Source organism: Bufo gargarizans, chromosome 8 (genome assembly GCF_014858855.1).
Source record: "Bufo gargarizans isolate SCDJY-AF-19 chromosome 8, ASM1485885v1, whole genome shotgun sequence".
NCBI lineage: Eukaryota > Metazoa > Chordata > Amphibia > Anura > Bufonidae > Bufo > Bufo gargarizans.
The window spans coordinates 24711912-24784000 of NC_058087.1; the positions used below are offsets into that span (position 1 = coordinate 24711912).

General features: G+C 44.9%; 1 protein-coding gene across 1 annotated transcript; it reads right to left on the reverse strand.

Moving 5' to 3' along the window:
* Window positions 1-7510: 7510 nt before the first annotated feature.
* On the reverse strand, window positions 7511-47651 carry LOC122944677 (histamine N-methyltransferase A-like). The gene is made up of 6 exons (XM_044303213.1): window positions 47609-47651; window positions 46455-46577; window positions 45574-45681; window positions 39354-39484; window positions 8256-8349; window positions 7511-7893 (listed from the first exon to the last, which is right to left on the reverse strand). Exons 1-6 carry the CDS (start codon window positions 47649-47651, stop codon window positions 7649-7651), a joined length of 744 nt encoding a protein of 247 aa, XP_044159148.1. The 3' UTR covers window positions 7511-7648.
* Between the last annotated feature and the right edge of the window lie 24438 nt (window positions 47652-72089).

A 72089-nucleotide genomic window follows, 5' to 3' on the forward strand; every position in this document is an offset into this window, starting at 1 on the left:
CCAGATTGTCTGTTACGGGACCTCTCTCCTCTGCCTGGGTGCTGGGCCTAAATTTATGAAAATGGACTCTTACAGTGGTGGGTGACGTGAAGCCTGATTCTCTGCTATGATATGCAGACTGATTCTCTGCTGACATGAAGACAGATTCTCTGTTACGGGACCTCTCTCCTCTGCCTGGGTGCTGGGCCTAAATTTATGACAATGGACTGTTGCAGTGGTGGCTGACGTGAAGCCTGATTCTCTGCTATGACATGCAGACTGATTCTCTGCTGACATGAAGCCAGATTCTCTGTTACGGGACCTCTCTCCTCTGCCTGGGTGCTGGGCCTAAATTTATGACAATGGACTGTTGCAGTGGTGGCTGACGTGAAGCCTGATTCTCTGCTATGACATGCAGACTGATTCTCTGCTGACAAGAAGACAGATTCTCTGTTACGGGACCTCTCTCCTCTGCCTGGGTGCTGGGCCTAAATTTATGACAATGGACTGTTGCAGTGGTGGCTGACGTGAAGCCTGATTCTCTGCTATGACATGCAGACTGATTCTCTGCTGACAAGAAGACAGATTCTCTGTTACGGGACCTCTCTCCTCTGCCTGGGTGCCGGGGCCTAAATATCTGAGAATGGACTGTTCCAGTGGTGGGTGACGTGAAGCCAGATTCTCTGCTATGGGACCTCTGTCCAATTGATTTTGGTTAATTTTTATTTATTTAATTTTTATTTTAATTAATTTCCCTATCCAAATTTGTTTGCAGGAGATTTACCTACATGTTGCTGCCTTTTGCAGCCCTCTAGCCCTTTCCTGGGCTGTTTTACAGCCTTTTTAGTGCCGAAAAGTTCGGGTCCCCATTGACTTCAATGGGGTTCGGGTTCGGGACGAAGTTCGGATCGGGTTCGGATCCCGAACCCGAACATTTTCGGGAAGTTCGGCCGAACTTCTCGAACCCGAACATCCAGGTGTTCGCTCAACTCTAGTGACTAGTGAAGTGTGCAAGTGTCTCGAAAAAAACAATAGTGTCCTCCCACCACCCCAAAAATAAATTTGCAAAAGTTGGTGCACACGGTGTCCCCATAGCGGTACCTTTCATCTGCTGGTAAAAGGTACCGTTACACAGGAAGTAGTTGTGGGTAAGTATAAATCTCAATAAGCTTATGACAAAATTATTGTGTTCATGGAAGCACATGCTCTTAGTGTCCAGAAAGTATTTGACAGCTTTGATCCCTAATTCATGCTCGATATTGCTATATAGCGCTTCCACGTCCAGGCTAGCTAAGAATGCGGATGCCGATAGTGAGATGCTACTGATTCGGGTCTGCACATCAGTGGTGTCCTTTATGTATGAAGGCAATGATGTAACAAACGGTCTCAGTATAATGACAATTTTAAAAAGACATTGGAAAATACTCACCAGCGATGGAGAATTGAATACGGTATTATCACCATACCCCAGTGTCACATATAGAAGGGGACAGAACGTCAGGGACAAACTTGTCCATAGTTTTTTACCTACAAGAGAAATAAAAAGTGGAAACTGGTTAAAATCCAGCACTGTGGGCTCCTTCCCATGTGGCAATTGCACATTTTGTAAGTATATTCCGAGAATAAAGAAATTCAAGAACCCAGTTGATGGACGTGAATACACAATCAGAGATTTCTTCAATTGCCGCAGCAGTGGTATTATTTATGTGGCGTCGTGTACCTGCCCCAAATTATATGTAGAGAAAACTATACAGGAACTCAGACGGAGAATATCAGGGCATATCAGTGCCATCAACACAGAAAAGGACACCTCACTGTATAGACACATTACATATACCCACAGTGGTAACTTAGAAGTCCTAAAATTTGGGGGACTGGCTAAAATTAAATTGGGACCAAGAAGTGGCAATTTGGACCAGAAACTTCTATAGGAAGAAGCAAAATGGATCCACAGATTACAGACCCTTAGTCCAAAAGGCCTGAACGAGGGCTTTTCGTATACGGCCTTCATCTAACATGCCAACATTGCACTATTAAGAAAGTAACATAAACATATGATTGCATAAAAATTTACAATAAGGGATCATCATGGACCATTGCATATTTGTAAAAATTCACACCCACCAATTAAATCTACTGTTTCTATCAATCCCACTACTAGAGCAAAATCAGCCATATTTTCTCAGGGCAAGACGTATTCACTGGACAATTGCAATAAGTAATGTATACAAAAATTACTACACCAGAAAGAGACTTGGCCACCTAGGAAGTGTTAAAAAACTGAGGCGGTGCTTCAGAAAAGATCTGGACAGTATCAGACACTGCCAGGACCAAATCATTTGCATTTCTTCCCTCCCAAAATTCCAGAGAAGCATGTATGGCCTATAAGTCTCCTCACACTGATTAAGGTGCTCTCTCCCTAAGGAGAGTTAGTTCCCCCCTTGCTAGGATAAGTAATGTAATTCATGTACACAATGACTCCACCAGCAGAATAGTGAGTGCAGCTCTGGAGTATAATACAGGATGTAACTCAAGATCAGTACAGGATAAGTAATGTAATGTATGTACACAGTGACTGCACCAGCAGAGTAGTGAGTGCAGCTCTGGAGTATAATACAAGATGTGATTTTCCGGCAGGGCGGACTGGGAACTTAAAGTGGCCCCATGTTGGAGGTTGGTCCAAACTGACAGAAGATGGGACAACAGAAGTAGGCAGGGCTAGCAATACCATAGTGCTAAACAAAATACTGCCCCAGCAGTACCAGATACCACAGTACAGCACAACATACTGCCGCCCATGCTACAGTATGAAATCGTATCATCGTCCTGAGAAAGGCAATACAGTTGAATACAGGAGGGCACCTGCGGAACATAAATACCTGATGCTTCTACATTAATCAATGCTGAGAACATCAGATCTTTATATACCCGGCTGGCGGTCAATAGGAGTGCTTGGGTGGGTCGCTGTACATCGCCCACTGGGAAATTTCCCTGTAGGCTCTATGGTCAGTCCCATGTTCTAAGACTAACGAAAGAGTAAAGCTTCTAGAGTTTCTAACTAAGCATTGCAAAAAGCATATTTTAGTGTGACAATAGCAGTGTTCTGTATATTTTTCCAAATTACGCCATTTTTTCTCCAAAAACCTGTCGCAATTTTTCTACTGTTTATAATGAAAAAAAAGAGACATCAGAGGAGACATCAGATAGTCATACTCAATTTTTCAGAATGATTGAAGCACTGGCAATGTCCATCTATTCAAGTTTCATCCAATGTCAAAAGCAGGAGGGACAGCTGGAAGCTTTTAAAAAAGTTCAAACTTTACAAAAAGTTTTAAAAAGTAAAAAAAAAGAGTATAGAGCCAAGTTTATTGTTCTACTTAGTCACATTTATTATACATTATAGATTAATCAAAGCAGAATCGCAAACCTAAAATAAAAAGCCCTTACAAGAATTAACAAGACGAGTGGCGAGGAGCGAGGCACCATCCTTTGCAGGAGCACTTGACATGGCGGCGTGACCCAGGGACTGCTATCGCTGTTTATTCCTTTTAGCTTGTTAGCACAACCGGCCCATAATAACCGAGTGACTAATTGAGAAGATGGTGCAATATTTAAAATTAAGAACTATGGAAAACAGGACAGCCTTACCAGAGCTCATATTATTAGCATTGTGATTCTTAAGGTCAGCAGCACCTGGGTCTCAGGTCTCAAGGGGCTGGTTGTATTGTCTTCGTCTTAGGTAAGGTTGGTTCCTTAACTTGTACAAGACATTCACTAGGAATGTTGTTTTTCTTAGACTACTTTCACAATAGCGTTTTTACTGATCAGGCAGGGTTCAGCAAAAACGCTTCCGTTACTGATAATACAACCATCTGCATCTGTTATGAACTGATCCGGTTGTATTATGTTTAACATACCCAAGACGGATCCGTCACAAACTAAATTGAATTGCCATGACTCCCCATTGACTTGCCATGGGGGTCATGCCGGATCCGTCTTCCTCCGCATCCCACGACGGAAAGCAAACTACATGTATTTCTAGAGTGTAATAATATTACAGGATATAGCTACTAGAGAGGGATCGTTGATCCAGGGAATTATTCTGATTGCCTGATTGGAGTCGGGAAGGAATTTTTTATTCACCTAAAGTGAGGAAAATTGGCTTCTACCTCACAGTTTTCTTTTGCCTTCCTCTGGATCAACTTACAGGATGACAGGCCGAACTGGATGGACAAATGTCTTTTTTCGGCCTTATGTACTATGTTACTATGTTACATTTTGCGGTTTGCTCTCCTGTCTGGGAACGCAACTAAATGGAACGGAATGCATTTTGGAGTATTCTGTTCTGTTCAGTTCAGTTTTGTCCCCATTGACAATGAATGGGGACAAAACTGAAGCCCTATGACGGATCTCAATACCGGAAAACTAAAACGGTAGTGTGAAAGTAGCCTTAAAGGGGTTGTCCGGCCAAAACATGTGGCATGGAAAGGCGCTGCTGCATGGCAGACGGGGCAGCTGCCGATCTGACATCGAGAATGTAGAGGCGAGCATGCGTAGAGATGAGCAAATTGATTCTACAATAATGAAATTAATTTTGAATTTCCTAAAAACTTTGGTTGCAAGCAAATGTAAAACAATCCAATATGAACAGCTCAAAATGTTGCCTGCTATTTTACAGATCAGAAGGCTCTTCACTTCCTGGTCCCGAATCGACTTATCCGATCACTTGTGGTGGACCACCTTAGCCTGTGATTGACTTTTCCAGGTTTTGTGGTGCATTAAACTGGGACCAGGAATTGAAGAGCAGAAGGGACTGGAGCTTGGTGAGATCAATATGGCCTTTATTTTTAAGCCAGTGGGAACAAAAAACTAAAAATTAATACAACAAACAATCCTTTAGTAGGACACATGCACAAAACTAGGTGTTGGACCCATCTTTGTGACTCTTGCCTATTGAAAAGAGTCCTGTTGCCGATTGTGTGTGTCTAGTGCCCCATATATTTAAACAGAGGGCTGGTTATGCTTGTATATGGCGCTCTGCATTGGATGTGTATGAGACATACGGAAGGGGCATTGAGTAAATTATGGAGGGAGAGATTGTAGGTTTTGCCCTTGACCCCCCAAAAATATGAGGAAAAAGCATAGACTATGGAGAGGTGTAGAGAACCCCCAAGCCTTCCCACCATGATCTTGAATTCCACTACATTAACAGTCCCCATAATAGCAAAAAGGATGACCCCCAATCTTTTTAAACATTGCATTTAAAAACAGTAAAAAGGAGTCAAGATTTAGAGAATTTTTGCAATCACTGAGACCAGTTGCATGGACGCGAAACCAACCTCGCCACTGTGTTTTGGAGGGGGCTGTTTGCCAGCCTCCTGCCCTGGGATTATGGTCCCTTAAGTTATTGGGTCTTAAGGCACTTGGGACTGAGCCCTCTGTCCCTGGATTGTATCCTTTGCCTTACTTGCTTGGATTTTACTATTCCCATGGTGAGAACAATGGATGAAGCACATGGTGAGAACAATAGATAGCGGCCATTTTAACTCACAGACCACTGCTTGACCCTCAACACGGAGCCTTGTCCCGTTATTGGGGGGATTCCCTGTACGCTGTTAGAGACTGATTGCCAGGAGTGTAAGCTGATTGTATACTTTTCCTGTTCGTCTGCTAGCAGCTATTCGCAAGGTTCCAGTTTGGAGTGCTATTTTGTATCCAGTTCGGGAGTTTGGTGTTCTGCAGTAGCTGTGCCTGTCTCTCAGAAAGGGGCATATTGCCTAAACGGATTTTAACCCCTTGTCTGCTGAAACGATCCATTACAATTGGTGGCAAGCAGCGGGATCGTTCCTACAGCCAGAAGGACAGCTACAGGAGACACCATTTATTTTGATTTTACAACTTAAGGGCAACGCATGTCTCAGTACAGTGACCCTAAAAGCACCAGGATGGAACCAGCAGTGGAGTACAGATACTCTGTTGAGGAATTTGACCATATGATGTGGTTGCGGCTGAACCTCTTCGGACCCAATCCAGCTGAGAAATCCGTGAAGTTCGTGAGGAGTCTAGTGTTCAAGACCCTACTATACCGGGCAGAAGGTGACGGTCAGCTGCCACGTTGGGTGGACCTCCATCGGAAGTTACAGTTGCGAGACAGAGGGAGCCCAGTCTCCATTCCCCAGCGGCAGTGTGAAGTGCAGGGAGAGGAGAGCAGCGTCCTCCCTCCCCAGCGGCAGGCTGAGTTACAGGGGGCAGAGGTAGTTGTTCCTGCCCCTCAGCAGCAGAGTGATATGCCGGGAAGGCAGTGTGAAATGCAGGGAGAGGAGAGCAACGTCCTCCCTCCCCAGCGGCAGGCTGAGTTACAGGGGGCAGAGGTAGTTGTTCCTGCCCCCCCAGCAGCAGCATGATTTTTTGGGAATTGGGAGCCCAGTCTCCATTCCCCAGCGGCCGTGTGATGTACAGGGAATTGGGAGCCCAGTCTCCATTCCCCAGCGGCAGGCGGAGTTACAGGGGGCAGAGACAGTCGGTCCTGTCCCCCAGCGGCAGAGTGTCCTACAGGGAATAGAGAGCCCAGTCTCCTTTCCCCAGCAGCAGGACACTGTATTGGGAGCGGAGTTGGTCGGTCGCCCTCCCCAGCGGCTGGAAGTATATATGGGAGAGGAGCTCGTTACCTCCTCTCCCCAGCGGCAGCTTAACACACCAGGGGGAGACAGTAAGCCCCACAACAGTGCAGATGGGACCATGGTCTCTGCACTTACAGCACAGGGGGTAGGGACAGTCGGTCCTGTCCCCCAGCAACAGGGCTGTTTAGCCAAAGGGGAGACGGTCGGTTTCCCCCTCCAACAACCAAACTCCAACCAAGCTTCTTCCATGGTAGCGCTGGTACCAGGGCAGAGTACCACTGATCCCTGCCCACAAAGCAACCTTCACTCCAAGCCAGGGAGCAACTCAGAGACCGGGAGTACCAGCTACCAATATAACCTTGGGGGATTCACTGGACAAAGACAGGCTACTAAATTCAACAGGTCCAGTATTTGGTTGTGGGTGGCCTGCCAGACTAACTTAGGTACCGACCGGCGTGAGGTCAGGTATCTGGTTAGTCTTCCCTGGGGGGGGGGAGATGTGTGGCAAAACCAACCTTGCCACGGTGTTTTGGAGGGGGCTGTTTGCCAGCCTCCTGCCCTGGGATTATGGTCCCTTAAGTTATTGGGTCTTAAGGCACTTGGGACTGAGCCCTCTGTCCCTGGATTGCATCCTTTTCCTTACTTGCTTGGATTTTACTATTCCCATGGTGAGAACAATGGATGAAGCACATGGTGAGAACAATAGATAGCGGCCATTTTAACTCACAGACCACTGCTTGACCCTCAACACGGAGCCTTGTCTCGTTATTGGGGGGATTCCCTGTATGCTGTTAGAGACTGATTGCCAGGAGTGTAAGCTGATTGTATGCTTTTCCTGTTCATCTGCTAGCAGCTATTCGCGAGGTTTCAGTTTGGAGTGCTATTTTGTATCCAGTTCGGGAGTTTGGTGTTCTGCAGTAGCTGTGCCTGTCTCTCAGAAAGGGGCATATCGCCTAAACGGATTTTAACCCCTTGTCTGCTGAAACGGTCCGTTTACAGCGCCCATTGTTCCTCATATCTATCCACTCCCCACCACTATAGCACTAAGATTACCATTTAAAATGATCTTTCCATTTTTTGTTAAAATCACACGTCAACGTGAGAAAATCCAACATGAAGTCCCCGTTCCTGTTCCCATTGATAAAGCATTCTGTGATGTTAATATAAGATGGCAGCTCATAACTCTGATACTTTGTGCCCTCTGATCTCAGCACGTCTGCAATGTCGTCCGCTGAGATGCACTGGTCCTTTTCTGGTCCGTACTTCTTCCATATAATAGAAGATCCGCTATTTCCTGATGGGAAGAAAGAAAAGTTGGATGGAACTTGAGGAAGGGATATAACTTGACAATGACGTGATATAAAACCAGGCCCGATCAGTAGGATCTGCTTAAATAGAAACTCTAAGTGGCCATCACTTGACAGTCCCTCCTTCAGATCTTTAGAAATGAATCGGCTGTCACATGGCAGTCACTCCTTTCTGTACTGATATCTGTGGATCATCCTCCTGTTTTGAACTAGCTATCTCAATTCTGGCTGTCCAGTAATGAAGCCTGGGAGTCGTGCCCAAATGATCCATCTTCAATATGGCCAGATCATATGGGACCTTATACTGAGACAAGACCTAGATAATCTGCTAATAGGCTCTTTACATTACCGGATACAAGTATTATAAGGAGTTTTCCAATCAATGTCAATAGGCTCCTGAAGAAGGTCAGTGTTGCTGGCACATCTTCTACGAAGTACAGCATCTGGAAGCATAAAGAACAATAGACATCTATGCCGAGGACATATTTCCACTTGTATACTCTTCATGTAGATGCCGTTATCTTCTTTTGTGTATTATATTTTGCTACTGTTGTGTATTTATGGACCTGTTGAAATAAATGCACCTCAAGTATGTAGGTGGGCATGAGGTTTCAAAACAGCTGTCACTTCTCCTGACATTTCTGTTTTTAGTAACTACTTGCATTTCCCTTGCACTAACAATTCTGGAGCATCTATTCTTATGACTCTGTGGTGTGCCATTCCTTTATTATCCCTGCTAGAAGTTATGAATTGCTAGCAGTTTGCAATGTAGGTCCAGCTGGGTGTTACCAGTTGGGGGTGTGGGTGTCCCTGCACAGTCGGACACTGGCATAACTAATTGGATAGTTTCAGACTGTACTGGGACACCCCCCCAACTGGTAACACCCATCTGGACCATCATTGCAAACTGATAGCAATTCATAACTTCTTGCAGGAATAATAAAGGAATCGCACAACATAGAGTCATAAGAATAGATGCTCCAGAATTGTCATTGCATGGGAAATGTGAGTAGTTACTAAAACTGACATGTCAAGAGAAAAATAAATAAAAACTTTCATGTGTAGTACCACAGATTGGGCACTACCATACCTACACCGTGCTACTGTCCCGAATGGCTAACCAATAATGTCATCTGTGTATTTATTCCAGGTCTTCCTATATTGTACTTTAATAATATTGCTATGTAACGTATGTATTTGTATTACATCTAATCATGTAATGTGCCTGTCTCACCAGCAGGTGGCAGTGTATCTGGCAAAGAGATCTTTAAATAGAATGGAACTTACTATTCCATTCTCCCTACATCCCCCTTCCCCCATGTTGGGCAGAAGTGGGCTAGTCCTGCTTCCAAGGGAGTGGTTGCAGAAAGGTACAGTTAGTTGAGTCAAGAGTTGGAACCAGGCGAGTCAAGTCATGGAACAGTGAGGGAAATGCCCCCCCCCCCCCCCCTGCATCAGGGGTCTCCCAAGGGAAACAGCTCATAGAGCACCCTGACTCCTTACAGATACAGAGCATTACGAGGGGGTCAATAGCCAAAGGTATCCCCCTCAAAAGATACCAGAACTGTCATAGAGTCCAGCTACCAGAACGAAGCCAGTCTAGCACAGCAAAGAAAGAGAAAGTAAGGTATCTAAGTTTGACTGCCATTTTACCCCAAAACCTGTTGGAGCCAAGAGAGAAACCAAATTGTCTGTATGCAAGTTTATTCAAGTGAAGTTGTTGAACTTTTACAAAGTTTGGACTCTTACTCCACCAACTATCATTACATAGTACATAACATAAGGCCGAAAAAAGACATTTGTCCATCCAGTTCGGCCTGTCATCCTGCAAGTTGATCCAGAGGAAGGCAAAAAAACCCTGTGAGGTAGAAGCCAATTTTCCTCACTTTAGGGGAATAATAATTCCTTCCCGACTCCAATCAGGAATCAGAATAAATCCCTGGATTAACAATCTTTCTCTAGTAGCTATAGCCTGTAATATTATTACACTCCAGAAATACGTCCAGGCCCCTCTTGAATTCCTTTATTGTACTCACCATCACCACCTCCTCAGGCAGAGAGTTCCATAGTCTCACTGCGATTACCGTAAATAATCTTCTTCTATGTTTGTGTACAAACCTTCTTTCCTCCATACGCAGAGGATGTCCCCTCGTCACAGTCACCTGTCCTGGGGATAAATAGATGATGGGAGAGATCTCTGTACTGACCCCTGATATATTTATACATATTAATTAGATCTCCTCTCAGTCATCTTTTTTCTAAAGTGAATAACCCTAATTTTGATAATCTTTCAGGGTACTGTAGTTGCCCCATTCCAGTTATTACTTTAGTTGCCCTCCTCTGGACCCTCTCCAGCTCTGCTATGTCTGCTTTGTTCACAGGAGCCCAGAACTGTACACAGTACTCCATGTGTGGTCCGACTAGCGATTTGTAAAGTGGTAGGACTATGTTCTCATCACGGGCATCTATGGCCCTTCTGATGCAACCCATTATCTTATTGGACTTGGCAGCAGCTGCCTGACACTGGTTTTTGCAGCTTAGTTTGCTGTTTATTAAAATTCCTAGATCTTTTTCCATGTCAGTGTTACCGAGTGTTTTACCATTTAATAAGTACGGGTGACTTGCATTATTCCTTCCCATGTGCATAACTTTACATTTGTCAGTGTTAAACCTCATCTGCCACTTATCTGCCCAAGCCTCCAATCTATCCAGATCCCTCTGTAGTAGTATACTGTCCTCATCAGTGTAAATTACTTTACACAGTTTAGTGTCATCTGAGAAAATTGATATTTTACTGTGCAAGCCTTCTACAAGATCATTAATAAATATATTGAAGAGAATAGGGCCCAATACTGACCCCTGAGGTACCCCACTAGTGACAGTGACCCCTCCAGTACTGACCCCTGAGGTACTCCGCTAGTGACAGTGACCCAATCTGAGTGTGTACCGTTAATAACCACCCTCTGTTTTCTTTCACTGAGCCAGTTACTTACCCACATACAGACGTTTTCTCCCAGTCCGAGCATTCTCATTTTATATACTAACCTTTTATGTGGTGCAGTGTCAAATGCTTTGGAGAAGTCCAGATACACGACATCCATTGATTCAACGCTGTCAAGTCTAGAACTTACCTCCTCATAGAAACTGATTAAATTTGTTTGACATGACCGATCCCTCACGAAGCCATGCTGATATGGCGTTATTTGCTTATTTCTGTTAAGATGCTCTAACATAGCATTTCTCAGAAAACCTTCAAACAGTTTATCCACAACAGATGTTAAACTTACCGGCCTATAGTTTCCAGGCTCTGGTTTTGGACCCTTTTTGAATATTGGCACCACATTTGCCATGCGCCAATCGTGTGGGACATTCCCTGTCAGTATAGAGTCTGCAAATATCAGAAATAAGGGTCTGGTTATGACATTACTTAATTCCCTTAGGATACGGGAGTGTATGCCATCCGGTCCTGGCGATTTGTCTATTTTAATCTTTTTAAGTCGCTGTTGCACTTCTTCCTGGGTCAGACAGGACAATAGACATTACTGCATGTCATCTGACAGTTTATTTTCCTCAGTGAATACATTGGAGAAAAAAATATTTAACAGCTTTGCTTTCTCCTCGTCGCTCTCTGCGACTCCCCCCTCATTACTCTTTATCGGGCCAACACCTTCAGATTTATACTTTTTAACATTTATATAATTGAAGAACATTTTAGGGTTAGTTTTACTCTCTTTGGCAATTAATCTCTCGGTCTCTAGTTTGGCCGCTTTTATTTGTTTTTTACATGTTCTATTTTTTTCCTTATAGTTTTTCAGGGCTTCCGTGCCTCCCTCCTGTTTTAGTGTTTTATATGCTTTCTTTTTGTCATTTATTGCTTTCTTTACAGCTCTGTTTATCCACATTGGTTTCTTTTTGTTCCTTAACTTTTTATTCCCATACGGTATGTACCTCTCACAATGAGATTTTAGGATGCTTTTAAAGATATCCCAGTTTGTGGCTGTATTTTTATTTGTGAGGACTTTATCCCATTTAGGGCACTTAAAACTTGTGGGTATCCAGTTTGGGCCTTTGTCAAAACAGAAGGAAGGAGAAGAAAGACCACCAAGACTACCAGTAAGGGCGAGAAGCATGACAGACGCAAGAATATGGCTATCCCATATATAGCTGGGGTGTTTGAGAAACTCAAAATGATTTTTAATAAACATCACATTCCTGTTTGCTTTAAACCCAGCAACACACTGAGGCAACAACTGGTTCACCCCAAAGACCCAACGCCTAAACACAAGATGGACAACATTGTGTACACAGTCCAGTGCAATGAGGAATGCTCAGAACTGTATATTGGCGAAACAAAACAACAACTACATAAGCGTATGGCCCAGCATAGAAGAGCCAAAACCTCTGGTCAAGATTCAGCCGTGTACTTACATCTAAAAGGAACAGGTCACACCTTTGAAGACAGTCAAGTACTTGTTTTGGATAAGGAGGCCGATTGGTACAAACGAGGTGTGAAGGAGGCAATCTACGTAAAAATGGAGAAGCCAAGCTTGAATAGAGGTGGGGGGGGGGGGGGTTAGACATCTATTGTCTGCCACGTATAATGCTGTCTTGACACCTTTTTATGGGAAGTCTTTATCACCTACTGACTCCAATTAGGATAATGGAATCAACACCTTTGACCCAATGCTGGGTCTAATTACCAGATGTGGATTCAGTTACATATTTATTCCCAGAATTTTTTTGTACAGTCACTCAGAATTGAGAAAGCTCGTTGGAAGAACGAGTGAAACGTTTTCAAGAAATCTACAGTACGTCCAGTTGCCTTGATTTATTCTTTACAGATATTTATCCCATTTAGTTAGGCCTATAGCCTCTCTTAGTTGGATAAATTTAGCTTTTTTGAAGTTTGGTATTTTTGTTCCTCCCTGTAGAAACGCTCTTTTGAATGATAATTGGAAGGTTATTACTTTGTGGTCACTATTTCCCAGGTGTCCCCCGACCTGCACGTCTGTTGTTCTGTCAGGCCTATTGGTTAATACTAAGTGCAGTATGGCCGTCCCTCTAGTCGGGTCCTGAACCAGTTGGGAGAGGTAATTGTCTTTGTTTATTGCCAAGAACCTGTTTCCTTTATGAAATATACAAGTTTCAGTTTCCCAGTCTATATCTGGGTAGTTGAAGTCCCCCATAATAACCACCTCATTATGATTTGCCACCTCGTCTATCTTGTTTAGTAGTAGATTTTCTGTGGACTCTGGTATATTAGGTGGTTTATAGTAAACTCCTATTAGTAATTTATTATTGTTTTTAGCGCCATGTATCTCTACCCACAGTGACTCCACATGTTCATGTCCCTCACTTATATCTTCACGGAATGTGGGCTTTAGACAAGAGTTTACATAAAGGCAGACCCCTCCCTCTCTCCGGTTTTGACAATCCTTTCTAAACAGACTGTAACCTTGTACATTAACCTCCCAGTCATAGCTATCATCCAGCCGTGTCTCAGTTATTCCCACTATGTCATAGTCCTCCTCACACATCACTAATTCCAGTTCACCAGTTTTATTAGTCAGGCTTCTGGCATTAGTATACATACTTTCTCCCCTTTATTGCTATGGATCCTAATTATGGGGGGCAACAGTATCCAGGTAGGAGCACAGTTACACACACACAACTAATAAGGCCACATCACCACTCAGCATTTCTAAAAACCTGGGACATGATCGACACCAACCTCCAATAACCTGAGTAAATGATGAGGGAGGTACTAGAAGCCCAAATAAAATAACCAAAACAAACTGGCAACTCCATCTTGCCCCCAGCCGATGAACGCCAGCTCAGAGTCACCAACTGATGGGTGCCTAATGCTTCGATTTCTGTTCACCGATGAGAGTCCAGCCCCACCCGTGGGGGCCCTCCCATTCTCAACGACCACCATATCCACCAACTTCTAGGACCTCCCACCTTCAACGACGCGCAACTTTACCCACTTAAACTTGCTCGTTCCTCCATATTCTCAGGGCTATCTCAATACCACCCTGAATTCCCAAAGCCTATAAATCAATACCAACCGCGTTGAAGTGCACCCCATCAGCCCTCCAAAATTTGCCCACTCCTCCTTCCAGCACTGCATGCCGAACGGCAACCGCTCCGTTCCTAGATACAAATCTGCCGACCACCCTATTGACCTTAATGCGGGTCTTATTCAGCCTGTCCACTGACCTTGCACCCCTCCAAGTCTGCCTTGGCACAATGTCCAACCACACCGTAACCATGTTCGGAAACAAAGCCCATAACCTCAAGAGATCAAATTTGATGTCTCTAATTAACTCCCTGAACGGCCGAGCCCCAAGTTCATTCCCCCAACGTGTAACACCAAAACGTCTGTGGGGCGATCTAAACGCACAAACCTATGTACCTCCTGTAACACCCCGCCTCAAAGCATACCTCTCATCCCGATCCACTGCAAAAGTGGATCGGGGGGGCGAAACCCAATTGCCGCCCGTCTGGTCTGACTTTTGCTCTTATTGCCCCCAAAAACACGAACGAGTGTCCCATTATCCACACCAAGGCCGCCTGCGAACCTGCAAATAAACAAAACAATAGCAATATTACCCAAAAACCCTTCAGAACCAACTCACAATCTACCCAACCTCACATAAAAGCAGAATCTAATAGATTCCCAACACCCTATTTTCTTTATCACCTCCTTGCTCAACCCCAAACGCGCCGCTTCCATCTCCGCCCGCAATACTAAAAGAATGCCCTGTATATCCCTCAGAATCAACCCCCAATACTGCCAAGCATCTTTTGAAAATAGCTATGAATTGAAACCGAGACAGGAATGATCCATCCTCGTGCCGCAAGAAGGGCCCAGTCCCGGTACCACTCTCTCCTCCATAATCCCGCAAGCACCTAATCGGACAAAGAATACATCCCAGAACCTCAAACAAAGTCACCTGCCTTCCTCTGCTCTCACAGTCCGTTTTAGATTTGCGAATGCATATCTCCACTCTATCCTCATATAAATCCACCTCCTCCGTCCGCAAACCCCCTGCCCTAGTGACACTGCTACTTACCAACTCCCCCAACCGAAAAGCTCACAAAAACGCTAACAAAAATGCGGCTTTAAATAATCTAACCTCTATTGCAACCTACAAACTGACCCCAATTTAGCACCAATATCTATTAACAACTTAAACGACACCGGCCTTCTAACATCTTCAGCCTGTTTATCTCTTCTCCACCCCCTTAACACTTGCTGAACCAGAAACGTTTTTGTAACATCCATAATACCCCATAAACGAAAACCAAACGCTAAGCCCGCCACGCACCTATTTAACTGTGCCACTGACCATCCTGCTTCCCTGATGTGACCGAAAAATGACAACGCCATTTCCTTGTCCATCTCCTGTTTCCCTAATAGAGATGTCGCAAACATAAAATTTTCCGTTTGCGAATGGCGAGCGCAAATTTTTGCAAATGTTCGCAAACGGTCGAACCGCCATTGACTTTAATAGGCAGGCGAATTTTTAAACCCACAGGGACTCTTTCTGGCCACAGTAGTGATGGAAAAGTTGTTTCAAGGGGACTAACACCTGGACTGTGGCATGCCGGAGGGGGATCCATTGCAAAACTCCCATAGAAAACTACATAGTTGACGCAGAGTTGGGTTTTAATCCATAAAGGGCATAAATCACCTAACAATCCAATTATTTTTTTTGAATAACGTGGTTTAAAACATCCAGTGTGTGTATACGGTCAGGTATGATGTTGTATCGATCAGGTAGTGTAAGGGTTACGCCCGCTTCACAGACATTGACAGACCAAACTCTCCTTTTAATGCACCGCAAACAGTCCATTTGCCCAACCGCAAACTCCACATTTGCACAAGGTTGGATATCAAGCTAGCCATGTCCCGTTGATGTCATTGAAGGTTTCTTCCTCCACCCAGCCACATACAACACCAAGGGTCCCCGAAAGGTGAATTGAATTGATTTTTCGAACGGGGAGATGTTTAAAAAAACGCTGGCTCCCTCCCCTTTGTTTGAATCCACGGTCACTGCGTCTGCGCCGTGCAATTTACTGTCACACCCGATATGAGTGGTATTTTCTGTAGTTCTCTTCTCATCAGTTTAATCCCTGTTACGTCCCATATCAGGGATTGCCTTTTGTGAAAAAAAATTTAGGCCGGTTACCTTCGACTGCCTTCACAGTGACAGACCAAACTCTGATACACAAAACTGAATTGATTTTAGGAACCGGGAGATGGAAAAAGCAGCTTGGTCGGTCCTCTTACTCCCAAGTTGGGGCACTGCGCGTGCACGGAGCAATGTGCTGTGACACCCTATATGAGTGGTGTCTTAACTAGTACTATTCCTATCAGTTTAATCCCTGTTACGTCCCCTATCCGGGGACGTGTGTCGAATTGATTAACCATTGTCGAATTAACGAACCATTACGACATCCTGGAATAATTTAGTTCTGAGCTCTGTACTTGCTTTGTATTGGAATTGATGGGGATTTTTTAAATTGTCGGCATTATTTCTAATAAACTATTAAGAGACTTTATTATGATTTTTTTTTTATGTATTAAAAACCCATACAACAAAAAAAAAAGAAGAAAATTTATGTTTTTTTCTATGAAAAATTATCCAGCCGATCGCTTTTAGTCTGATCACAATGAAGCAACAGCCTTATCATCTGGGGTATGGCAACATTGCCAACACACTCATAGAGGTTATGATCGCTTCATTGTGATACGCAAGCCCATTCACCACAACAAGGTAACGATCACGAAGGGAATTGACACATGTATGTGCCTTTTTTTTGTTTTGTTTTTACAGCCATAGTGCAGCACCAGAGGCCAGAAAAATTAGGCATGTACACATGCCTGAAAAATCAGGTATTGTTGCAGCCGCAATTTCTGGCTGGAATTGATGTTTCCCAGGCAGAAAGGTGACTAAAACATTGCGGCTTGAACCCTAGTTGGTGGCGGAGAATTCATGAAAGTCATCCGGTATGCAGACATTAAATGCAGCAGCGTAGGAACCATTTTGAGGCCAAGGCATGTTATCAGGCCTTTTGTTAGTCAAGCGTATCCCCCACTGTCAGTCCCTTCGGGATCCATGCCTCATTCATCTTAATGAAGGTGAGGTAATCACTTTTTTGACTGAGGCGACTTCTTTTGTCAGTGACAATACCTCCTGCTGCACTGAAGGTCCTTTCTGACAGGACACTTGAAGCGGGGCAGGCCAGAAGTTCTATCGCAAACTGGGATAGCTCAGGCCACAGGTCAAGCCTTCACACCCAGTAGTCAAGGGGTTCATCGCTCCTCAGAGTGTCGATATCTGCAGTTAAGGCGAGGTAGTCTGCTACCTGTCGGTCGAGTCGTTCTCTAAGGCTGAATCCCGAAGGGCTGTGGCGATGTGTAGGACTGAAAAAGCTCTGCATGTCCTCCATCAACAACACATCTGTAAAGCGTCCTGTCCTTGCCGCCGTGGTCGTGGTAGGAGGAGGATTACTTTCACCTCTTCCCCAGTTAGATTCCCGTTGTGCTGTGACATCCCCCTTATAAGCTGTGTAAAGCATATTTTTTAGTTTGGTTTTCAACTGCTGCATCCTTTCTGACTTTCGTTAATTTGGTAACATTTCCGCCACTTTCTGCTTATACCGGGGGTCTAGTAGCGTGACCATCCAGTATAGGTCGTTCTCCTTCATCCTTTTTATACGAGGGTCCCTCAACATACATGACAGCATGAAAGACCCCATTTGCACAAGGTTGGATGCCGAGCTACTCATTTCCCGTTCCTCCTCCTCACTGATGTCATTGACTGTTCTTCCCCCCAGCCACGTACAAGATCACGGGTCCCAGATAGGTGACAACAACGAGCACCCTGGGATGCCTGCTGATGTTGGTCTTCATCCTCCTCAAAGCCACATTCCTCCTCTGACTCCTGTTCCTCATACTCCTCTTGCAGCGTTGCCGCAGGTCCGGCAAGCGATGATGACAAGGCTGTTTCTGGTGGTGATGGTGACCAGAACTCTTCCTCTTCACGCTCATCTACAGCCTGATCCAGCACTCTTCGCAGAGCATGCTCCAGGAAGAAAACAAATAGAATGAGGTCGCTGATGGTGCCTTCGGTGCGACTGACTAGGTTTGTCACCTCCTGAAAAGGACGCATGAGCCTACAGGCATTGCGCATGAGCGTCCAGTAACGTGGCAAAAAAATTCCTAGCTCCGCAGAGGCTGTCCTAGCACCCCGGTCATACAAATACTCATTGAAGGCTTTTTCTTGTTGGAGCAGGCGGTCGAACATTAGGAGTGTTGAATTACAACGTGTCGGGCTGTCGCAAAATCAAGCGCCTCACTGGCATGTTGTTTCGGTGCTGAATGTCTGAAAAGTGCGCCATGGCCGTGTAGGAACGCCTGAAATGGCCAAACACCTTCCTGGTCTGCTTGAGGACATCCTGTAAGCCTGGGCGTTGTACAATGAGATTCAACACATGTGCCATGCACGGCACATGTGACAACTTGCCCAAATTCAATGCCGCCAACAAATTGCTTCCATTGTCACATACCACTTTGCCGATCTCCAGTTGGTGTGGGGTCAGCCACTGATCCACCTGTGTGTTCAGGGCAGGACAGGAGTGCTGGTCCGGTGTAGCTCTCTGCTTTCAGGCAAGTCAACCCCAAGACAGCGTGACACTGTCGTATCCGGGATGTGGAATAGTCCCTGGGGAGCTGGGGGGATTCAGTTGATGTGCAGCCAGACGCCGCTGCAGAAGAGGACTCAGACGAGGAGGTTATGGAAGAGGATGGAGTAGGAGGAGTAGAGGAGGTGGCAGTAGGCCTGCCTGCAAGTCGTGCCGGTGTCACCAACTCTGCTGCAGAGCCACGCATTCCATGCTTGGCAGCCGTCAGCAGGTTGACCCAATGCACAGTGTAGGTGATATACCTGCCCTGACCGTGCTTTGTAGACCAGGTATCAGTGGTCAGATGGACCCTTGCCCCAACACTGTATGCCAGAGATGCCATGACTTCCTTTTCAATCACTGAGTAGAGGTTTGGGATTGCCTTTTTTGAAAAAAAAATTAGTCCGGGTATCTTCCACTGTGGTGTCCCAATAGCGACACATTTTTTGAAGGCCACAGACTCCACCAGCTGGTATGGTAAAAGCTGGTGGGCTAAGAGTTCCGTCAAGCCAGCTGTCAGACGCTGGGAAAGGGGGTGACTCTGTGACATTGGCTTCTTACTCTCAAACATTTCCTTTACAGACACCTGACTGTGGGCAGATGAGATGGAACTGCTCAAGGTGAGAGGCGGAGTGGCGGGTGGTTGAGAGGGGGCAAGGAGGACAGCAGTGGTTGACGTGGCTGAAGATGCTGGACCAGGAGGAGGATGGTGGCTTTGAGTTTGTGTGCTGCTTGTACTCATGTGTTGATCTTATTGGCATTTGTGATGTGAGATCATGTGCCTTCGCAAAGCAGTTGTACCGAGGTGGGTGTTGGACTTCCCACGACTCAGTTTCTTTTGGCACAGGTTGCAAATGGCATCGCTGTTGTCAGAGGCAGACACACAAAAAAAATGCCACACTGCTGAGCTTTGCAATGACGGCATTCTGTTGGTGGCAACAGCATGCGTTGATTGGCGTGCTGTCTGGCTGACCCCGGGTGCTGATACATGCTGTCTAACTGTGCCACTAGCTCCTTACGACGACCTCCCCCTGCTTCCAACTCGTCCCCTCCTTCTCTCTGTCTCCCCTTCTGAACTTTCCCCCTCTTCTTCTTCTCTTTGAGCAGGCACCCACGTGGCATCCACGGACACATCGTCATCATCAACCGCTTCACTTGTATCTGACACCTCAGCAAAGGAAGCAGCAGCGGGTACAACATCATCATCATCACACTGTACGTCCATGTGTGTAATGCTGCCTGACTGAGACATATCCCTGTTATCTACATCCTCTGGCAATAATGGTTGCGCATCACTAATTTCATCCAACTGATGTGTAAATAACTCCTCTGAGGGATCAAGTGAAGCGGCTGTGGTGGTAGTGGTGGTGGTGGCGGCGGGCGGGAGAGTGGTAACTTGAGAGCAGGTGACCAAAGCTGAGCTGGAGGAGGATGGTGTGTCAAGGTTCTTAGCGGAAGCTGTTGAAGATTGGGTGTCCTGTGTAAACCAGTCAACTATTTTCTCCGAATTTTTTGGGTTGAGGGTACGCGGCCTCTGAACACTGGGCATTATTCCAGGGCCAGTGGAAATCACAGCACCACGACCACGACGGCCCCTGTGGGGTGGGGTGCCTCTGCCTGTCATTTTTTTTAGATAAGTGGTACTATGGGTGCAAGGTACTGTGCCACCCTATATAAGTGGTGGGCAGTGGGCACAGTACAGTCTGTGTGGGCCTGACATACACTGGCTTGCAACTGGGATTATATCACAGAAAAATATTAAATATAATTTTTTTATCTGCAAGGTATTTGTGAGAGAGTGACACCCTGTAACGGTATGAGTGGAGGCCTAGCCAGTGGCCACAGTACAGTCTGTGTGGGCCTGACACACACGGGCTTGCAACTGGGATTATATCACAGAAAAATATTAAATATATTTTTTTTTATCTGCAAGGTATTTGTGAGTGAGTGACACCCTGTAACAGTATGAGTGGAGGCCTAGCCAGTGGCCACAGTACAGTCTGTGGGCTAGACACACGCTGGCTTGCAAACTGGGATTATATCACAGAAAAATATTAAATAGATTTTTTTTTATCTGCAAGGTATTTGTGAGTGAGTGACACCCTGTAACGGTATGAGTGGAGGCCTAGCCAGTGGCCACAGAACAGTCTGTGGGCCAGACACACACTGGCTTGCAACTGGGATTATATCACAGAAGAATATAAAATAGAATTTTTTTTTATCTGCAAGGTATTTGTGAGTGACACCCTGTAACGGTATGAGTGGAGGCCTAGCCAGTGGCCACAGTACAGTCTGGGGCCAGACACACACTGGCTTGCAACTGGGATTATATCACAGAAAAATATTAAATAGAATTTTTTTTATCTGCGAGGTATTTGTGAGTAGTGTTGAGCGCGAATATTCGAATATCGAATTTTTTTCGCGAATATCGGCACTTCGCTAATTCGCGAATATTTCGAATATAGTGATATAAATTCGATATTTCGAATATTCTTTTTTTTTTTTTTTTTTTTTTTTTTATTGTTATATTTTTTTCTTTCCCACTTCCCTAAAGTTGTTCTTACCTGTCCTTTGGATTCCTGGCTTCCTGGCTGCTCCAGTCAGTGCCCGTTGCCGCTTCTGCCGACTTCCATGCTCATGGAGCGTCCCCATCGCCATGGGAACATCTCCATATACTAGAATGTACTGTCGGATTTGAGAATTACGTTGAAATCGCAATTCGATTATTTCAAGTTATAATAATCGAATTTCGATTTTAACTTAGCACTGCTATATGCCATATTAGGCTAGAATTAACCAATATGGAATATAGCAGTGCTAAGTTAAAAATCGAAATTCGATTATTATAACTTGAAAAAATCGAATTGCGATTTCAACGTAATTCTCAAATCCGACAGTACATTCTAGTATATGGAGTCGTTCCCATGGTGATGGGGACGCTCCATAAGCATGGAATATGGCTTCAATGGCTTGGTAGAATTAGCGAATTGACGAATATATTCGTTATATTCCACAAAACGAATATAACGAATGTATTCGTCATATTCCACAAAACGAAGATAACGAAGTATTCTGCATCTTCGTTTTAGCTACCTATTCGTCAATTTCGCTAATTCTAGCAATCATATAGGAAAGTTGACTATAGACGACAGCTAAGTATAATTCGCTATGCGATTATATGACTGCTTTTTTTTATAAATAGTATAATTATAATAATTATCAGGTATTATAATTATTCTATTTATTAAAAAAAAAGCAGTAATATAATCGCATAGCGAATTATACTTAGCTGTCGTCTATAGTCAACTTTCCTATTAGAGTTGAGCGAACACCTGGATGTTCGGGTTCGAGAAGTTCGGCCGAACATCCCGGAAATGTTCGGGTTCGGGATCCGAACCCGATCCGAACTTCGTCCCGAACCCGAACCCCATTGAAGTCAATGGGGACCCGAACTTTTCGGCACTAAAAAGGCTGTAAAACAGCCCAGGAAAGAGCTAGAGGGCTGCAAAAGGCAGCAACATGTAGGTAAATCCCCTGCAAACAAATGTGGATAGGGAAATTAATTAAAATAAAAATTAAATAAATAAAAATTAACCAAAATCAATTGGAGAGAGGTTCCATAGCAGAGAATCTGGCTTCCCGTCACCCACCACTGGAACAGTCCATTCTCAGATATTTAGGCCCCGGCACCCAGGCAGAGGAGAGAGGTCCCGTAACAGAGAATCTGTCTTCATGTCAGCAGAGAATTAGTCTGCATGTCATAGCAGAGAATGAGGCTTCACGTCAGCCACCACTGCAACAGTCCATTGGCATATATTTAGGCCCAGCACCCAGGCAGAGGAGGGAGGTCCCGTAACAGAGAATCTGTCTTCATGTCAGCAGAGAATTAGTCTGCATGTCATAGCAGAGAATGAGGCTTCACGTCAGCCACCACTGCAACAGTCCATTGGCATATATTTAGGCCCAGCACACACACAGGCAGAGGAGAGAGGTCCCGTAACAGACAATCTGGCTTCATGTCAGCAGAGAATTAGTCTGCATGTCATAGCAGAGAATGAGGCTTCACGTCACCCACCACTGCAACAGTCCATTGGCATATATTTAGGCCCAGCACACACACAGGCAGAGGAGAGAGGTCCCGTAACAGAGAATCTGTCTTCATGTCAGCAGAGAATTAGTCTGCATGTCATAGCAGAGAATGAGGCTTCACGTCAGCCACCACTGCAACAGTCCATTGGCATATATTTAGGCCCAGCACACACACAGGCAGAGGAGAGAGGTCCCGTAACAGAGAATCTGTCTTCATGTCAGCAGAGAATCAGTCTTCATATCATAGCAGAGAATCAGGCTTCACGTCACCCACCACTGTAAGAGTCAATTTTCATAAATTTAGGCCCAGAACCCAGGCAGAGGAGAAAGGTCCCGTAACAGACAATCTGGCTTCATGTCAGCAGAGAATCAGTCTTCATATCATAGCAGAGAATCAGGCTTCACGTCACCCACCACTGTAAGAGTCAATTTTCATAAATTTAGGCCCAGAACCCAGGCAGAGGAGAAAGGTCCCGTAACAGACAATCTGGCTTCATGTCAGCAGAGAATCAGTCTTCATATCATAGCAGAGAATCAGGCTTCACGTCACCCACCACTGTAAGAGTCAATTTTCATAAATTTAGGCCCAGAACCCAGGCAGAGGAGAAAGGTCCCGTAACAGACAATCTGGCTTCATGTCAGCAGAGAATCAGTCTTCATATCATAGCAGAGAATCAGGCTTCACGTCACCCACCACTGTAAGAGTCAATTTTCATAAATTTAGGCCCAGAACCCAGGCAGAGGAGAAAGGTCCCGTAACAGACAATCTGGCTTCATGTCAGCAGAGAATCAGTCTTCATATCATAGCAGAGAATCAGGCTTCACGTCACCCACCACTGTAAGAGTCAATTTTCATAAATTTAGGCCCAGAACCCAGGCAGAGGAGAAAGGTCCCGTAACAGACAATCTGGCTTCATGTCAGCAGAGAATCAGTCTTCATATCATAGCAGAGAATCAGGCTTCACGTCACCCACCACTGTAAGAGTCAATTTTCATAAATTTAGGCCCAGAACCCAGGCAGAGGAGAAAGGTCCCGTAACAGACAATCTGGCTTCATGTCAGCAGAGAATCAGTCTTCATATCATAGCAGAGAATCAGGCTTCACGTCACCCACCACTGTAAGAGTCAATTTTCATAAATTTAGGCCCAGAACCCAGGTAGAGGAGAAAGGTCCCGTAACAGACAATCTGGCTTCATGACAGCAGAGAATCAGTCTGCATGTCATAGCAGAGAATCAGGCTTCACGTCAGCCACCACTGCAACAGTCCATTGTCATAAATTTAGGCCCAGCACCCAGGCAGAGGAGAGAGGTCCCGTAACAGAGGATCTGGCTTCATGTCAGCAGAGAATCAGTCTGCATGTCATAGCAGAGAATGAGGCTTCACGTCAGCCACCACTGCAACAGTCCATTGGCATATATTTAGGCCCAGCACACACACAGGCAGAGGAGAGAGGTCCCGTAACAGACAATCTGGCTTCATGTCAGCAGAGAATTAGTCTGCATGTCATAGCAGAGAATGAGGCTTCACGTCACCCACCACTGCAACAGTCCATTGGCATATATTCAGGCCCAGCACCCAGGCAGAGGAGAGAGGTCCCGTAACAGAGGATCTGGCTTCATGTCAGCAGAGAATCAGTCTGCATGTCATAGCAGAGAATCAGGCTTCACGTCAGCCACCACTGCAACAGTCCATTGTCATAAATTTAGGCCCAGCACCCAGGCAGAGGAGAGAGGTCCCGTAACAGAGGATCTGGCTTCATGTCAGCAGAGAATCAGTCTGCATGTCATAGCAGAGAATCAGGCTTCACGTCAGCCACCACTGCAACAGTCCATTGTCATAAATTTAGGCCCAGCACCCAGGCAGAGGAGAGAGGTCCCGTAACAGACAATCTGGCTTCATGTCAGCAGAGAATTAGTCTGCATGTCATAGCAGAGAATCAGGCTTCATGTCAGCCACCACTGCAACAGTCCATTGGCATATATTTAGGCCTAGCACACAGGCAGAGGAGAGGTTCATTCAACTTTGGGTAGCATCGCAATATAATGGTAAAATGAAAATAAAAATAGGATTGAATGAGGAAGTGCCCTGGAGTCCAATAATATATGGTTATGGGGAGGTAGTTAATGTCTAATCTGGACAAGGGACGGACAGGTCCTGTGGGATCCATGCCTGGTTCATTTTTATGAACGTCAGCTTGTCCACATTGGCTGTAGACAGGCGGCTGCGTTTGTCTGTAATGACGCCCCCTGCCGTGCTGAATACACGTTCAGACAAAACGCTGGCTGCCGGGCAGGCCAGCACCTCCAAGGCATAAAAGGCTAGCTCTGGCCACGTGGACAATTTAGAGACCCAGAAGTTGAATGGGGCCGAACCATCAGTCAGTACGTGGAGGGGTGTGCACACGTACTGTTCCACCATGTTAGTGAAATGTTGCCTCCTGCTAACACGTTGCGTATCAGGTGGTGGTGCAGTTAGCTGTGGCGTGTTGACAAAAGTTTTCCACATCTCTGCCATGCTAACCCTGCCCTCAGAGGAGCTGGCCGTGACACAGCTGCCTTGGCGACCTCTTGCTCCTCCTCTGCCTTGGCCTTGGGCTTCCACTTGTTCCCCTGTGACATTTGGGAATGCTCTCAGTAGCGCGTCTACCAACGTGCGCTTGTACTCGCGCATCTTCCTATCACGCTCCAGTGCAGGAAGTAAGGTGGGCACATTGTCTTTGTAGCGTGGATCCAGCAGGGTGGCAACCCAGTAGTCCGCACAGGTTAAAATGTGGGCAACTCTGCTGTCGTTGCGCAGGCACTGCAGCATGTAGTCGCTCATGTGTGCCAGGCTGCCCAGGGGTAAGGACAAGCTGTCCTCTGTGGGAGGCGTATCGTCATCGTCCTGCCTTTCCCCCCAGCCACGCACCAGTGATGGACCCGAGCTGCGTTGGGTGCCACCCCGCTGTGACCATGCTTCATCCTCATCCTCCTCCACCTCCTCCTCATCCTCGTCCTCCTCGTCCTCCAGTAGTGGGCCCTGGCTGGCCACATTTGTACCTGGCCTCTGCTGTTGCAAAAAACCTCCCTCTGAGTCACTTCGAAGAGACTGGCCTGAAAGTGCTAAAAATGACCCCTCTTCCTCATCCTCCTCCTCCTCCTCCTGGGCCACCTCCTGTTCCATCATCGCCCTAAGTGTTTTCTCAAGGAGACATAGAAGTGGTATTGTAACGCTGATAACGGTGTCATCGCCACTGGCCATGTTGGTGGAGTACTCGAAACAGCGCAACAGGGCACACAGGTCTCGCATGGAGGCCCAGTCATTGGTGGTGAAGTGGTGCTGTTCTGTAGTGCGACTGACCCGTGCGTGCTGCAGCTGAAACTCCACTATGGCCTGCTGCTGCTCGCACAGTCTGTCCAGCATGTGCAAGGTGGAGTTCCACCTGGTGGGCACGTCGCATATGAGGCGGTGAGCGGGAAGGCCGAAGTTACGCTGTAGCGCAGACAGGCGAGCAGCGGCAGGATGTGAACGCCGGAAGCGCGAACAGACGGCCCGCACTTTATGCAGCAGCTCTGACATGTCGGGGTAGTTGTGAATGAACTTCTGCACCACCAAATTCAGCACATGCGCCAAGCAAGGGATGTGCGTCAAATTGGCTAGTCCCAGAGCTGCAACGAGATTTCGCCCATTATCACACACCACCAGGCCGGGCTTGAGGCTCACCGGCAGCAACCACTCGTCGGTCTGTTGTTCAATACCCCGCCACAACTCCTGTGCGGTGTGGGGCCTGTCCCCCAAACATATGAGTTTCAGAATGGCCTGCTGACGTTTACCCCGGGCTGTGCTGAAGTTGGTGGTGAAGGTGTGTGGCTGACTGGATGAGCAGGTGGAAGAAGAGGAGGAGGAAGCCGAGAAGGAGGAGGTGGCAACAGGAGGCAAAGAATGTTGCCCTGCGATCCTTGGCGGCGGCAGGACGTGCGCCAAACAGCTCTCCGCCTGGGGCCCAGCTGCCACTACATTTACCCAGTGTGCAGTTAGGGAGATATAGCGTCCCTGGCCGTGCTTACTGGTCCACGTATCTGTGGTTAGGTGGACCTTGCTACAGATGGCGTTGCGCAGTGCACACTTGATTTTATCGGATACTTGGTTGTGCAGGGAAGGCACGGCTCTCTTGGAGAAGTAGTGCCGGCTGGGAACAACATACTGTGGGACAGCAAGCGACATGAGCTGTTTGAAGCTGTCTGTGTCCACCAGCCTAAATGACAGCATTTCATAGGCCAGTAGTTTAGAAATGCTGGCATTCAGGGCCAGGGATCGAGGGTGGCTAGGTGGGAATTTACGCTTTCTATCAAATGTTTGTGAGATGGAGAGCTGAACGCTGGCGTGTGACATGGTTGAGACGCTTGGTGACGGAGGTGGTGGTGGTGGTGTTGGTGGTACATCCCCTGTTTGCTGGGCGGCAGGTGCCAACGTTCCTCCAGAGGCGGAGGAAGAGGCCGAGGCGGCAGCAGCAGAATAGGCCGAGGCGGCAGCAGCAGAAGAGGTAGCAGGGGGAGCCTGAGTGACTTCCTTGGTTTTAAGGTGTTTACTCCACTGCAGTTCATGCTTTGCATGCAGGTGCCTGGTCATGCAGGTTGTGCTCAGGTTCAGAACGTTAATGCCTCGCTTCAGGCTCTGATGGCACAGCGTGCAAACCACTCGGGTCTTGTCGTCAGCACATTGTTTGAAGAAGTGCCATGCCAGGGAACTCCTTGAAGCTGCCTTTGGGGTGCTCGGTCCCAGATGGCGGCGGTCAGTAGCAGGCGGAGTCTCTTGGCGGCGGGTGTTCTGCTTTTGCCCACTGCTCCCTCTTTTGCTACGCTGTTGGCTCGGTCTCACCACTGCCTCTTCCTCCGAACTGTGAAAGTCAGTGGCACGACCTTCATTCCATGTGGGGTCTAGGACCTCATCGTCCCCTGCATCGTCTTCCACCCAGTCTTGATCCCTGACCTCCTGTTCAGTCTGCACACTGCAGAAAGACGCAGCAGTTGGCACCTGTGTTTCGTCATCATCAGAGACATGCTGAGGTGGTATTCCCATGTCCTCATCATCAGGAAACATAAGTGGTTGTGCGTCAGTGCATTCTATGTCTTTCACCGCTGGGGAAGGGCTAGGTGGATGCCCTTGGGAAACCCTGCCAGCGGAGTCTTCAAACAGCATAAGAGACTGCTGCATAACTTGAGGCTGAGACAGTTTCCCTGGTATGCATGGGGGTGATGTGACAGACTGATGGGGTTGGTTTTCAGGCGCCATCTGTGCGCTTTCTGCAGAAGACTGGGTGGGAGATAATGTGAACGTGCTGGATCCACTGTCGGCCACCCAATTGACTAATGCCTGTACCTGCTCAGGCCTTACCATCCTTAGAACGGCATTGGGCCCCACCATATATCGCTGTAAATTCTGGCGGCTACTGGGACCTGAGGTAGTTGGTACACTAGGACGTGTGGATGTGGCAGAACGGCCACGTCCTCTCCCAGCACCAGAGGGTCCACTAACACCACCACGACCATGTCCACGTCCGCGTCCCTTACTAGATGTTTTTCTCATTGTTATGGTTCACCACAACAACAAATATATTATTTGGCCCAATGTATTGTATTCAAATTCAGCGGGATATAAATTTGAGGCCTAGTATTTAGGCGCTGGGTGACCGGTATGGATTTAGTGACAGAATTAGACTTGGAAATGCACAGAAGCGTGTGTGTGAAGTTATTCTGAATGACCCAATGTGCACCTTGAATATTATATACCCTTTTTGGGATAGATTTCAAATAGCTCTGATATAGCAGGAACCACTAAATTATGAAATTGCTAAATTGGGAATTGTACTTCAACCCAGAACAAAAAATGTGCTTTGACGGGCACTAAATAACTTTCCCAGCTACAACAGGACAGCGGTAACGAGAGATTTAGAGGGATTTAAATTTGAGGCCTAGTATTTAGGCGCTGGGTGACAGGTATGGGTTTAGTGACAGAATTAGACTTGGAAATACACAGTAGCGGGTGTGTGTGAAGTTATTCTGAATGACCCAATGTGCACCTTCAATATTATATACCCTTTTTGGGATAGATTTCAAATAGCTCTGATATAGCAGGAACCACTAAATTATGAAATTGCTAAATTGGGAATTGTACTTCAACCCAGAACAAAAAATGTGCTTTGACGGACACTAAATATCTTGCCCAGCAACAACAGTACAGCGGTGGGTAACGAGAGATTTAGAGGGATTTAAATTTAAAGCCTAGTATTTAGGCGCTGGGTCACCGGTATGGATTTAGTGACAGAATTAGACTTGGAAATGCACAGAAGCGTGTGTGTGAAGTTATTCTGAATGACCCTATGTGCACCTTCAATATTATATACCCTTTTAGGGATAGATTTCAAATAGCTCTGATATAGCAGAAACCACTAAATTATGAAATTGCTAAATTGGGAATTGTACTTCAACCCAGAACAAAAAATGTGCTTTGACGGACACTAAATATCTTGCCCAGCAACAACAGTACAGCGGTGGGTAACGAGAGATTTAGAGGGATTTAAATTTGAGGCCTAGTATTTAGGCGCTGGGTCACCGGTATGGATTTAGTGACAGAATTAGACTTGGAAATGCACAGAAGCGTGTGTGTGAAGTTATTCTGAATGACCCTATGTGCACCTTCAATATTATATACCCTTTTAGGGATAGATTTCAAATAGCTCTGATATAGCAGAAACCACTAAATTATGAAATTGCTAAATTGGGAATTGTACTTCAACCCAGAACAAAAAATGTGCTTTGACGGACACTAAATATCTTGCCCAGCAACAACAGTACAGCGGTGGGTAACGAGAGATTTAGAGGGATTTAAATTTGAGGCCTAGTATTTAGGCGCTGGGTCACCGGTATGGATTTAGTGACAGAATTAGACTTGGAAATGCACAGAAGCGTGTGTGTGAAGTTATTCTGAATGACCCTATGTGCACCTTCAATATTATATACCCTTTTAGGGATAGATTTCAAATAGCTCTGATATAGCAGGAACCACTAAATTATGAAATTGCTAAATTGGGAATTGTACTTCAACCCAGAACAAAAAATGTGCTTTGACGGACACTAAATATCTTGCCCAGCAACAACAGTACAGCGGTGGGTAACGAGAGATTTAGAGGGATTTAAATTTGAGGCCTAGTATTTAGGCGCTGGGTCACCGGTATGGATTTAGTGACAGAATTAGACTTGGAAATGCACAGAAGCGTGTGTGTGAAGTTATTCTGAATGACCCTATGTGCACCTTCAATATTATATACCCTTTTAGGGATAGATTTCAAATAGCTCTGATATAGCAGAAACCACTAAATTATGAAATTGCTAAATTGGGAATTGTACTTCAACCCAGAACAAAAAATGTGCTTTGACGGACACTAAATATCTTGCCCAGCAACAACAGTACAGCGGTGGGTAACGAGAGATTTAGAGGGATTTAAATTTGAGGCCTAGTATTTAGGCGCTGGGTCACCGGTATGGATTTAGTGACAGAATTAGACTTGGAAATGCACAGAAGCGTGTGTGTGAAGTTATTCTGAATGACCCTATGTGCACCTTCAATATTATATACCCTTTTAGGGATAGATTTCAAATAGCTCTGATATAGCAGAAACCACTAAATTATGAAATTGCTAAATTGGGAATTGTACTTCAACCCAGAACAAAAAATGTGCTTTGACGGACACTAAATATCTTGCCCAGCAACAACAGTACAGCGGTGGGTAACGAGAGATTTAGAGGGATTTAAATTTGAGGCCTAGTATTTAGGCGCTGGGTCACCGGTATGGATTTAGTGACAGAATTAGACTTGGAAATGCACAGAAGCGTGTGTGTGAAGTTATTCTGAATGACCCTATGTGCACCTTCAATATTATATACCCTTTTAGGGATAGATTTCAAATAGCTCTGATATAGCAGAAACCACTAAATTATGAAATTGCTAAATTGGGAATTGTACTTCAACCCAGAACAAAAAATGTGCTTTGACGGACACTAAATATCTTGCCCAGCAACAACAGTACAGCGGTGGGTAACGAGAGATTTAGAGGGATTTAAATTTGAGGCCTAGTATTTAGGCGCTGGGTCACCGGTATGGATTTAGTGACAGAATTAGACTTGGAAATGCACAGAAGCGTGTGTGTGAAGTTATTCTGAATGACCCTATGTGCACCTTCAATATTATATACCCTTTTAGGGATAGATTTCAAATAGCTCTGATATAGCAGAAACCACTAAATTATGAAATTGCTAAATTGGGAATTGTACTTCAACCCAGAACAAAAAATGTGCTTTGACGGACACTAAATATCTTGCCCAGCAACAACAGTACAGCGGTGGGTAACGAGAGATTTAGAGGGATTTAAATTTGAGGCCTAGTATTTAGGCGCTGGGTGACAGGTATGGGTTTAGTGACAGAATTAGACTTGGAAATACACAGTAGCGGGTGTGTGTGAAGTTATTCTGAATGACCCAATGTGCACCTTCAATATTATATACCCTTTTTGGGATAGATTTCAAATAGCTCTGATATAGCAGGAACCACTAAATTATGAAATTGCTAAATTGGGAATTGTATTTCAACCCAGAACAAGAAATGTGCTTGAACGGACACTAAATAACTCGCCCAGCTACAGCACTAGGGACAGATTTAGCTGGATATAAATTTGAGGCCTAGTATTTAGGCGCTGGGTGACCGGTATGGATTTAGTGACAGAATTAGACTGGGATATGGCCAAAAAATAAACAGACTATTGCTGGTTAAATGCACTTGGTGTGACAGCTTCACCCTGATGTAGGCTTTAGCCAAAAAACAACCACACCATTGAGGGTTAAATGCACTTGGTGACAGGCGCAGCTTGCCCCTGATTTTGTATATGGCCAAAAAATGAACAGACTATTGCTGGTTAAATGCACTTGGTGTGACAGCTTCACCCTGATGTAGGCTTTAGCCAAAAAACAACCACACCATTGAGGGTTAAATGCACTTGGTGACAGGCGCAGCTTGCCCCTGATTTTGTATATGGCCAAAAAATGAACAGACTATTGCTGGTTAAATGCACTTGGTGTCACAGCTTCACCCTGATGTAGGCTTTAGCCAAAAAACAACCACACCATTGAGGGTTAAATGCACTTGGTGACAGGCGCAGCTTGCCCCTGATTTTGTATATGGCCAAAAAATGAACAGACTATTGCTGGATAAATGCACTTGGTGTGACAGCTTCACCCTGATGTAGGCTTTAGCCAAAAAACAACCACACCATTGAGGGTTAAATGCACTTGGTCGCAGCTTGTGCTGGCGCACCACAAGACACAAAATGGCCGCCGATCACCCCAGAAAAATGAGACTGACAAACGGTCTGTGCAGCCTAAAAACAGTGAGCAATTGAGGATCAGCAGCTCAATGATCCACAGCTGCAGATCGATCAGTTAATCAAGTCCTTTGGAGGAGTTAATCTGCCTAATCTCGCCCTACTGTCGCAGCCGCAACCTCTCCCTACGCTAATCAGAGCAGAGTGACGGGCGGCGCTATGTGACTCCAGCTTAAATAGAGGCTGGGTCACATGGTGCTCTGGCCAATCACAGCCATGCCAATAGTAGGCATGGCTGTGATGGCCTCTTGGGGCAAGTAGTATGACGCTTGTTGATTGGCTGCTTTGCAGCCTTTCAAAAAGCGCCAAGAAAGCGTCACAAAAGCGCGAAGAAAGCGACGAACACCGAACCCGAACCCGGACTTTTACGAAAATGTCCGGGTTCGGGTCCGTGTCACGGACACCCCAAAATTCGGTACGAACCCGAACTATACAGTTCGAGTTCGCTCATCCCTATTTCCTATATCATTGCTAGAATTAGCGAAGTTGATTAATAGGTAGCTATGCAGAATACTTCGTTATCTTCGTTTTGTGGAATATAACGAATATATTCGTCAATTCGCTAATTCTACCAAGCCATTGAAGCCAACCATATAGTAAACCAGGTCCAAGTTGGAATCGCAATTCGATTAATTCAAGTTATAATAATCGAATTTCGATTTTAACTTAGCACTGCTATAGACCATATTAGGCTAGAATTAACCAATATGGAATATAGCAGTGCTAAGTTAAAATCGAAATTCGATTATTATAACTTGAAAAAATCGAATTGCGATTTCAACGTAATTCTCAAATCCGACAGTACATTCTAGTATATGGAGTCGTTCCCATGGTGATGGGGACGCTCCATAAGCATGGAATATGGCTTCAATGGTTTGGTAGAATTAGCGAATTGACGAATATATTCGTTATATTCCACAAAACGAATATAACGAATGTTTTCGTCATATTCCACAAAACGAAGATAACGAAGTATTCTGCATAGCTACCTATTCATCAACTTCGCTAATTCTAGCAATGATATAGGAAAGTTGACTATAGACGACAGCTAAGTATAATTCGCTATGCGATTATATTACTGCTTTTTTTTAAATAAATAGAATAATTATAATACCTGATAATTATTATAATTATACTATTTATAAAAAAAAGCAGTCATATAATCGCATAGCGAATTATACTTAGCTGTCGTCTATAGTCAACTTTCCTATATCATTGCTAGAATTAGCGAAACTAACAGGTACCGATATGGGTAGGGCTCTCAAGGTGTACATTATCAGCGGCAGGATGTAGGTGGTGAGGACATTTTTCCTGCCTAGCCAGGTTAGGAAAGGAGAGCTGCTCTTAGAGAGAATAGAGGTGACTTTGGAGAGTAGCGGGAGGAAATTAAGACTAAACAACAACTTGGGGTCCATCGGGATCGTCACCCCCAAATATTTTATTGCTTGTGTAGGCCACTTAAATGGTGTGAGGGCTTTGACCTTAGTACGCAGGACAGCTGGGAGGGAAACGCCAAGGGCCTCCGACTTATCAAAATTAATCTTAAAATTTGAGATAACCCCAAAAGTTTCGAAAATCTGCATAACCTCCAGCAAAGCTTCTTCAGGATTTGACAACAGGAGCAGTAAATCATCAGGAGCAGTAAATCTGCCTAGTTTCACTCCTTTGATCGTGGGGGATTGGCGGAACTTAAGAAGAAGCGTCTCTAGGGTGAGTACAAACAAGGTGGGGGATAATGGGCATCCTTGATGAGTACCGTTTCTAATCTGGAAGGCGTTCGATAGGGTGCCGTTGACTAGTACTCTCGCAGATGGTGCAGAGTATAGAGTATAGACAGCTCTGATGAGGCCTTCAGAGAAGCCAAAGGCTTGTAGTACTTTCTCCATATAGGCCCAGCTAACCCTATCGAACGCCTTCTCCGCATCTGTGCCTAGGAGTACAAGAGGGGACTTAGATTTGATTTGCTGGCTGGTGAGGGGTATTGGGAGGTTATACAGATTTGAATAAAAGGAGCAAAACTCCTGAGCTATCGCTGGAGTATTAATAAGTCGGGGGCCTGAGGCTGATTTGATGGCTTGAATAAAGGATTTATTTCTTTGGTTCTTAATAAGGTTGGAGACTAACTTAGAACCCCTATTCCCATGAAGGTATTGTTTGAAGCGCAATACGAACATTCAAAAAGTCAGTGACCTTATGCCTCAAGCACTTAAGCAGAACCTCAATGTGAATAAGACCTCCCTGAGATCAGATGTCAGCTCAGACCCCAAAGTAAATGACCCCCTCAATCAGACCTCAGATAAGAGCCCCATGCCTCTCATCATCCCCATTATCAACCATGATGCCTCTCATCATCACCATTATCATCCATGATGCCTCTCATCATCCATGATGCCGCTCATATCCCCCATTATGATTCTCATCACCTCATTGCCTCAGATCAGCCCCAAGTTTCATAAAATAAAAAAGCACTTACCTCTCCGGCTTCTGGATGCCGCTGCTCCTCACCACCCGCGCTCTGTGTTCCTCCTGCTGTCGGCTGTGCTGTGAACTGGCGTGCACAGAGTGACGTTACAGAGCGCCTCACACTGTGCGCAGCCCTGCACAGCCTACAACCGAGGACCAGGAAGCGGTGAGTACAGAGCCTTCACCGCTTCCTGGTCTTCACCCTCCTACCTATTTTTGCTATGGGCAACGAAAATGCTATCGCACTGTACATGTGAGCCCGCACCTGGAAGAGCCAATATCAGGGGGCTAAAGAGCCGCATGTGGCTCTAGAGCCGCAGGTTGCTGACCACTGCCCTAAACCATGATGGTGAACAATCTTTGTCTTCAGGTCATTTGAGAGTTGTTTTGAGACCCCCATGTTGCTACTCTTCAGAGAAAATTAAAAGAGAAGGGAAACTTACAATTGACCCCCTTAAATACTTTCTCATAATTGGATTCACCTGTGTATGTAGGTCAGGGGTCACTGAGCTTACCAAGCCAATTTGAGTTCCAATAATTAGTTCTAAAGGTTTTGGAATCAATAAAATGACAACAACAGTGTCCAAATTTATGCACCTGCCTAATTTTGTTTAAACAATTATAGCACTTTCTGTAAATCCAATAAACTTCATTTTGCTTCTCAAATATCACTGTGTGTGTCTCCTATATGATAGATTTAACTGACATTTTTTATCGTAACAACCAACGATTTATACAGGAAAATCATGACTATTAACAAGGTTGCCCAAACTTTCGCATCCCACTGTATATATATATATATATATATATATAAAAATAAAAAAAAGCACACTGATGTACCAGCCCTGAAAAGGCTTTTGGGGTGCTTACAGCAGATGAGTCTGTGGACACAGAACACTGCCCTAGCTAACGCTTTCCCTATTAGATCAGCAGCAGCAGCACTGTCCCTCCTCTCACTGAGAATGCAGTTTCCGAATGAATCTAAAATGGATGCTGTCCAGGAGGTGGGAGGGTCTGGGAGGGAGGGTCTGCTGCTGATTGGCTGGAATGTGTCTGCTGACTGTGAGGTACAGGTTCAAAGTTTACTCAATGATGATGTATAGGGGGCGGACCGAACATCACATATATTCGCCCGCCGCGGCGAACGCAAACAAGCTATGTTTGCCTGGAACTGTTCACCGGCAAATATTTCAAGACATCACTAGTCCCTAACTGCACACACCACCTCTCCCAAGCCTCCCACGCCTTACCGTATGCAGCCCAAGTGCCAGGACTCAATGGTGCCCGAACCAGCCCCATTACCATTTCTCCAAGATTTCCCACAGACAAGCTGGACACTCCAACCCCTTGGCCTCCACCTCTGGTGCCAGTTGCTGAAAATTCTCCCACTGAGAATTAGAAACGGCATCCGCAATACACTTAAAAACTCCCGGAACATGAACTGTCACTATCTACACATTTATGGACAAACATCTGAGCACTAAAAACTGCAGCAGCTTAACAACTGGAGGGGACGACGCGGACAAACTATTAATTGCCTGCACTACCCCCATGTTATCGCAATGGAAACAAACCTTCTTATTCGCAAACCTATCTTCCCACAGCACCACCGCCATCACAATAGGAAAAATCTCCAGCAGCGCCAAATTTTTGACCAAGGCCTTAGTAACCCAAGAGTCGGGCTACTGTCCCGCACACCATTGCCCATGGCAGTATGCCCCGAAATCTGCCCCACCGTCCAGATCGAAAAACAGCTCAAAGTCAACGTTATTAACAGCTTCACCCATAACTAACGTCCTCCCGTTATAGCCCTCCAGAAACCCCGCCCAAACATCTAAATCCCCCCGCAACTCTTTTCCTAGCCGGATAAAATTATGTGGTACTTTAATCCCAGAAGTCGCAGATGCCAATCGCCAGCAATAAATACACCTTATCGGCATAATTCTACATGCAAAATTAAGCTTGCCCAACAGTGAGTGTAACTCCTTTAATCTGATTTTTGCCACCCGTTTTGCCTTGCCGACTTTGCCTTGCCGATCTCAAATTTTTTAACTTATCCTCCGGCAGCCTGCACATTTTTTCCGTGTCGATAACAATCCCCAAAAAACACAACTCGGTTGTCGGCCCCTCCGTCTTAACCACAGCCAATAAAACCCCGAATTCCCCAAAAACCGACTGCACAGTGTGCAACAACATCGAGAACACCCGTGAACCCGCTGGACCCAGACACAAGAAATAATCTAAGTAATGAATAACTGATGAACACCCGGACACCTCAACTATTACCTATTCAAGAAATTAACTAAATGTCTCAAAGTAGGCGCACGACAGTGAGCACCCCATTGGCAAACACCTATCCACGAAGTAACACTCTTTCCAAAAACAACCTAATAAGTCCAAACACTCTGGATAAACCAGTAACAAGCGACACGCCGCCTCAATATCCGTTTTTGCAAGTAATGTCCGAAGGCCCATTACCTATGCCACAGCCGCGTCAAATGACGTATAAACCACCGAACATAATTTAGGATCAATACCATCATTAACCGACGCACCTTTCGGATAGGACAGGTTCATGAATGAGTCAAAACTTATTCGGCTCTTTATTTGGGAACCCCTCCCCATCGCCAAAGGCAGGTCGGAAAATGGGCCCGCCATTCGTTCCAATATTACCTCCCTAGCCATATTTTCGGAAACTATCTCAGGGTGAATTAGCGCCAACCTCAAATTCTTATGAACCACGGAACCTTGCGACGGAATTGACGGAATGTAAAAACCCGACTTAAAACCTCCTTCCAAAACGTTGCCGCCTCCCGATGCGGATACTTATTTAAAAACCGCACCATCTTTTCCACTCGCACCGGAGTCTGCTCCTTTTCCAACGTTGCCCCCCCCCCCTTTATGTCTACCTACCTTAAAGCATCTATTCGCTCCGTGAGTTCCGCCACAAGAGGCGCACTCATGTTTGAACTTTGCGCCAAATTTACAGTTTACTTCATTAAATAGGAAACAAAACCCTTTTGCTGATGCCGCCGCAAAATTGCCCTGTCCTGACCCCCCAACATCCCCCAGAAAGGACTGTCCCGACCTCACTGGGGCCGGAACCCTTAACCAGAGCCCGATATCCTTATGGTCCCAACTTATGCTGGGCCGTACCGCCTTTCTCTGCCTAAATTATTAGTCGTACTGGAGCCAGCCCTTTACCCCATAAACCCGGTACACCTCCCCTACCGCATCCATGTAACAGAACAATGCCAAACAAAATTCCGGTGCCTTTTCCCCAATGACGCTGGCCAAAATTGCAAACGCCTGCAACGAGTTTGCAAACCTCCGGAGAATCAAGCGATAACGCTGCTGCTCTTCCTCCTCTATTCTACCTTCATCTCTCTTCCCTTTATCAAAATTAAATCTTACCAAAGGAAGTAGGGAAAATATTTCCACATACTCCCCCCCCACCTGAGTCTGTACCGACACTGACCCACTTGTCCTACTAGCCGTACCTGCGTCAGGTGCCCCACTCCCTGAACCCACTCCTCAAGCCGGAAGCGGCAAAGCTCCCCCAGTCCCTAAACCACCCCGCCAATCCGCCCCAAAGTTGTCCCAGACCCCTTCCTACTTCACCCAGATGTCCCAATTCCCTGACACCCCCGGACAGCTAAGAATAGAAAGAAGAGGACCCCAAGCAATCTCACTAGGCTGCACAGGGGTTGTGGAACCCGCAGCCGCTGATCCTGCATCCAGCCGCTCCTGATCTCCGATTGCACATTCCGCTGATGTACTTGCCACACTGAACCTGCAGTCCCAGCTTCTTCTCCATTAGCGTCACTTCTGTTCCTTGATAAGATGGCTTCTTCTTGGGGGGCGTGGCCTTCTTCTTCATCCCAGGAAGCATAGGGCCTGTGCACGTCCTTGGCAGCCTCCTGCACAGCCCATCCTACAGCCGCATCTCTCCCTCGCTGAGCGGACCTCCCAGAGCCAGGACACCTGGGAGAGACCGCAGACCCTGGTCCTGATCCTGCCGCCATGCTGCAAAGAGCGGGGGAGGGAGGGTTAAACTCCCCAATCAGCTCAGGGGCCCGCCACTGCATAGGATTCCTCCCACGGAGGGAGCGCCTGACTGACCAGCTGGTTTTCATCGAGGCTCAAGCGAGCCGTCTAGCCCCTTGCTCTGGGATCTCCGCCGGTACTGGGGGCTCCTGAAGAAGGCCTCTAAACTGCTCCCTCAGCCATCCCACTCCCCTTGCCTCAGCCTCAATCCTGATCTGGGCCAGCATCGCTTCTATGGACATGGTGAGTGCTGACTACACTACAGTTTGCTGTCTACTTATAAAATGGTGTCTATCTCCTACTCACTACCGCTTTTTAATACCTCCAACCACACCCACCCCAGTAACCCCGACAATGCCCCCACCTCCCAGCTACTGGGCCATTAACCCTTTAACTTCATGATTCCTCGCCAACCAAACCAGCATCATGCTGGCCTCCCCTCAGTTCCGCCCCAGTCCGGCCTCACTTGACGAGGGAAACCTAGAGCACTAAGTCATTGGCTGGTCAGGTGCAATTAGCATGTACTGGTTCCTTAAAATGGAGGAATTTGGCACATGTGCACAAGTCATGTCCAGGGATATAGGAACTGATGTGGTGATCGCCCACTGTGTACAGCGCTGCAGAATATGTAGGCGCTGTATAAACCATGGGAAACAAGTGAGTGTAATCATACAAATCATCCCGGCTTTTGTCTCATTGGCTCTCGTCGGTGCAGAATACGCGATCTCTACGGTACACTTACCTCTATCATATGGATGAAATCATACTTTCTTTCTGACTTCTCTTCCTTCACTTGAACCTCAAACTCAAAAGCTGTTTTGTTGATCCAGTTAAAATGAACATTTTCAAGTCCCGGGGTCTTGGCCACGCGCTCTGCAACACATGGAGCAGAATCAGATTACTGCCATAAAACATCCAGAGAAGGTTTTGTTGTGTCCAATGTCCACAGAAAAGTGATTCAGCGAGCCCCGGAAGAGTTGGTGCAGAGAATGGGAGTGGTAGTAGCCCTAATGATGTGTTGTGTCAGTGTACTCCATCAAGCTATTGCTTCCTTGGGATTGGTTTAATGGATTTGTAATAGTGAAGAATGAGGCCAGAATTGAATGTATAAAGGTCTCTTAATAACTGCAATGTTAGAACTTCAAATACATTCAATAGCACCTGATTTTAAGTGCAATATTCTCTCTTGCACCAGTAAGGATGATGGAGGCCGATTGATTGGCTGAAGTTTAACACTAAGTATTACTGGCCTAGTAGTATATCCTTACTGGTAATAACTGCCATAACATACAAAACACGTAAGAATATATACATAACTATATACAATTGTAGTACCCACATGTCTGGGGTATTAAAGTGACTCCTTGACAGGCACCAAACAAGGGCAAAGTACAGAAAATAAGGAGCAGGGAGGACACACTTACCCTTGTAGCTGAGGATCTGCTCTGGGCTTGGCTCAACAATATCAGTATGGATGGGGACTCCAGGATATAGAGCTTGTATTTTGGAGAAGATTTTTAGGTCTATTTCACCTAAATATGGAATTTACAAGAAAGTGTTTCTAAGAAACCAGTAAAATCTATCGTGTAATATCTTCTTACAAAAAAAAGTGCCTCTGCAGATAAATTAAAGTATTGCAAGGCACCTATTCCAATCACTGCATGTCTGCTCCAGCTGCAAACATTGCTTATATTGACAAAACCGTATTGGTTGGTGGTCAGGCTAACCTGTATGTGGGAATCCAGCAGAAACAGATGGATCAGTGGTATCCTCTTCATGATGTCTGCTCCTGCCCCTCCTTGCACCTGATGTAATAATCTATTAGTCCCACTTGGTGGCAAGCTCGGGGCCAAAAATTCAACCGGGTTGGAACAAGACACCTGATGAAGGGAGATGTACCTTCAAAATGTGTAGGAGAATTGTTTGCCCCTCTGGACTATCCTTAGTGGTGGTGACATCACCCTACTGATCAGGCTGATTCACTTCTGATGGGTACAGGCTGACCAATTACTAATATAGTTTTGTCAATATAGATGCTGTTTGCAGCTGGGTCCAGGCACAGAGTGCATCCTCTGGGTTTTTGCGGTTTAGGCAGTGCAAGTTATGGCCCGATTTTCTTGTAAAAGGATTTTAGCGCCAACATTTTCACTTGCAGCAGTTTCTGGTAACCCATGTAACTGCATTTATCCATTAACCATTATATTCACTACTACATGTTGTCTTTCGATTTCTGCCCTGTACACAGACGTTACAATGACTCTATGGCACCAACATTGCTCTTACCCGATCCACTTCCTACTCCAAGGACATTGATGGTCGTCTTTCCATCCCCTATACTGGAAAACAGATACTGGTTGATATACACAATCCAGGAATACCTAGAGGCATAACTTGTGTTATTCTGGACTAGAAAAACTGAAGACCAGTTGTTAGGATAGGCCAACCATTTAAGAGCAGTAGGATCAAAGTCACAGCACCACTGGCCATAAACTAATGAAGGTGTTCCAGTAAGCACTACGTCCCCTTCATATTGTACCCGGCACAGCACCATACTTTTAGTAGTGGCTGTGTCTGGTATTGCATCAGTCCCATTTACTATAGTCTAAGCCAGTGCTTCCCAACCAGTGTGCCTCCAGCTGTTGCAAAACTACAACTCCCAGAATCCCCGCACAGCCAAAGGCTGTCCAGGCATGCTGGGAGTTGTAGTTTTGCAACAGCTGGAGGCACACTGGTTGGGAAACACTGGTCTAAGCTGTTCATACTTATTTTCTGTAACGGTCAGCCATAAAGAAAAGGTTTACACTCACCTAAAGAATTATTAGGAACACCATACTAATACGGTTTTGGACCCCCTTTTGCCTTCAGAACTGCCTTAATTCTATGTGGCATTGATTCAACAAGGTGCTGATAGCATTCTTTAGAAATGTTGGCCCATATTGATAGGATAGCATCTTGCAGTTGATGGAAATTTGAGGGATGCACATACAGGGCACGAAGCTCCCGTTCCACCAAATCCCAAAGATGCTCTATTGGGTTGAGATCTGGTGACTGTGGGGGCCATTTTAGTACAGTGAACTCATTGTCATGTTCAAGAAACCAATTTGAAATGATTCGAGCTTTGTGACTTGGTGCATTATCCTGCTGGAAGTAGCCATCAGAGGATGGGTACATGGTGGTCATGAAGGGATGGACATGGTCAGAAACAATGCTCAGGTAGCCCGTGGCATTTAAACGATGGCCAATTGGCACTAAGGGGCCTAAAGTGTGCCCAGAAAAATCCCCCACACCATTACACCACCACCAGCAGCCTGCACAGTGGTAACAAGGCATGATGAATACATGTTCTCATTCTGTTTACGCCAAATTCGGACTCTACCATTTGAATATCTCAACAGAAATCGAGACTCATCAGACCAGGCAACATTTTTCCAGTCTTCAACAGTTCAATTTTGGTGAGCTTGTGCAAATTGTAGCCTCTTTTTCCTATTTGTAGTGGAGAGGAGTGGTACCCGGTGGGGTCTTCTGCTGTTGTAGACCATCCGCCTCAAGGTTGTGCGTGTTGTGGCTTCACAAATACTTTGCTGCATACCTCGGTTGTAACGAGTGGTTATTTCAGTCAACGCTGCTCTTCTATCAGCTTGAATCAGTCGGCCCATTCTCATCTGACCTCTAGCATCAACAAGGCATTTTCGCCCACAGGACGGCCGCATACTGGAGGTTTTTCCCTTTTCACACCATTCTTTTTAAACCCTAGAAATGGTTGTGTGTGAAAATCCCAGTAACTAAGCAGATTGTGAAATACTCAGACCGGCCCGTCTGGCACCAACAACCATGCCACGCTCAAAATTGCTTAAATCACCTTTCTTGCCCATTCTGACATTCAGTTTGGAGTTCAGGAGATTGTCTTGACCAGGACCACAACCCTACATGTATTGAAGCAACTGCCATGTGATTGGTTGACTAGATAATCGCATTAATGAGAAATAGAACAGGTGTTCCTAATAATTCTTTAGGTGAGTGTATATTGGTTATTGGGGAACACATAATTTCTAACAGGTGTCGGCAGCCTGCCTCTCCTAGTGAAAGGATCATCCTTACCTACCCCCCACCACTCTGGTCCTCCGCACTTGCTCCTTCACCTCCATTTTCTGGTGCCGGGCTTGTTTACTTCCTCCCTGGCATGGTCATGGTCACCTGATCCTCCTTAGCCAACTGCTGTCTACAAGAGACACAACGTTGTTGAAGTCAGCGGTTGGCTGAAGAGGATAGGGTGACGATGCCCATGACAGGGAGGAAGCAAACAAGACCTGGACTGAAAAATGGAGACGTGGGACCGACATGCTACAGTGGAGCAGCTTACCACCAAAATGAACAGGGGCCACCAGATGTGTGTCTTACACAACAGTTCAGTGAACCCTACTGGGTATGGGGATCCAGAGCAGATAGATGGTCACTGCACCTCGGATAACGAAGCTGCAGAAAAGACTTGGCAATATCAGAATTAGACCTCCACTGATTGGTAAAAGGTTGTCTTCTCCCATGAGTCACGTTTTCTGCTTCATGGAACAGATGGACGTTGGCGTGTCAGGAAAGAAATATCAGAGAACAAATGGGGGCAGCTTCATGGTTTGGGGGAACATTTTTCCTGGCATTCTCTGGGCCAGTTATGCATGTGGAAGGCACTCTCAACCGATTTAGGTAAGAATCCATCCTTACAGATGATGTATACCCATACATGCTGATTGTTGTCCCTGGGGTGGATAGGATCTTCCAGCAAGACAAGGCGACATGTCGAATTGCTAGAAATGTCTGATATTGGTTGGAAGAACATGACCAAGACTTCCAAGTACTTCCCTAGCCCCCTTCCCCAGACTTGAACCCAACTGTGCATCTATGGGGCCACCTGAATGGTTATGTTCTCTCTATCGATCCTCCGCACGTCCCCTCCAGCAGCTGTGGGATGCTCTGCAGTCAGCGTGGCTTCAGATACCTGTGACAACCAACCAGAACCTTATGCAGTCAGCCCCAGCCCGTCTAGCTACTGTCCGTGCTGCATATAGTGGTTACTCTAGAACAGTAATCAGCAACCTCCGGCACTCCAGGTGTTGTGAAACTACATCTCCCATCATGCACACTTGCTTGGCTGTTGTCTGAACTCCTACAGAATTGGAAGGAGCATACTGGGAGTTGTAGTTTCACAACAGCTGGAGTGCCAAAGGTTGCTGATCCCTGCTCTAGATATTATCTGGTGCTCAGAATAATGGGACTTGCCTGCTCAGTGGAATTCATAAGGAAGAAGCGGAAGTACTTGATGTATCTGCTGTTATCTGACAGAAGGCTCCCTATTGCAGTCTCCATCTTTCTTCCTGAGCAGCGAGGAGGAGAGCAGTGAACAAGGCGTTCTTGTGTTTCTTCTCCTCAGCACAAGTATCTATTTGTCTTCTCGATCCTCCAGGGGATGGGCTGCTCTGTCATGAGATTTCACGTGTAAACAGGTCACATTTCTTTACATCAAGCATTTCATGGGTATAGATATTAGGAGACCTTTATCAAATCAAATGTCATTTTTGTGGCGTAAAAGTTGCAAGTCATGGCAACCCTGACAATTGGTCAATTTTGCGACATTTCGTGTTCCTCGCCACTTTTCAAAGTGGTCTATGTTTAAGAGCTAAAAGTGAGATTAGACCTGGATTATGGCTCATTTACTATGTGCGACTATCTTGATCCTCGCCAACCAAACCAGCGTCATGCTGGCCTCCCCTCAGTTCCGCCCTAGTCCGGCCTCACTTGACAAGGGAAACCTAGAGCACTAAGTCATTGGCTGGTCAAGTGCAATTAGCATGTACTGGTTCCTTAAAACGGAGGGATTTGGCACATGTGCACAAGTCATGTTCAGGGATATAGGAACTGATGTGGTGATCGCCCACTGTGTACAGCGCTGCAGAATATGTAGGCGCTGTATAAACCATGGGAAACAAGTGAGTGTCATCATACAAATCATCCTGGCTTTTGTCTCATTGGCTCTCATTAGCGCAGAATACATGATCTCTACGGTACACTTACCTCTATCATATGGATGAAATCATACTTTCTTTCTGACTTCTCTTCCTTCACTTGAACCTCAAACTCAAAATATGTTTTGTTGATCCAGTTAAAATGAACATTTTCAAGTCCCGGGGTCTTGGCCACGTTCTCTGCAACACATGGAGCAGAATCAGATTACTGCCATAAAACAGCCAGAGAAGGTTTTGTTGTGTCCAATATCCACAGAAAAGTGATTCAGCGAGCCCCGGAAGAGTTGGTGCAGAGAATGGGAGTGGTAGTAGCCCTAATGATGTGTTGTGTCACAGTGTCAAATGTATAAAGGTCTCTTAATAACTGCAATGTAGAACTTCAAATACCTTCAATAGCACCTGATTTTAAGTGCAATCTTCTCTCTTGCACCAGTAAGGATGATGGAGGCCGATTGATTGGCTGAAGTTTAACACTATGTATTACTGGCCTAGTAGTATTCTAGACAATGGGTGTCTTAGCTGTAGTCCCTCACCTAACCTCTGTCTTTAATGCTTGTTGTAGCTGTTCAGTCTGTTGTCTGTCTTCTCAATGATATACTTGAGGCTGTGTTTAGCTGTTATTCGGTTTGGAGAATCCTTCTTAGGAGCAGGAGCTCAGCAGTGTGCTTCCTCTCCACTCTCAGATTCCTCTGGAACTTCCCCCTGGCAGGAAGCAGGACCAGCCCACTCCAACCAAGAGGAGGAGAACAGGGTGGTTAGCTATGTTCCAGTCAACCTTTACCAACCATATCCTTACTGGTAATAACTGCCATAACATACAAAACACGTAAGAATACATAACTATATACAATTGTAGTACCCACATGTCTGGGGTATTAAAGTGACTCCTTGACAGGCACCAAAGGAGGGCAAAGTACAGAGAATAAGGAGCAGGGAGGACACACTTACCCTTGTAGCTGAGGATCTGCTCTGGGCTTGGCTCAACAATATCAGTATGGATGGGGACTCCAGGATATCGAGCTTGTATTTTGGAGAAGATTTTTAGGTCTATTTCACCTAAATATGGAATTTACAAGAAAGTGTTTCTAAGAAACCAGTAAAATCTATTGTGTAATATCTTCTTACAAAAAAACAAACATTGCCTCTGCAGATAAATTAAAGTATTGCAAGGCACCTATTCCAATCACTGCATGTCTGCTCCAGCTGCAAACATCGCTTATATTGACAAAACCGTATTGGTTGGTGGTCAGGCTAACCTGTATGTGGGAATCCAGCAGAAACAGATGGATCATGGTATCCTATTTATGATATCTGCTCCTGCCCCTCCTTGCACCTGATGTAATAATCCGTTCTTCAATTAGTCCCACTTGGTGGCAAGCTCGGGGCCAAAAATTCAACCGGGTTGGAACAAGACACCTGATGAAGGGAGGTGTACCTTCAAAATGTGTAGGAGAATTGTTTGCCCCTCTGCACTATCCTTAGTGGTGGTGACATCACCCTACCGATCAGGCTGATTCACTTCTGATGGGTACAGGCTGACCAATTGCCAATATAGTTTTGTCAATATAGATGCTGTTTGCAGCTGGGTCCAGGCACAGAGTGCATCCTCTGGGTTTTTGAGGTTTAGGCAGTGCAAGTTATGGTATGATTTTCTTGTAAAAGGATTTTAGCGCTTAGGCGGGACAACATTTTCACTTGCAGCAGTTTCTGGTAACCCATGTAACTGCATTTATCCATTGACCATTATATTCACTACTACATGTTGTCTTCCTATTTCTGCCCCGTACACAGACGTTATAATGACTCTACGGCACCAACATTGATCTTACCTGATCCACTTCCTACTCCAAGGACATTGATGGTCGTCTTTCCATTCCCTATACTGGAAAACAGATACTGGTTGATATACACAATCCAAGAATACCTAGAGGCATAACTTGTGTTATTCTGGACTAGAAAAACTAAAGACCTAGTGTTAGGATAGGCCAACCTTAGGGCTCTTTCACACTTGCGTTGTCCGGATCCGTCGTGTACTCCACTTGCCGGAATTACACGCCGGATCCGGAAAAACGCAAGTGAACTGAAAGCATTTGAAGACGGATCCGTCTTCAAAATGCGTTCAGTGTTACTATGGCAGCCAGGACGCTATTAAAGTCCTGTTCGCCATAGTAGTAGTGGGCAGCGGGGGAGCGGTATACTTACAGTCCGTGCGGCTCCCGGGGCACTCCAGAATGACGTCAGAGCGCCCCATGCGCATGGATGACGTGCCATGCGATCACGTCATCCATGCGCCTGGGGCGCCCTGACGTCACTCTGGAGCGCCCCGGGAGCCGCACGGACGGTAAGTATGCTGCTCCCCCGCTCCCCACTACACTTTACCATGGCTGCCAGGACTTTAGCGTCCCGGAAGCCATGGTAACCATTGAGAAAAGCCTTTCAATGGGCATTAATTCCGGATCCGGCCTTGCGGCAAGTGTTCAGGATTTTTGGCCAGAGCAAAAAGCGCAGCATGCTGCGGTATTTTCTCCGGCCAAAAAACGTTCCGGTCCTGAACTGAAGACATCCTGATGCATCCTGAACGGATTTCTCTCCATTCAGAATGCATTAGGATAAAACTGATCAGGATTCCTCCGGCATAGACCCCCGACGACGGAACTCTATGCCAGAAGAAAAGAACGCAAGTGTGAAAGAGCCCTAAGATCAGTAGGATCAAAGTCTCAGCACCACTGGCCATCAGCTGATGAAGGTGCTCCAGTAAGCACTACGTCCCCTTCATATTGTACCCGGCACAGCACCATAACTTTTAGTAGTGGCTGTGTCTGGTATTACATCAGTCCCATTTACTATGGTCTAAGCTGTTCATACTTATTTTCTGTAAGGGTCAGCAATAAAGAAAAGGTTTATATTGGTTATTGGGGAATACATAATTTCTAACAGGTGTCAGCAGCCTGCCTCTCCTACTGAAAGGATCATCCTTACCTACCCCCCGCCACTCTGGACCCCTGCACTTGCTCCTTGGCCTCCATCTTTCGGTGCCAGGCTTGTTTACTTCCTCCCTGGCATGGTCATGGTCACCTGATCCTCCTCAGCCAACTGCTGTCTACAAGAGACACAACGTCGTTGAAATCAGCGGTTGGTTAAAGAGGATCGGGTGACGATGCCCGTGACAGGGAGGAAGTAAACAAGCCGTGGACTGAAAAATGGAGACGTGGGACCGAGATGCTACAGTGGAGCAGCTTACCACCAAAATGAACAGGGGCCACTAGATGCGTTTCTAACACAACAGTTCAGTGAACCCTACTGGGTATGGGGATCCAGAGCAGATGGATGGTCACTGCACCTCGGATAACAAAGCTGCAGAAAAGGCTTCATTTTTCATGCCAATATCAGAATTAGACCTCCACTGATTGGTAAAGGGTTGTCTTCTCCCATGAGTCACGTTTTCTGCTTCATGGAATGGATGGACGTTGGCGTGTTAGGAAAGAAACATCATAGAACAAATACCCTGCACCCATTACTGGAAGAGCACAAGCTGGTGGGGGCAGCTTTATGGTTTGGGGGAAGATTTTCCTGGCATTCACTGGGCCAGTTATTCATGTGGAAGGCATTCTCAACCGATTTAGGTAAGAATCCATCCTTGCAGATCACGTATACCCATACATGCTGATTGTTGTCCCTGGGGTGGATAGGATCTTCCAGCAAGACAAGGCGACATGTCGAATTGCTAGAAATATCTGATATTGGTTGGAAGAACATGACCAAGACTCCCAAGTACTTCCCTAGCCCCCTTCCCCAGACTTGAACCCAACTGTGCATCTATGGGGCCACCTGAATGGTTATGTTCTCTCTATCAATCCTCCGCACGTCCCCTCCGGCAGCTGTGGGATGCTATGCAGTCAGCGTGGCTTCAGATACCTGTGACAACCAACCAGAACCTTATGGAGTCAGCCCCAGCCCGTCTAGCTACTGTCCGTGCTGCATATACTAGGTTACTCTAGAACAGTAATCAGCAACCTCCGGCACTCCAGGTGTTGTGAAACTACATCTCCCATCATGCACACTTGCTTGGCTGTTGTCTGAACTCTTACAGAATTGAAAGGAGCATACTGGGAGTTGTAGTTTCACAACAGCTGGAGTGCCGAAGGTTGCTGATCCCTGCTCTAGATATTATCTGGTGCTCAGAATAATAGGACTTGCCTGCTCAGTGGAATTCATAAGGAAGAAGCGGAAGGACTTGATGTATCTGCTGTTATCTGACAGAAGGCTCCCTATTGCAGTCTCCATCTTTCTTCCTGAGCAGCGAGGAGGAGAGCAGTGAACAAGGCGTTCTTGTGTTTCTTCTCCTCAGTACAAGTTTCTATTTGTCTTATCGATCCTCCAGGGGATGGGCTGCTCTGTCATGAGATTTCACGTGTAAACAGGTCACATTTCTTTACATTAAGCATTTCATGGGTATAGATATTAGGAGACCTTTATCAAATCAAATGCCATTTTTGTGGCATAAAAGTTGCAAGTCATGGCAACCCTGACAATTGGTCAATTTTGCGACATTTCGTGTTCCTCGCCACTTTTCAAAGTGGTCTCTGTTTAAGAGCTAAAAGTGAGATTAGACCTGAGTTATGGCTCATTTACTATGTGCCAATTTTGCAAAAGTGACAACCTATACCAGGCATCCCCCTGTTCTACTTCTACACTGACGCCACATATATTATTGCTGTGTGTCCAGGGGCGTAGCGTGGGGGGGGGCCGGAGGGGCCGTTGCCCCGGGCGCCAAATTGCAGGGGGCGCCAGGCATCTAAAATTTCAATGAGGGCTACGGGAGCCTATGGCTCCCGTCCCCTCCGTTATGCCCCACAGGCTTCAGGCCTAGTGGCCTGAAGCCTATAAGGCAGTAGAGGCGAGCGACGCAGGACTCGGTCACTGATAACCTCACTGTGACCTCCTGCGTCGGGTCTCGCGAGATGACGCGACGCAGGAAGGCACAGTGAGGCGTTCGTGACCGCCTGCGGCGGGAACAAGCGGGGATGGAGATAGGTAAGTATTTTTTTTTAATGTTAACTTACCTAATTGCAGAGGCTCTGGCGGCAGTATGGGGGGTGGGAGAGGAGAGGAGAGGACTGGAGCAGAAAGGCTATATTCAATGGCATTGGCACAGCAATAAGAGGGGCGATTATATTAGCAAAGAGGGGGGCCAGTACATTAATAACAGAGGGGCCATTACATTAATAACAAAGAGGGGGACATTATATTAGCAAAGAGGGGGGCCAGTACATTAATAGCAAAGAGGGGGACATTACATTAGCAAAGAGGGGGCCAGTACATTAATAGCAAAGAGGGGGACATTATATTAGCAAAGAGGGGGGCCAGTACATTAATAACAGAGGGGCCATTACATTAATAACAAAGAGGGGGACATTATATTAGCAAAGAGGGGGCCAGTACATTAATAACAAAGAGGGGGACATTATATTAGCAAAGAGGGGGGCCAGTACATTATTAATAAAAAGGGGGCCATTATATTAATAACAAAGAGGGGGACATTATATTAGCAAAGAGGGGGCCAGTACATTAATAACAAAGAGGGGGACATTATATTAGCAAAGAGGGGGGCCAGTACATTAATAACAGAGGGGCCAGTACATTAATAGCAAAGAGGGGGACATTACATTAGCAAAGAGGGGGCCAGTACATTAATAACAAAGAGGGGGACATTATATTAGCAAAGAGGGGGGCCAGTACATTATTAATAAAAAGGGGGCCATTATATTAATAATAAAGAGGGGGCCAGTACATTATTATTATTAATGTAATGACCCCCTCTTCATTATTAATATAATGGCCCCCTCTTTATTATTAATGTAATGGCCCCTCTTTATTATTAATGTAATGGCCCCTCTTTATTATTAATGTATTGGCCCCCTCTTTATTATTAATGTAATGACCCCCTCTTCATTATTAATATAATGGCCCCCTCTTTATTATTAATGTAATGGCCCCTCTTTATTATTAATGTAATGGCCCCTCTTTATTATTAATGTATTGGCTCCCTCTTTATTATTAATGTAATGGCCCCCTCTTTATTATTAATGTATTGGCCCCCTCTTTATTATTAATGTAATGGCCCCTCTTTATTATTAATGTATTGGCCCCCTCTTTATTATTAATGTAATGACCCCCTCTTTATTATTAATGTAATGGCCCCCTCTTTATTATTAATGTAATGACCCCCTCTTTATTATTAATGTAATGGCCCCCTCTTTATTATTAATGTATTGGCCCCCTCTTTATTATTAATGTAATGGCCCCTCTTTATTATTAATGTATTGGCCCCCTCTTTATTATTAATGTAATGACCCCCTCTTTATTATTAATGTAATGGCTCCCTCTTTATTATTAATGTAATGACCCCCTCTTTATTATTAATGTAATGGCCCCCTCTTTATTATTAATGTAATGGCCCCCTCTTTATTATTAATGTATTGGCCCCCTCTTTATTATTAATGTAATGGCCCCTCTTTATTATTAATGTATTGGCCCCCTCTTTATTATTAATGTAATGACCCCCTCTTTATTATTAATGTAATGGCCCCCTCTTTATTATTAATGTAATGGCCCCCTCTTCATTATTAATGTAATGGCCCCTCTTTATTATTAATGTAATGGCCCCTCTTTATTATTAATGTAATGGCCCCCTCTTCATTATTAATATAATGACCCCATCTTTGTTATGAATGTAATGACCCCCTCTTTGTTATTAATGTAATGGCCCCTCTTTATTATTAATGTAATGACCCCCTCTTTGCTAATATAATGGCCCCCTCTTTGTTATTAAAGAGGGGGCCAGTACATTAATAATAAAGAGGGGGCCATTATAATATACAGGGGAAATGAAAGCTATCTGTCTGGCTCTAGCTCAGTATTGGGGGGCAGCAGCGCAATTTTTGGCTTGCCCCGGGTGCTGGCAACCCACGCTACGCCACTGTGTCATTTTAGAAATTTGGTGCAACCACACAATGCAAGATCAGACTTAAAAGTGCCATAAGAATTATCTGAAATGATAAATGACCCCCTTTGAGTCTGTGGCAGATAGCGTCAAAAAAGGCCCAGAGGTCTAACTTAAAGCTCCTAGCCGCCAATGCAAAATCTATAAGAGGATTCCCCCCCCCCACCGAACATGTACCATTTATAAAACTGGTGTCTTCCTGAGCCTTTGGGTCTATTAAAGGTGCTGTGCAGTGGGCACATATTGAGGACTAATTCTGAGGATAGGTCATCAACATTAGATTGTGGAGGTCTGACTCCTAGGACTTCCCGCCGATCAGCTGTTGGAAGAGGAGGCCGTCTTTGTGCAAGTGCTGCTAACCCATCCAAATTAACTGCTGGGGGAGGGTGCTGGTGGGTGTCGGACCCCTGCCAATCTGATATTAGAGGGGTATTCCCATCTTGCTAATTCGTCACCTGCAGACAGCTCTGCTGTTCACTTCCTGGTTTCCGGCTGCTAAGGCTGGGCAGGCTTAGGCAGTTTGAGTGAAGGCCGGCCACACCTCCTTATGACATCACACTGAGAACTCAGTCCTTGCATGCTCGTTCATGTGAAGAGTATGAGTCATCAGTCTGGGAGCATGCATTGTTTGTGAGGCCCCTCCCCCTGCTGGGGAATCGTGCTAAGAGCCATGGAAAGTGAGCGAAGACAGTAACATGTGGCTGTCCTGCATTCTAATACAGTTTTACACACAAACCCCATTCTGAGCAGCAAAACAATCATTCACTACTATACATCAGCCCCAAAGCATGTTAGCTAGTAGCCAAATGATCTGTGCTTTTACCTCCCCTAAAATATTACCATCCCCCACGACCAGCGCTGATGCAGATTTGTTTCCATTACAGCTCTACTACAGTTTTGTATACACCTTAGGCTACTTTCACACTTGCGGCAGAGTGATCCGGCAAGCAGTTCCATCAACGGACATTTCCGCACATTACCGGACATTTTTTCATGCAACGGATTTGCCATTCCGTTGCCGGACATTCACGCCATATGATATCGTATACTGTTTTTGCCGGATCCGTCGAAATAGTGGATCTGTCTATTATGTTTTCTTCCATTTTTAAACGGAAAGATGGATCCGATATAAAAATTTTGAGAGATGAAAGAGATGCAATCAGTTATGCAAATACTACAGTGGCTATAAAAGACAACGAAGGTCACTTACCCCTCAGATGCTCCCTCTGAAGATTGCAAAGATGATGCCATATTCGTTTTGGATTTCAGGCTCTAATTCTGGTTTCACGCTGGAGAAGACATCTTCGAGCCAGATGGCGCATTAAGCGTCGCTATTGGGTGCATCCAATAACCTCTGCAAGAATAAGAAGGGGAGCTTTTGAAACTCTGTTTCCTGAATTATCCAGAAAAGTTGTTTAATTACTTACGGATGACCGTAGAAAGTTTTGATGATCTCTTACAACAGGTGTCACCTCACATCCAAAGACAAGACACCACTTTCCTCCGCTGTGTTTCTCCAGCAGAACGCCTATTGCTGACCATAAGGTAAAGAAAATTGTAATAATTATTATATATTGCTAAATTTATTTTTAGTATACATTTTGTACGATTGATAGTTTTGGTTTTAAAAAAGGACACCATAAATCTTTGTCAACCAAAATTTCCTAAGTTATTTTGGAATCACTGTACAAAGTGCATAATTGGGGCTAAAAATTAGGCTCAGCATTATTATTTTGACTTCAACATCTTGTATGGTAAAGTTTTCATCCATATATTGAGGATTAACGATGTTGAAAGCACTGTGATCAATATTGTTCACCGTGGAGAGCCATTTTTATCGTTGCATTTTCCCAAAAATTGTTTAGGCCGCAGAAAATTTTGACCGAACAAATGAATGGCCATAAGGTACCATAGATTTCCGTCCGATTGATGTACCTTGTATATTATTTTTTTGAAAAGTATTTTACTAGGATTTACCCTATATATTTTTTTTTTTTTAGGTTTCTGGCAAGTGGAGAAAGTTTCACCTCGCTCCATTTTCAATTTCGTCTTGGGATATCAAATGTCTCCATAATTGTGAAGGAGACATGCTGTGTTTTGTGGGAACAACTGCATGATGAATTTATCCCACATCCAACTCGACAGCATTGGACAAAAATAGCAGAAAACTTTGGGGAAGTTTGTCAGTTTCCAAACTACATCGGTGCGGTCCACAGGAAACATATTAGGATTATCAAGCCCCAAGGAACCGGATAAGAGTTTTTCAAATACAAGAAATATTTCTCGATCATCCTAATGGCCATCGCAGATGCGCAATATCGTTTTGTTGCCATCAACGTAGGGGCCTATGGACGCACCAACGATTCAATGGTTTTTTTAAATTCTTATATGGGCCATAGTTTATATAACAGACAATTAGATTTTTTTCTGCCTCAACCACTGGCAGGTACAGATGGCCCACCCATGCCGTTTGTATTGGTTGGTGATAAGGCCTTGCAAATGTGTGGAAATCTTCTGAAACCGTATTCCAGACGTGGATTAGATTTAAAAAAACGCACATTCAACTACCGCTTGACCAGGGCTCGAAGGATGGTTGAATGCACTATCGGGATTTTGGTTGCAAAATTGAGGATTTTCACTAAACCCATTCATATGAAGGTAGAACCAGTCGACGACATGGTAAAGTCTGCTGTTGTGTTACACAACTACCTCTTTAAAAAAGAAGCACTCAATTTGGAACAGATACCGGAGGACAGCGAGATGGCAAGCATCAAAAGTTTTTGATCGCAGTCAAGCGTAGCGATTGCACTGATGAGAGACTGTTTTGCAGAATATTTCTGCTCGGATGCAGGAAGGGTGGACTGGCAGGACCGATTTGTATAAACATTTTGTGATTAATTTGCAAAGAACCATTAAGTTCTGTTTGTTTGCCTATTTGTTGGTGGTTACAGTGGGGTGTATTGTTGTATATTGGATTTTTGGTTCAATAAATATGGGTGACCTGGGTGACCATTCCACAGATTAACAATTATTATGGTAAATAAGCAGCGCCAGCACCCGGCATACCCGGGCAAGTTCCAGGGCCCACTGCTCCTGGGGAGGGTCCCACTGCGCATTGTGCCAAGAGGGGAGGGCTGGGGCCCCGGCACTTCCCGTCCCGATCCCTCTGCAGGATACAGGATTCCACCAGACACTCTGCATGGAGTCTGATCCACCCTTTGCTGGACAGTGCATGGTCTACGTATATCACTTCCAGATCTGGAGATTTCAGGTTGCAATTAAGTTGCAAACTGAAGATTTTAGGCTGCACTTCAACAACAATAAATATGTGAGGGGGCCATTATACTGTGTGAGGGGGCCACTGGGGGGGGGGGGGGGGCATTATACTGTATGAGGGGATCATTATACTGTGTGAGGGGGCCACTTGGGGTAATTATACTGTACGAGGGCCCCTCCCCCAGGGCCCTTTAAGAGGAAAAAGAGTTCTTGTTTCGTGACTCCAGTTACACTGAAGCAACAAGAGCACAGGGCCTTTTTTGTGATACTGTGGATGGTACCCAGGTGTAGGAATGCCATAATGGTGTAGGGTAGCCTACAATGTCCCTTAATGTTGGTGCACGTTTCACGGTGCTCCTACCTGGATACGACTGGACCGCAGGCGTTTGCCCCGAAGCAATGAAAGGGGAGTTGTTGATGAAGGGTATGATGAAATAAATTGAGTCCAGACCTTGTGATGAAGTTGAATAGAAGCTTTACTTTACATAAACGTTTCTCCAAATGATTTACAGGCTTTGTCTTGGTTCTAGCAGGCTTTAAAATTAATGATGGCAGGAAAACTCCTCTCTGCCACATGTGTCGCTCTCTGGCTCTGCTGTGCTGACAGGCTGGCTGTATCCAATACTTTTAGAAGCTGTATTTCGCAAGGGATCTGCTTCTGGATATCGCGTGGCATAGTCTACGACCACGAGGATGTACTGGTGTACTGGTATTCCCTGCCCGACCTTACAATAGGCTCTATTAAATCCATCCCTAACCTCTCGAAGGCTACCTCGATGATGGGAAGGGGTATCAGGGGACTACGAAAATGCTTCACCGGTGCTTTTATCAGGCATATCGTGGAGAACTTACAGTACTCCTCGACTCCTGCTGCAATCCCATTCTTCCATAATTCCCAAAACAGAGGGAAGCCCCACCCCACAATTATATTATGCATAAGGGTTTTTACCACCCCCACTTCATATTCCACTATGCCCTGTGGCGTCTCTATTTTTGTGAGGGCCACAGGATACCTTCTTGGTGTCACCATGAATACATATAACATTCACAAATCGATCCGGTATATAGGTTACGGATACAAGGCTGGCATGTACTAAAGTCACCAGACTACCCGAGTCTAGCAAAGACGTGACCGGGCAGCCATTCACAACCAGTTTGCACACTTGTGGCTCAGTCTCTAGGCCCACGGTAGCCAGACACGACGGAGCTGCAAACAGGGATTGGCGTCGGCTGTAGTTACATTCCATAGCCTTCATGGCCAGTGGACACTGGGCCATGATGTGACCAAAATACCGACACCTCAAACACTGGACCTTCCCTGGTCTCCTAAACATGGAGTCTCCCCATGGGACCTAGGGTCTCTTTGTCATCCCCTTTTGCCAAATTACACCATTTGCCAATTGGGTCCTACCGTTCCCTGAGGAGCCCGGCTTGGTGGGCCCCTCCTGGAGATTTCCCTCTGTGGGAACAAACTTCTCCACTAGTTCCACTAGATGGTCTGCCCCCTAGGAATCTCCCTGGCCAACCCACCACTGTAGCTTACTAGGGAGGGCCTGGGAAAAAAGGTCGATGACCACCCTCTCAACAATCTGTGCTGGAGTACAGACATCTGGTTACAGCCATTTTTTTTACCAGATGGAATAGATTAAACATTTGGGATCAAGGGGGCCAATCTGACTGGTATGCCCAAGCCCTGACTCTCCTGGCCCGTACCGCTGCCGTGACCCCCAACCGAGCAAGAATTTCAACTCTCAGTTTTGCATAGTCTCGAGCATCTTGCTCGCTGAGGTCATGATAGGCTTTCTGGGGTCACCTATTACGTAGGGTGCAAGTACCGCTACCCAATCTTCCGGGGGAAGTTTCTCACTTTGGGCTGCCCTCTCAAAGATGGTAAGGTAAGTCTCAACATTGTCCCCGGGAGTCATTTTTTGAAGGGAGCGTTGCACGGCCTCAACTCATAGGGCCCCTCCCTAAGTGGGTCTCAGAACGTGCCAACACCACCTCTTTTAACAACGCCATCTGTTCCAGCATTAGACATGTGGTTTGTTCCTGGAATTGGCCCTGTTGCTCCAAGGCACGTTCTTGGGCCTGCACCAGAGTTTTTATCACTTCCTCCATAGGGTGGGTTTGTGACTGTAAGGTGGATAGGGACTTCACCCAGGACATCAACAGTACACCAAATAACTCCTACCAGAATCTTTGTGAATCCACCGAGTCACAGGCAATGCTCTTCAGAGTGACTGCTGAGTTTTAGTGGACCCGCCGATCCACAGGCAAAGCTGCCCTTGTAGCCACTGAAGGCGTCTATACGTGTCATGCCTTACTCTTAGCAATGGCTCTCTCCTGCCCGCATCCTCCACCACTTTGTAAAGCTCTGAAGAGTGGTAGGGCAGTGTGGCGGTGACACAGACGCAACAGTCCCGATGCAGTAACGTAGGGATTTATTTCAGCTCCACACGGATTGAACAATAAACAGAAATAATACCAAAGAAAGCGTTCGCCTGGCACGGCTCCTATATTGACCGCAGCACCCCTGCCTCATGCTCCCAGGTGTGCTGGTAATACTCGGCTCTGTTACCAGCCTGCAGACTGCTTCTGTCCCTCAGCTAGGTTCTTTTACAGAGACCTTCTGCTGGTTCCATCACACTTTTATGCACCTGTGATGGGGCACCCCTTTCTCAGCTGAACTGACTGAGTCTCCCACACTCTCTGTAATGGAGTGGGAGTGGTGAGTCCCACTACCACCTATTCACCAATCTTTTATCATAGTTTAGTAACTGTTTATGCACCTAAGTTGTGTTAAGCCTATTTTTTCCCAAACTTCTGATCTAACAATAATACACAATGTCACTTTTTTGGGGAACAGCCCCTACTAATGAACCAAATCTCTGAGTCTTTCTGTAGGAGCGGATTAAGGCCTCCCCCATGGCCGTATTGCGGGCCGCATACGGCGGGTATGCAATACACGAGACACCGGCCGTGTGCATTCCGCATCACGGATGCGGACCTACTCACTTGAATGGGTCCGCAAATCCAGAGATGCGTTGCAGAAGCACGAATCGGAACCCCGCGAAAGCACTACAGAGTGCTTTCGTGGGGCTCCGTTCCACAAAAAGATAGAACTCGTCCTATCTTTTTCAGGAACGGACAGATCGCGAACCCCATTCAAGTAAATGGGTCTGCAGCACGGGCACGGCCAGCACACATTCGTGTGCAGGAGGCTTAATAGAACTGCAGCCATTTATTAAAGATTAAAGGGGTATACTCCGGTCACATGATCACTTTTCATCCATACTGATGTAACATCACCGTTAGGGCCACATGATGTCACATTCATTATATAGAAGGGGTTATTTATCATTTCCTATATACAAAAATAAAAAATAAAAAGATGCAAAAACCCTCCACAAATTTTAGTGCAGATTAATACAATAATTAATTGCAATATTCACTTTTTTTTTCCAGCAAAGTTTACTTTATACTCTTATTTTACAAGCATATATTGCATGGAAGAGGGTGCTAACTTATTCCATAGCCAGCATAGTTCAAAGCCTCTACACAGAGAAGCTGAGAGCCCTCAGTTGCTGATACTGTGTGTCTATTTTAAATAATTTTTGGGAGAACCCCTTTAATAATGTGGAAGGAACTAAAGCCATGCAGCATATTGCAACCTGTCCAGGGAAAGTAAAAGGTTCATGTCTGTGATGTTGTGGCTGTGATTACTGAGTACTCTCAGCTTTTATCTTCTCGCTCTGCTGGCTAGCATGGTCCACAGAACTGTTTTACTTGAGCAGCTATGCAGAGATTTTAATAGGACGTGTGCAATGCTTCATTTCTCCTGTGGTGGCGCTGTAGGGGAATGATGGGATGCCGAACCAGAGCCCTGAATGGTTCAGAATCTCAAGCCTCTGATTGGCCGACCAGTTAACACTTAACCGGTTGGAATACTACAGCATGCGCCATCCCCTGTCGCTCAGTACTATGCAGTGGCTACCGGCAAGAGGGACAGCGGAATAGAAAGAGCTAGCTGTACGACAGTTGTACATTTTGCTCCTGATCTCCCCCAGACAGAAACCACTGGATCATAGTCAGGAAAGATTATAGCACAAGTTCTGTACAGACACACAGCCAGCAATAAAAGATGGGGCATTTCAGCTTGAAGCCTTCAGAATAATGAGTGCAGCTCTGAAGTATAATGCAGGATGTATTTCAGGATTAGCTCAGAGCCTGCAGAATAGTGACTGCAGCTCTGAATGCAGGATGTGACAACAGATGGGATGGGATTAGTACAAAATAAGCACTGTAATGTATGTACCCAGTGACACCACCAACAGAATAGGGAGTGCAGCTCTGGAGTATAATATAGGATGTAACTCAAGATCAATACAGGGTAATTAATGTAAAGGTTTGTACATAGTTATTGAACCAGCAGAACAGCGAGTTCAGCTCTGGAGTATAATACAGGATGTAACGCCCAGGATCAGTACAGGATAAGGAATGTAATGTATGTACACAGTGACTGCACCAGCAGAATAGTGAGTGCAGCTCTGGAGTATAATACAGGATGTAACTCAGGGTCAGTACAAGATAAGTAATGTAATGTATGCACACAGTGACTGCACCAGCAGAATAGTGAGTGCAGCTCTGGAGTATAATACAGGATGTAACTCAGGGTCAGTACAAGATAAGTAATGTAATGTATGCACACAGTGACTGCACCAGCAGAATAGTGAGTGCAGCTCTGGAGTATAATACAGGATGTAACTCAGGGTCAGTACAGGATAAGTAATGTATGTACACAGTGACTGCACCAGAAGAATAGTGAGTGCAGCTCTGGAGTATAATACAGGATGTAACTCAGGGTCAGTACAGGATAAGTAATGTATGTACACAGTGACTGCACCAGCAGAATAGTGAGTGCAGCTCTGAAGTATAATACAGGATGTAACTCAGGATCAGTACAGGATAAGTAATGTAATGTATGTACACAGTGACTGCACCAGCAGAATAGTGAGTGCAGCTCTGGTAGGGAATATAATTCAAGATGTAACTCAGGCTAAGTACAGTATAAATAATGTATGAGCAATGTGCCAGCCCATAGCGGCGAGTGTGAGGGTGGTGCACTGCAGAGAGGATGGGAGTGGTGGTGTTAATGATGGGGGTTATAGTCCTCATCGTGGTTAACCCTGCTCCAGTGCTCTCCCAGTCCTATTGTCCAGTGCTTGGAAGGGTGCAACTCTTCTTCCTCTAATGGCACACCCTGGACTTTGCAGTCTCCTGCCTGGTGGTTGCTGGGGTGCCTTTAATGTTGGGTGAATGGGTAGCGGGGTGCAAGACTAGAGAGAGCAGGCCAGCTTGGTTATAGTAAAATAAAGTCTTTCTTTTTTGCTGAATAGATGATGTGAGTTCTCAGATATAGAAAGTAGGCTTTTCCAAAGGCTGTATATAAGGATGGCTATGATGGTAGTCCTCCCTGAGTCTCTTTCTATAGGTATATGCAATCTTTCCATATGACCAAAGGCGTACACTCACTCAATATTTCCCTGCAGTGCCCAAAAGCTGGGTGCAGTCCTAGACCAGGCAGTCCATCTGCGTAGTATGTCAAGCACCAGAAGCAATTAATCCTAACCACGTGCAGTAAAGTCTACAGCCATATTCAAGTGTTATGTATACTGACTCTGTCCAAGCACTGTTTCTTTGAATTGGTCCTCAACCCTCTGGAACAATTCCATGCTTCTTTCCCTCAGAGGTTGGTTCTTGGCAAAATTTGCTTTTCTGGAAGTTTTCACTCACACAAGGATGGTTTCTCCCTGGGGAAGACTTGTTTTATCCTGCTTTAGCTTTTCTAGCAGCATACATGTTTTCGCTTTTGAATGGCTTGCTGGAAACTCCTCTAGCCAAGATAAAGTGGGACCATCCCACGACCCGACAACTATTACTAAAGACTACCAGTTAAATATTTCCTACCCATACACAGCCTTTTGGAAAACATAGTTCATAGCTAGCATCCTGGTAAACATCCAGAACAATACCATAACATATTATAGAATTAACCCTTTGGCAGTGAACCATTGAGTCACTGCATATGTACACAGTGACTTCACCGGCAGAGTAGTGAGTGCAGCTCTGGAGTATGATATATAGTATCTAACTCAGGATCAGAACAGGATACCATAATGAATGAACAAGTTTATTTGGATTTTTATGTGGCTTATTTCTATGTAAATGTTGGTTGAAGATAGATCTCCTCTTCTTGAAGTAAAGAGAACGGATATGTGTCCAATTTGGTACATGTAGGTTGTACTCACTATTCGCTGGTCCAAAGATGTGCACTACAGGCTAATGTCAGCTAAATTGAAATATCATTTTATTTACAGGACGTAGGGTACATTACATATATATGGATTCTTACAAACAGAAACAGTGACGTCATCATTAATATTTATATTATGTATGAGAATGTATAACTCTAATGAAGTGTACGGTACCTCGTTATAATAACATCCTATGAAAATAATAATAAATATCTCCACAGCTCTCTGCCTAATCATAACACAATTTTACAGGCGGCTAGTTCCCTTATTAGTGAGCTGAAGGTAATTAAGCAGAGGTGGAGGAATTCCTGGAGAAACCAACTGCAGAAGATTCTAGCAACACACAAGTCACAGGCTCCAGAAATACACCGAGCCAAAACACTGTCATCATCTGCATGTCAGTGAGACAATCTTATTGTATTATAGTAGTTATATTCTTGTACATAGGAGCAGTATTATAGTAGATATATTCTTGTATATAGGAGGCAGTATTATAGTAGTTATATTCTTGTACACAGAAGGCAGTATTATAGTAGTTATATTCTTGTACATAGGAGCAGTATTATAGTAGTTATATTCCTGTACATAGGAGCAGTATTATAGTAGTTATATTCTTGTAGCATAGGAGCAGTATTATAGCAGTTATATTCTTGTACATAGGAGCAGTATTATAGTAGTGATATTCTTGTACATAAGAGGCAGTATTACAGTAGTTATATTCTTGTACATAGGAGCAGTATTATAGTAGTTATATTCTTGTACATAGGAGGCAGTATTATAGTAGTTATATTCTTGTACATAGGAGCAGTATTATAGTAGTTATATTCTTGTACATAGGAGCAGTATTATAGTAGTTATATTCTTGTACATAGGAGCAGTATTAGGCTACTTTCACACTTGCGTTCAGAACGGATCCGTCTGCATTAAAATGGCAAAAAAAAAGCTAAGTGTGAAAATAGCCTCGGACGGATCCGTCCAGACTTTCAATGTAAAGTCAATGGGGGACGGATCCGCCTGAAGATTGAGCCATATTGTGGCATCTTCAAACGGATCCGTCCCCATTGACTTACATTGTAAGTCTGGACGGATCCGCACGGCCAGGCGGACACCCGAACGCTGCAAGCAGAGTTCAGCTGTCCGCCTGTCCGTGCGGAGGCGAGCGGAGCGGAGGCTGAACGCCGCCAGACTGATGCAGTCTGAGCGGATCCGCCTCCATTCAGACTGCATCAGGGCTGGACGGCTGCGTTCGGGTCCGCTCGTGAGCCCCTTCAAACGGAGCTCACGAGCGGACCAGCGAACGCTAGTGTGAAAGGAGCCTTATAGTAGTTATATTCTTGTACATAGGAGCAGTATTATAGTAGTTATATTCTTGTACATAGGAGCAGTATTATAGTAGTTATATTCTTGTACATAGGAGGCAGTATTATAGTAGATATATTCTTGTACATAGGAGGCAGTATTATAGTAGTTATATTCTTGTACATAGGAGCAGTATTATAGTAGTTATATTCTTGTACATAGGAGCAGTATTATAGTAGTTATATTCTTGTACATAGGAGCAGTATTATAGTAGTTATATTCTTGTACATAGGAGCAGTATTATAGTAGTTATATTCTTGTACATAGGAGGCAGTATTATAGTAGTTATATTCTTGTACATAGGAGCAGTATTATAGTAGTTATATTCTTGTACATAGGAGGCAGTATTATAGTAGTTATATTCTTGTACATAGGAGCAATTTTATAGTAGTTATATTCTTGTACATAGCAGCAGCATTATGGTAGATATATTCTTGTACATAGGAGGTAGTATTATAGTAGTTATATTCTTGTACATAGGAGCAGTATTATAGTAGTTATATTCGTGTACATAGGAGGCAGTATTATGGTAGTTATATTCTTGTACATAGGAGCAGTATTATAGTAGTTATATTCTTGTGCATAAGGAGCAGTATTATAGTAGTTATATTCCTGTACAGGGGAGGCAGTATTATATTAATTATATTCTTGTACATACGAGCAGTATTATAGTAGTTATATTCTTGTATATAGGAGCAGTATTATAGTAGTTATATTCTTGTACATAGGAGGCAGTATTATAGTAGTGATATTATTGTACATAGGAGCAGTATTATAGTAGTTATATTCTTGTATATAGGAGGCAGTTCTATAGTAGTTATATTCTTGTACATAGGAGGCAGTATTATAGTAATTATATTCTTGTACATAAGAGCGGTATTATAATAGTTATATTCTTGTACATAGGAGCATTATATAGTAGTTATATTCTTGTACATACGAGCAGTATTACAGTAGTTATATTCTTGTACATAAAAGCAGTATTATAGTAGTTATATTATTGTACATAGGAGCAGTATTATAGTAGTTATATTCTTGTACATAGGAGCAGTATTATAGTAGTTATATTCTTGTACATAGGAGGCAGTACTATAGTAGTTATATTCTTGTACATAGGAGGCAGTACTATAGTAGTTATATTCTTGTACATAGGAGGCAGTATTATAGTAGTTATATTCTTGTATATAGGAAGCAGTACTATAGTAGTTATATTCTTGTACATAGGAGGCAGTATTATAGTAGTGATATCCTTGTACACAGAAGCAGTATTATAGTAATTATATTCTTGTACATAAGAGCGGTATTATAATAGTTATATTCTTGTACATAGGAGCATTATATAGTAGTTATATTCTTGTACATAGGAACAGTATTATAGTAGTTATATTCTTGTACATAGGAGCAGTATTATAGTAGTTATATTCTTGTACATAAGATCAGTATTATAATATATTCCTGTACCTAGGAGGTGGTGTTATAGTAGTTATTTTCTTGTATGTAGGACGCAGTAAATAGGAGGTAGTATTTATATTCTTGTACATATGAAGCAGTATTATAGGAGTTAAATTCTTGTTCGTACTGTAGGGGGAGAGTATTATAGTAGTTATAATGTTGCGCAAATTTTGAGTATGAAACGGTTCCTAATCTTTAAGATGCATATGTGGGGGCTCCCTTCTCTGATCGGCGGAATTCAGTGTGAAGTTGGCCATGTAGATCACCCAGCAGGTGGATTGTCGTTTGCATTGGGAACTGCTATGTCTTTTACTATCTGTATTTTTTCTGCATTTCTCCTCCTCCTCATCTGCTTACAATGTATTAGCTAAAAGAATAGTCCGTGTGATCATTATTCTGTTCCCTTCTGTTACTTGGGCTCATTGATTGCGAATCTGTAATTACATATAGATTGTTTAGTTCATTTGATTGAACAGTATAGATGAAGTGCAGTAAACCTTAGTGCAGGACATGAATGAATTAATACAGGAGAAGCTCATTAACATTGATGAAATCATTGAAGAGCCCTTAGCTGATATGATTACAAATGGACACTCATCTCCTTCTCTGCAATTTGTCTCATTGCCACTTTATTTACTAAACCTCAACACAGACACCAAGATGGACGTCCAGCCGTCAATCCTTCTGATCAATCTGACCATTGTATCCTGGAGGAGTTATCTTCTCTGCTCATTCTACGTGTAGATATCAGTTCTGGCACATGGATGGGGAGGGATGTATCAGTGTATAAGACCTTTTGTGTTGCATCTTTGCCTGACCATGCTTCAGAAATTGAAATCTATGCCTGCCCTGTGTTTTATATTGATTTCTGGCGTAATTTATGGTAAATATGTCAGGCTGATGGTACCGCCGCCCCACACCAAATTTCATCTCCTCACTTTAAGGGCTCATGCACACGAACATATTTTCTTTCCGTGTCCGTAGCAGTTTTTTTGCGGACCGTATGCGCAACCATTAGTTTCAATGGGTCCACACAAAAAAAAAACTGAAGTTATTCCATGTGTGTTCTGTTATTTTCCATAATACGGACAATAATAGGGCATGTTCTATCTTTTTTGCGGAACTGAAATACGGGGACATACGAATGAGAAGAATAGTACTGTTCTGTTAGGGGCCAGCTGTTCCACAAAATACGGAATGCACACGGACGTCATCCATATTTTTTGCGGATTCGTTTTTTGCGGCCCGCAAAATACATACGGTCGTGAAGCTGCAAATTTTAGTGAATGGCATGTGCAAAAAATTTCTGACTTAAACGGCTATTAATAAATTTCCTCCCTTTGTTTCAAGTCAGGAATTGGAAACTGTGATACATTGTAACGAGACCTGTACTTTTATCATTTTTGAGACGAAACAATGTGTATTACAAAGTTGCAGTTTCCATTATTATCCAGTAATTAAAGGATTTGTTCGGTTTAGAAATTGTATATTCTGTTAACAAATTCTTTGATTCCAGTGGGCACCATGTAATTCTTAATTTCGCCTGTGGGGGTGCTGTAGGGGAAAGGAACACTTCATAAAAGGTTCTTCCCAAGATTGAATCTGATAGCTGTGGGTCCCAGCACTTCACCTTGTGATTATATTATCTTCAGGAGGCCCGTGAAAATGGAATTGCCCAAAGTGGACAACCTCTTTAAGCTTTACTTACATAAATGTGGAAATCCCCTTTAAGGCTGAGTTCACCCTCCAGTTATTTGTTCAGTTATTTCCATCAGTTATTGTGAGCCACAACAAGTGGTGAAGCCTCCTTAGATATAAGATATCCACCTGTTCTTTGTTTTTGTTCACAATAACTGATAGAAATAACTGAAGTGGGAACAGAAGCCTAAGGCCCCTTGCAGACGAGCGAGTATTCCGCACGGGTACAGTGCGTGATGCGAACGCATTGCGCCCGCACCAATCCGGACCCATTCATTTCAATGGGTCTGTGTACATGAGCGCTGGTTTTCACGTATCACTTGTGCATTGCGTGAAAATCGCAGCATGCTCTATATTCTGCGAGGCCCCATAGAAGTAATGCGTTTTTCACACATGGTTGCTAAGAGATGTTGTTTGTAAACATTCCGTTTTTTATCACGTGCGTGCAAAACGCATTGCACCTGCATGATAAAAACGGAACAACTGAACGCAATCGCATACAAAACTGAATGAGCTTGCTTGCAAAATCGCTTATTTTTCACTGAACGCATGCGCAATGCATCTGGACCTATTCTGCTCACGCTCCTCTGCAGGGGTCCTAAAGGTGAACTCAAGCATATCACATTTGTTGCAACAAATTCTGGGACTCCCCTTTCATGTGAAAGTAGATTGCACCAATCCATGTGCTTACCGCAAAAATAGCTCCGTTCACATGTACAATATGAAACGGATTTTCAGTTGTAGTAGTTTCTGCACCAAATCGGCCACATGTGAATCTGCCCTAATACATGCATATTTTCTCTAAGTGACACCTATTGCACTGCAAAGAGTAAAATCCCAGGTGACAACCTGGGGAAAATCTGCAACAAATCTGATGTGTCTGAATATGGCTTAAAAGTCACCAGCTATTACCCAGTGAGGACCCAAGAGTGCCATTTATGTATCCCTATATGCAGTGTAGGGGATAAGTGTCTAATTACTGAGGGTCCCACCACTGGGTGCTCTGCTGATCATTACAATGGGTCCCATGTCCCCCATTTGACTGAAGTCATGGTCATGCATACGGCCTCTCCATTGCAGAACTGTCAGATGGTAAAGTGTGTGGGTGCTACACCCTACAGGTTCTTTTGATAGCATGGTAATAAATCCAACTCCTTTACACCAAGACTTAACTATACAGTGTGTCCATACTGACACTACACCGAAGGGTACTTTGATTGACATTGTATTAACACATATTTACAAGTCCTTTAAAGGCACAGTGTGCTTAATGATTGCAGTCTTTCAAGTGAGGGCACATATACTTGGCGGTTACACGTCTGTATTCTAAAGGTGCAATAAACTTATCAGTTGGTCGCAGAGGCACATTCCTTGAACTAGCTACACTCCATGAGTAGTCTGAAGGGGACCTCCCAACTACAGGCACAACGTTGGGTCACTAGGTCCCAGGTGGTCCAGCTCAGTGTCTCCATTCACATGCAGTCTCCAACACCTGCTCCTCCAGCTGCTCCAGGGACTGATGCATGGACCATGACCTTGGCTTCTCTTTTGCCCGACATCTCTAACTCTTACTGGCTCTTCTTAATGGGACCCAGCTTGGGTTGACACCTTTCCCAAATAAAATACTGGCCAAGCTTACATGGGTAAAAAGGTGTTTTATTTTAAGGATATTGTGTTAAAGGGAAGTTCATATTCACGCTTTTTGACATTTGCCCAAGTGAGGTTCATTTTTTTCCCTGTTGTTTTTAACATATGCCTAATATGTGACTAGATGTAATGAATGGGCTCCTACAGAGAGGCAAATAACCACAAAGACAAGAAAATATATCCCCTCCAGCCCCTGAGCCGTGTGGCCCTATGCAAGAGCCCAGTTTGCCCTCGTTTGTCATACTGGTTTGTTTTGTAAAACTGATTGAAAACAATGATTTATGGTGACAGTCAGTGAGAGAAAATGTATTTTCTGAGTGACAGAAACCTTCTCCATCTGTCAGAAATCTTTTAGATATTCCTCTCTAGTCATAATTGTTATCGCTATTACTGCAGCGTGTAACGGGTTTCACTATAGAAGCGCTCGCATGTTTTATGCTAAAGATCCAATATGGACAGGAGGGACAGTGTAACATGGAAACTTTTTTGATGTTTATGTGTTTGGCGCCCCCTCTTCCACTTCTGCAGGAGGGGGATATCTTCTGTCCCTGTGCAGGTTGATTACCTTTCACCTGTTGCAGCAGGCCTATATTCAGTGCTCACCCCCAACAGGGGTTATCTCTCTCACTCTGTCTCTCCCTTCAGATCACACTCTTCCATTATTGGCGCTATAGCACCATCTAGTGGCAGGGCCTAACCATTACATCGGTGCTAGTACATTGGAGCAGTAATGCTATTGCTTTAAAGCAGCAGTACTGCTCATGTTTTTGGGGAGAGTAGTGACACTTTTAAGGTTGGTGTTCTCCATGCCATCTTACAGGATAACCCTATTAGACTAGTACAAGTTCTACCATTAGTTCCAGTCCTGGCATCTCTCTGCTCAGACTGATTGGCTTTCACCTGCTGCAGCAGGCCTTTATTCGGCGCTTACCCCCAGCGGAGTCAGTTTTTTCTGCTCTGCCTCTCCTTCAGAGCACCCTGTTCCAATTATTGGTGCTATAGCTCCATCTAATGGCCAGACCACCTCACCGCTACATGGGGACTGACAATTTGCACATTGGAATGGCGACAATACTCATACTTTTGGGGTAGTGGTGACTCTTTTAAGATTGGTATGCTCCCGATCCATCCTACAAGACAACCCCTTTAAACTAGTAAAAATTCCTCCCTTTAGCTCCTGTTTTTGGACCTGTTTTTGGTTAATTCACGGGATGTTTTTTTGGTTTAGTCTTGAATATTAATGTCCCCTGCTTTCTTTGCATGAGCCCCCCCTCCCCCTTTAACCGCACAGCTGGAGGAGTACTCCGCTCTCAGAGGCTGAAACACTCCTCATTCTCCAGAGCCCTATTCAAGTTTCAGGATTTTATCCAAATACAATTTTGTTTCGATACACAAAAAATGCAGATCATGTATGGCGAGGCTTCAGCCGCCCCAAAATAAAGAACATTTTAATTTACAATAAAATCACACTTCTCTCCATCCTGATGAAGGATCGGGCATTGGAGTCCGCTGGATGAGCTTGTACCTTCCTTGCCGTCTCCAGAAACCTAATCAGAAGGAGACTTACAAAATAAGTAAATGCGGTTTTTGCCTGTGCCGACTTGTCGGGGGAGACGCGTTTACCTGTCGTCGCTATAATCACATTTTTGCAATGGAAGAAAATCTGACTTTATTAATATTAACATTTCCAGACGTGATGGGATCAGGCGATGCATGGATCTATCGCATGTCTTGGGAGGTGCTGTATATGAATGGATCACCCCTGATAATAATAATGGTGACGTAATCTTAAAAAATGACTGACTACATTTATAATTGACATTAATATCACTGGCAACTCTGATTTCTGCAGCTAAAATCCAATGCCAAAAATCCAGTAACAGTGACACCTGTTGGTCATAACTGGTAGTGCAGTATTATACTATACATTACTCCATTACAAACACCTAAGCTGCTGCAGAACCTCTGTGGAGTAGTAAGCAGGAGCTTCATGTCGGCACTGAATTGAACAACGCGAATCACAGCCTTTTCAGTGCGAGGGTCTGCCGCATCTGAGCTGTGTCTTACAGCGCCAGCAATAGTGGTCCTACATAGCGTCAGTCATCATGAAGCCCTAACCGTGTCAAACACAATGCAACCCCATATGGCAACCACTACTTCCATCTAGAGTCAGCAACAATGAACCCCCAATGTCAGCCACAATGCCCATCTAATACCAGCTTCTATGTACCCCCAAGTGCCAGGGAAAATGCCCATTAGTGTCAGACCTCCATTGTCAGCGACAAATACTGCGCTAGTGGCAGCTGCTATATACCCCCCTGGTACTAGGGTAATTGTCTCATTAGCGGTAGCTACAATACTCTCCTAATGGTTATGCAATGCTCAGTGCCAGGAAAACAGGAAAAATGCCCCCTACTGTGAGCCTCAGTGTACCCCCAAGTCTTAGCCATGATGCCGCCCTAATGACAGCTTGTATATACCGCCAAGTGCCAGGGAAAATGCCCCCCGTAGTGCCGGCCACAATGTATCTCCAATGCCAGCCATAGTCCCTCATTATGCCAATCACAGGAGAAACTACTGACAGGAGTGAAGACTGACGTGAATAGTGAGGTCACCGCTGTGGTCAAATGGCATTGGATGACATATCTTCTCTGTGCGTTGAGTCTAAATAAAAATATTTTTAAATTATATATATAATTGTTTTTGTTTTTTTTATATGAAGATCTCTGTTTGCTGTCAGTGAATGGGACTAGTGTGAGGGTTTGGAAATGGAGAGCCCACATATAGGCGGGTGAGAACTCGGCCCCCACCCCCCATGAAACTGATTTAGGACTTTATACATGATGTGTCGTCTTTACTATTAGTATTAGACGTGTGATTCCCCCGTGTCTATAGGCTGCTGTTTGCAGGATGCTCTCACAGCTAGCCGTATAGGCAGCTGCTGCCACCTGCTGTTTGCATTGTGTACTGCACAAACAGCTTTTCTAGGTGGCTGGGTTTTGAGGCTGGTTTGACTCTATAACCGCTTCAGTTGTGGGCATAACTACTGGGGGGCACATATCTGGGCGTAACTACTGTGAGAGGCACATATGTGGGCATAACTACTGTGAGGGGGCACATATCTGGGCATAACTACTGTGAGGGGGGCACATATCTGGGCATAACTACTGTGAGGGGGCAAATATCTGGGCATAACTACTGTGAGGGGGCACATATCTGGGCATAACTACTGTGAGGGGGCACATATCTGGGCATAACTACTGTGAGAAGGGCACATATCTGGGCATAACTACTGTGAGGGGGCACATATCTGGGCGTAACTACTGTGAGGGGCACATATCTGGGCATAACTACTGTGAGGGGCACATATCTGGGCATAACTACTGTGAGGGGGCACATATCAGGGCATAACTACTGTGAGGGGCACATATCTGGGCATAACTACTGTGAGGGGGCACATATCAGGGCATAACTACTGTGAGGGGCACATATCTTGACATAACTACTGTGAGGGGGCACATATCAGGGCATAACTACTGTGAGGGGCACATATCTGGGCATAACTACTGTGAGGGGGCACATATCAGGGCATAACTACTGTGAGGGGCACATATCTTGACATAACTACTGTGAGGGGGCACATATCTGCGCATAACTACTGTGAGGGGGCACATATCTGGGCATAAATACTGCGAGGGGGCACATATCTGGGTATAACTACTGTGAGGGGGCACATATCTGGGCATAACTACTGTGAGGGGGCACATATCTGGGAATAACTACTGTTAAGGGGCACATATCTGGGCATAACTACTGTGAGGAGTGCACATATCTGGGCATAACTACTGTGAGGAGGGCACATATCTGGGCATAACTACTGTGAGGGGGCACATATCTGGGCATAACTACTGTGAGGGGGCACATATCTGGGCATAAATACTGCGAGGGGTGCACATATCTGGGTATAACTACTGTGAGGGGGCACATATCTGGGCATAACTACTGTGAGGGGGCACATATCTGGGAATAACTACTGTGAAGGGGCACATATCTGGGCATAACTACTGTGAGGAGGGCACATATCTGGGCATAACTACTGAGGGAGCACATATCTGGGCATAACTACTGTGAGGGGCATATATCCGGGCAGGGTTGGACTGGCCCACCAGAGTATCCTCCGTTGGGCACAAGCTCTGGAAATAATGGACCCCTGATAAAACAGGGCCCTTAACCTCCCTGGCGGTATGATTATGTCAGGAATTTTGTTCCAAAAGCGGTACCATTTTTTTGCATGGAAATTTGGTGTTATGTATTGTAGGCCTGCAATTCTTAGTAATTACTTACTTAAACCTGACCAAAGAAGACTCTAGTAGACCTCTCAGATGTGATAAAGTTCGAAAAAATAAAATCATGAGTTATAATCTAATAAATAATATAATTTTATTCAGTAATGTAATAAATAATGAAATTTGTCAAACAAAAGAAAATTCAGTAAACATCCTGGGTGTGGTAAATTTTGAAGCATGGGACTGCACATAGACCAACGTCACAATCAGGGCAATGGAACCTGGTTTCCTTTCGAATTTTTTTTCCATTTCCATCTCGCTTTGAGCAGCAAACTACACACATCCTTGTAGGTGCTGCCTTTTTTGCGCTTGGCGGGATGTAATCCATAAAGTGACGACCAGTCAGCCTCTCTGGGTTTACAACGTCAA

Coding starts and splice junctions, on each gene's coding strand:
- LOC122944677 (XM_044303213.1), bottom strand. CDS start 47,651: ATGGAGGCCAAGGAGCAAGTGCAGGGGTCCAGAGTGGCGGGGG. Junction 45,682..46,454: donor TGGAGTAGGAAGTGGATCAG/GTAAGATCAATG, acceptor TTCCATATTTAG/GTGAAATAGACCTAAAAATC. Junction 8,350..39,353: donor ATTTCATCCATATGATAGAG/GTAAGTGTACCG, acceptor TTATGCTTCCAG/ATGCTGTACTTCGTAGAAGA.